General features: G+C 42.7%; 1 protein-coding gene across 1 annotated transcript; it reads left to right on the top strand.

Annotated features, from left to right (window-relative positions):
• The first annotated feature begins 18,322 nt into the window (after positions 1-18,322).
• On the top strand, positions 18,323-20,781 carry CHST2 (carbohydrate sulfotransferase 2). The gene has a single exon (XM_075861460.1). The coding sequence runs from the start codon at positions 18,881-18,883 to the stop codon at positions 20,147-20,149; it is 1,269 nt and encodes a 422-aa protein (XP_075717575.1). The 5' UTR covers positions 18,323-18,880; the 3' UTR covers positions 20,150-20,781.
• The last annotated feature ends 51,308 nt before the right edge of the window (positions 20,782-72,089 follow it).

Genomic DNA, 72,089 nt, shown 5'->3' with positions numbered 1-72,089 from the left:
AGCTGAGTAAGTACGGAGGTTGCGGCAAATTGGAGGGCGAGATCAAAAACGCATAGATTCTGGATAAAGCATGTCGGATCGTGACTGTGCCTGTACACAGGAGTTCAAACGCGGAGCAATCTCGTAGTTGCGCTCCAGGATGTTCTAGGAACGCCAGGAAATGTCATAACTGGGTAACCTGCCATGTCGAGAAAGGGACAGGGTCCGACAGAGCTTGTATTTGATCGCTCGTCATCCACCTCCCCCCCTGCTGAAATTGTAGGGCCTGCCCTTTACCCGCCCGCAACCATACTTGAAATGGACCACTATCCAGTCCCGGTGGAAAGGCAGGGTTGCCCAAGATCGGAAATAGCGGGGAGGGGGACGGCGAGAACTCTGCCCGAGGAAACACCCGCGCTGCGACTGCCAGAGTGGGGCCGATTGTCGGGTGTAACCGCGCGACCCTGGGAACAGAGCCTGCAATGGGATAGACATAAACGCCTGTTCCATAGACACCCATTCTTTCATCCCGCCGTGCCGGAACAGTCTAAGATTCGTGTCAAGTGGGAGGCGTGATGATAGGAGACAAAGTCCGGAAGACCAATGCCCCCCTCCCCCTTTACACGAAAGAGCAAAGATCGGGTGATACGTGCTGGTTTCCCTGCCCATATGAATTTGTGCACCAGGGACAGCAGGGACTGAAAGAACGGGCGTGGGATATGGATTGGTAGGGCCTGTAGGAGATACAGAATCCGTGGTAAGATGTTCATTTTAAAAATCGCACACCTACCAAACCAGGTGAAAGTGCCCGACGTCCAAGAGTCCAGGTCCGCCTTTATACGTTGAAGAAGCAAGGGAAAGTTCACTGCATAAAGGCGAGATAGATCACTGGGAAGTCGGACTTCCAGGTATTTAAGCGAGTCCCTTGCCCACTTGAAGGAAAAAGACTCCGACAGGTCAGCGACCAAAGTCTGTGGTAACGAGATGTTAAGGGCCTCTGACTTCTGGTAGTTTATTTTGAAGTTGGATAATCTCGAGTATCTACTCAGCTCAGCCATCAGGTTAGGCAAGGAAATTCTAGGGGCTGTGAGGAAGAACAGCAGGTCATCCGCGTAAGCGGCAACCTTATGGGATCTGCCTCCAAGGTCCACGCCTGTAATGTCCGGGTTGGAGCGGACGTGACACAACAAGGGCTCCAGGTATAAGATAAAGATCAGAGGCGATAGGGGGCAGCCTTGGCGTGTTCCGTTAGTAAACGTAAAGGAGGATGAGAGGTGCCCATTGACCTTGACCTGAGCTGACAGGGAGGAGTAGAGACCAAAGATCCAGGACATCATATGAGTCCCTATTCCTATAAGTCGTAGGGTGGCCAACATAAAGTCCCAACTGACCCTGTCGAAGGCCTTTTCCGCGTCCGTTGACCAAAAATAAGTGGGGAGTGACGTGACTGCCGCCTGGTACATTAAATTAATTGCCCGTGTGGTGTTATTTCTTGCTTCCCGTAAGGGCATGAAATCCACTTGGTCAGTATGTATCACGGTTTGAAGGAGCGGAGACAACCGATATGCCAGAATCTTTGCAAAGAGTTTCAAATCTACATCCAGTAGGGAAATAGGACGGTAACTCTGGCATAGGGATGGGTCCTTCCCTCCCTTGGGTATGACCGTAATATGAGCCCTCAGCGTATCCCTGGGAATGGAACCCCCTTCGGTGAGTGAATTAAAGGCCCGGATGAAGTGAGGTGCGAGCACTTCTGAATAGGTTTTATAGTACGGCAGAGACAGGCCATCCGGTCCCGGGGCCTTCCCCGTATGGGAGTCTTTCAGTGCCCATGACCACTCCTCTGGGGAGATGGGGGCCTCTAAGGCCGCAAGATCGTCAAGTGGGATGGATTTCATCCCAGAGGATCGAAGGTACTCCTCGATCCTCTCCAGATGGCTACCGCCGTCCTGTGAGGAGGGTGCCTTTGGGAGATTGTAGAGAGAGTGGTAATAGGCATGGAAGGTCTCAGAGATCTCATGTGGAAGTTGCAGTCGTTTATTATGGGTACCTATGATGTGCGGGACGTATGTACGCAATCTGGTTTTCCGGAGGGCGCGGGCCAAGGTCCTACTGGGTTTATTACTGAATTCATAAAAATGTCTTCTACATTTGACTAGGGTGGCCTTCGCCTTGGCCAGACAGAGTGAACGCACCTGCTCCCTCAATTGTCCCAATTCTGCCCCTAATAACAGGTCCTGTGATACTTTATGGGACTGTTCCAGTCGGTGGATGCGTGACAGTAGGTCTCCGAGATGTGCCCTTCGTTCCTTTTTGAGTTTTGCTTCCAGTCGTATAAGGGAACCGCGCACCACACATTTATGCGCCTCCCATATACAAAACGGGTCCATCCCTGGTGTGTCATTTCTATCAAAGTATTCCACCAGGTCACGACGTACTTCAGAGACCACTGACGTATCCTGTAGGAGCGACTCATTCAGTCGCCACTGCCAGGAGGGAGGATGGGCCAATGGGCGCGCTAGGGTGAGGGTAATAAGGGCATGGTCAGATATCGTTATGTCATCTATTGAGGATGATGTAAGGCTAGGGAGATGTGCGTGGCGCAGGAAAAAATAGTCCAACCTGGAATAGGAGTTGTGAGGCGCCGAGTAGTACGTGTACTCTTTGACTCAAGGATGCATAACTCGCCACGCGTCAACAAGTTGATGGTCGTGCAGCAATCGCAGTATACGACGATGTGCTGCCCTGGGTAGGGAGGAGTGCCCTCGTGATGTGTCTAAGACGGGGTCTAGGGTGACATTTAAGTCCCCCCCCATGACTAAGGTACCTTCCAGAAAGCCATCCAGAGCCCTCAAAACTCTGTCCAGGTAGGCTACCTGACCAGAGTTAGGGAGATAGTATGAGGCCAGTGTGTACAGTGCATTATCCAACTTACCCTTTACGAAAAGGTACCGTCCCGCTTCATCTGCGCAGGTGTCCACGTGTTCCCAGTGTAGGGAACGAGAGACCAGGATGGAGACTCCCTTGGTCTTGGAGTCGGGGGACGCACTATGATACCCTGCGGGGTAGTTGGTGTCTGTAAGCTTCGGGGTGCTATCTGCCCGGAAGTGGGTTTCCTGTAGAAAGGTCACGTGTGCTTTTCGTTTCCTCAGGAGACGGAGAATGGAGGACCTCTTTTCCGGAACATTCAGACCCTGTGCATTTAGGGAGACAACGGTAATGTCAGTCATGGCAGCGGAAATTTCAGGAGTGGACAGAGGGGGAAGGGGAGGGAAAGGAGAGGAAGAAAAAGAGAGAAAAAGAAAAAGAACGGATATATTCAGAGAAAGCTCTCTAAAGTTGGAGTACTATACCTCTACACTACTCTACGCGAGCTGTGCCGCCCGCAGGAAACCTTCAAACACGACACAGCTACACGGAACCCTATTAGGGAACGAGGAAAGACCAGAGTGCAGTGACAGCGCGACAAACAGTTAAAATGTCAACTAGAAAATTAAATTAATCAAAGTGCTTGAGAGCCCCGGACTCACCCTATTAACAGTTAACATTCCTAGTATTCACCTTCCCCTACGTGATAACACAGATTAGGCGAGTGAAACAGTTAAAGCAGGTGAACTAGATAAAACCTCCCCCAACAGGTGTGGACCTGCCCGCCCCCTCGACCCACAGTGATACAACCAACTATAAGGCAGTTCCCGCAATGTGTTCCTGACAATCCTCCAGGAACCCTATGGGAAAAAGAGAGAAGAAATATGCAAAATGTAGTACAGGAAAATGTCTACAAAAAAGGCGTCTGTGGACATTCAGTCCCTCCGCGGCGATCGTCGTCCAGGGGGATGGAGGTCACCGGGCTCCGACCCTCGGTCTCTGCGTGGAGGTCGACGTTCGATGGCTCGGAGGTCGGATGGCTCTGCTCCAGGTCGGATTGGCTGACGGGACCCAAAATACGGGTACGGGCCTCCTCTGGGAGCAAATGGTGTCGGCGGTTCGGTCCAGTCTGGTAACCGCACAGGCGTGGTCTCCAAGAATCGGAATGCTTCCTCCAGATCGTCAGGAGAGCGGACAGCAAAAGACATTCCCTGCTTGCGAAGGATGATGTGGAAAGGGTGTCCCCACCTGTATGTTGCACCTGCTGCCCTTGTTGCTTCCAATAACGGGCGGACCGTTCTGCCCATGGAGAGTGTCAGTCTGGATACATCTGGCAGGACGGTGATATCGGTGCCATTGTATGGGACAGCCCCTTTTTCCCAGGCTCTGCGGGCAATCTCCTCTTTCTGCTTGTAGAAATGCACTCTACAGATAACATCCCTGGGTCGATTGCTGTCTCCATTCCTGGGACCTGCCAGTCTCTGAACTCTGTCCATCTCTATGGGCATATCTTGCGGGCGCTCCAGGAGCTTGTTGAAAATGTGGGTCACAGCATCGTAAAGTCCATCAGGGGGTACAGACTCGGACAAACCCCTCAGTTTCAAGTTGTTCCGCCTTCCCCTGTTCTCGACATCATCTAAGTGTAGGGAGAGGTCTCGGAGTTGCGTAGCTTGGGTAGCCAAGGACTGGGAGAGGACCGATATGTCCAGGGAGTAGACGGAGTGCTGGCGTTCTAGGGTGTCCACTCTCATGGCTAGGGCACGTACCTCCTGGGTGACCTCACCTATGGCCCTGTTGTGTTTCTCCTCCAGTCGTGCGAGGCGGAGGTCTAAATCCGTTTTAGTGGGCAGTACCTTGACCATCTCCCAGAGTTCTGCCAGTGTCCGTTCCATGGAGAGCGGGGGGCCCGAGGACATGCCGGTGTGGTGGTCTCCTGTGTGCACTGACGGGGTGGGGGAGAGGGTCTCCCGGAAGATGACCGGCAGCCCCTGGCTCTGCTGACTGCTTGGCACGGGTAGAGGCCGCTGGTGGTAGTAGTGTCTCCAGTGTCCCGCATGTAGGCGCCATGTCAGGGGCCCCATGACTGGTAACGGGCTGGTGGTGGCTATACAGGAGGGGTATGATCTCTGTCTGGGCCGGTGGAGGGGGCCCTGTGCTTCCTGCCTCACACTGACCTCTGTCTGCCGGCTGCATCTCTCCTTCAGATCCTTCGGTGCCGGCGCCGGGCTGTAGCTGGCCGGAGTGAGATGAAGGCGGGGTGTGCCCCTGCTGCGACACGGAAGGCTGGCTGCGGCCTATTGGAGGGAATGAGGAGGCCCGTTGCGGGGTGCCTTCTGGCGCGGACCAGAGGAACCGGCCGATATTCGAGGTGCCCGAGGTGTCCGTGGGGTACCGACGGTGCTTCCCCCTAGTCATACTTGTTCAGACGGCTGTTTTGTGAGCCCTGTTGGGCGATATTCGGCGGGGTGAGTCCAGAGCTGCAGTTGCACGCGCCCTCACACCGCCATGCCTAAGCCACGCCCCTGCACCCCCTTTCTATGACCTCCCTCCCATGTCACAAAAAAACTAATTTTTAATGCAGTTTTCCTTGAACAGCTTCTATGGGAAGTCATAATCAGAACTTCAGATGCTGTTTTTGTTAATGGGGTAAACACGTCACATAAATGACAGGGATAGGGAATACTGCAGTTTTAGCTGTGTGCCGGAATGTGTGATTGGGACTCGCACCAATGTAACAGTTAGATGCTATATGTTGGTGCTATAAGTGCTGGATGCACGCCACAAAAAAAACAACACATCAACTGACAACCTAAGGTTAGACAAGGATACTAGGAAGTGGGTATTAATATAGCATGAAAGGCACGAGTCTGCAATTATTTTTATCAGGCTCCCAGCATGCATCAGCATGAACCACAAAGCAGCTACTGTCCATAACGCATACAGTGGTTCATATTTCTCCGGATTTATATAGCTGGCCGAGCAATCAGAGATGTGACCTGGGGAACTTTAAAGTATTGTTACATTATTAGCTTTCTGGATTCAGTCCAAAGCATCACAGTGATCTATCTGTTTCCTTTCTCACAAACCGCTGCATAGTGTTAAAAAAATACTTGAATAGTTGAATGTGCTTCCTCCCCATCTGTATGAACTGCAGAACTACTTAAAGATGGTTACATTTTCATTACAAGCATCTGAGATAGAGAATTAGGCCTCATTTACACGAGCGTGTGCGTTTTGCGCACGCAAAAAAATGCAGCGTTTTGCGTGCGCAAAAGGCACTTGACAGCTCCGTGTGTCATCAGTGTATGATGCGCGGCTGCGTGATTTTCGCGCAGCCCCCATCATAGAGATGAGGCTAGTCGACGTCAGTCACTGTCCAGGGTGCTGAAAGAGTTAACTGATCGGCAGTAACTCTTTCAGCACCCTCGACAGTGAATTCCGATCACCATATCGAGCAACCTGTTTAAAAAAAAAAGAGGTTCATACTTACCGAGAACTTCCCGGCCGTTGCCTTGGTGACGCGTCCTTGGTGACGCGTCCTTGGTGACGCGCCTCTCTTGCCATCTGGCCCCACCTCCCTGGATGACGCGGCAGTCCATGTGACCGCTGCAGCCTGTGCTTGGCTTGTGATTGGCTGCAGCTGTCACTTGGACTGAATTGTCATCCCGGGAGGTCAGACTGGAGGAAGAAGCCGGGAGTTATCGGTAAGTCAGAACTTTTTTTTTTTTTACACGTTCACGTATATTGGGATCGGAAGTCACTGTCTAGGGTGCTGAAACAGTTTAACTCATTCAGCACCCTGGACAGTGACTGTCTCCTGCCGGGTTCGGTCAAAACGAGTTCAGCCGAACCCGGTGAAGTTCGGTTCGCTCATCTCTAAGGCACTCCGTTCGGATGTTTGTAAACAGAAAAGCACGTGGTGCTTTTCTGTTTACATTCAGTTTGACAGCTCTTGCGCGAATCACGCAGTTCGCACGGAAGTGCTTCCGTGCGACCTTCGTGGTTTTCACGCACCCATTGACTTCAATGGGTGCGTGATGCGCGAAAAACGCTGATTTTTAGAACATGTCGTGATTTTTTTTCAGCGCACTCACGCTGAGCAAAACTCACGGACTGTCTGCATGCCCCCATAGACTTGTATAGGTCCGTGCGACCCGCGTGAAAAGCACGCGAGTCTCACGGACGTATATCACGTTCGTGTAAATGAGGCCTTAGATTGTAAACTAGGTTGAGAACAGGGACTGATGAGAATGGTGATACTCTCTGTACAGTGCTGTGGAATATGTTGGCGCTATATAAGCAACATAAATCAATAAATAAATAAAAACTATGTATAAAAACATCCACAAATACCTATGTAATACAGGAAATAAAAATACCGGATAGAAATGTATTCTGGTGGGGATGTATTTTTCTGTGTCCACCACACTTGTCAATAAAGCAGATTTTTTTTTTGTCGAAATTACCTGAGTATTGGGTTAAGCAGATTATTTAGTCTACCAATTTGATCCTATGGCAGCTAGAGGGGATTCTCCTGAAATATATAAATTTAGTTTCAATAACAAAAATAAAGTTCCTAAAATACTGGGACGGATTTACTATTCAAAATGTACGAGAATTCAGGCTCAAATGGAGCCAGAATTCTGGCGCTCATGCTGAGGGCCACATTTATTAACCGTTTTAAACTTTCTGTGCCTTGCTCGACAATGGGGCGTTGGGTTGGTGAGAAGGGGGTGGCCTGACAGAAAGGGGTGTGACTTAAAATGCCCCACGTTGCAGCAAAGCCTAAAGTAAGAGGTGGCATAAAGTTAGAAGTGTCTAAAAGATGCGCCAAATTTGTCATACAACATTAGCCACTGTGATGAATTTGACGCAACTAGTCTAGTTCTAAGCTGTCTAAATTTAAGACAGTGTTAATAAATCTGCCCCAATGTGTTCGAAATAGTATAAAGCGGGACAGTACATGACATAGTATCACTTTAGGCCTGCGGTAGGTGCAGTGGAGAGTGGTACCAAGGCAGGCTTCATGTTATATCTTCAAATTGGAGCCGCCAGGGCCAATGAGGAGAGTGGGGGTGGTGGGTGCCCCAGTACCCCGGGTAAAGCTTATGGCTGATTAAATGGATTAAGTGTAAACTACCCTCGGTGCCATTGTACTGCAACTTGACCATGATGCTGTGGCCAGCATAATCCAAACCAACAATAAAGTTGCCCCAGACATCTTTGCCAAGTAGCCCTAGACTCACTATCTTGCCACTGTCTGGTACTGTACTGCAGTTGAAGATAAGCTCTTTCATTTAGGTCAGATAAATTGCATAATATCATAAATGTATGTAAAATCCCATTAAGCCACATTAAAACACACCAAGTCAAAAAACAGAAACATAACTGAATTGAACATGAGAAAAAACACTAAATTTGTGATTGTCTTAAAATCTCATATGCTGCTGACTAAATGAAGAGTAATAATAGGCCTGTATAATGCAATCTTCTTCCCATAAACACTGAGAATCTATTTATTAATATACATTCAGTTTTACACGCAAAGTTACATTACATCAAACTACCTCTCATTTTTCTGTAGTAATGCAAATGTCTACATTGACACTGCCCTCTGCTGGCCATCACTATCACTCACTGTTCTCTGGATCTCATTGGCATATAGCACCTGTTTTATTCACTTTTTGCAGTTTTCACACGCTTTCACCCTAGAGTTGTAATTTTTAAGGGGTGAAGAAAAAAAAAAAAGATAACATTTCTTATGTTCCTGTTATCTCATACAGGGTATCACTTTAAAGTGGAATCTTATTGCCTGGTAATAAATGGTGTGTTCATTATTACAGGAGCAAATTAATATGTTATAATAAAAAATAATCAGGATTTGTTCTTAACCCCTTAGTGACCAGCCCATTTTAGGCCCTAATGACCAAGCTATTTTATTCGTTTTTCTATAGTCGCATTCAAAGAGCTATAACTTTTTTATTTTTTCGTCTACATAGCTGTATGAGGACTTGTTTTTTTTGCGGGATTAGTTGTGCTTTTTAATAGCACCATTTAGGGTACATATAATTTTTTAATTAACTTTTATTAACTTTTTTGGGGGGATTGTAAAAAAAACCTGAAATTCCACCATTGTTCTATGCGTTTTAAAATTGACGCCGTTCACTGTGCGGCGTAAATAACATGTTACCTTTATTCTATGGGTCGGTACGATTATGGCGATACCGCATGGCACTTAATATGCAGGACACTTCTTGGGACGTAATTTGAGCAGTTTTCATTGACTTCAATGAAGAACAGCTCCAAATTACGGCCGTAATTGACGCCTCGCAAAACGCGAGTACATGCAATTACGTCTGAAAGGCAGCAGCTGTTTTCTCCTGAAAACAGCTCCGTAATTTCAGCCGTAATTGTCGTTATCGTGTGCACATACCCTCACTGTGTGATCTCACGCTACCTTCTGATACCCGCTGCCAGAGGAAGGGCCTGATAGGAGGAATGTCAACGTAATGCGGACAGTCATAATAAGCTGCAATACAGAAGTTATTATTATATTATATTAGCGATCAATTGCATCGTTTAGTTCCCTAGTAGGACTGAAAAAAATTAAAAGAAAAAAGTGAAATCAAATATTTGAAAATATTAATAAAAAGAAAAAAAAAGAGGAAAAAAACTAAAATACATTTTCCCAACAAAAATGCTTTATGTAAAAATATATATAAAAGGACACAAAATTTAAATTGCTAAGTCCATAACGACCCGGACTATAAAATGATCACGTTATTTATCCTGCAGTGAACTACGTAAATAAAACGTCCCGTAAAAAATTAAAAAACAATGTCAAAATTGCTGTTCATCCCACCGCCAAAAGTAATAAAAAGCATTCAAATAGTCTTATGTACCCCGAAATTGGACCAATTAAGATGACAACTCATCCCACAAAAAACAAGCTCCGTCGGAAAAATAAAGTATGGCAACACAAAAACTAACATAAAAAAATATTTAGTTGAAATTTAGTATCTCTGCAAATGTACTGACCCAAAAAATAAAGTTAACATGTCATTAATAACGCATGGTGAATGCCATAAAAAAAACAACTTTTCTACCTTCACCCAAAAAAATTAATACTAGTTATACGGTACATTATATGCACCCAAAAATAGTGCAATTAAAGAATAAAAGTAGTACAGCAAAAAACAAGCCCTTATATTTTCCATGTCGATGAAAAAATGAAAAAGTTATGGCTCTTGTGACAATGTAAAAAAAAAATTACAAAAAAAATAGGCGTTCTGAATGCCAAAGTAGCCTGCGTCCTAAGGGGTTAATATAACCAAACTGGACAAATTTGGACATAACTCCATTGTGAGGCCTCATGCACACAACCATAACTTTAACCGCAATTACGGATCCGTAATTGCGGATAAAATACTGATCCATTCATTTCTACGGGCCACGGACACCTTCCCGTATATTTACGGGTAAGTGCCCGGGCTGTAGAAATGACCCGCAAAAAATAGGATATGTCCTATTTTTTGCACTTACGGACCGTGCTTCTATACTGTATAATGTGAGCACGGCCTGCAAATGCGGGTGACAGTCCATGCCCTGGACTGTACACATGGCTACGGCCGTGGGCAGGAGGCCTCACTAAGTCATCTTAAAGTTTTATGTTAGTTACAGAATGAGTTGGCAACTTTTAATTCTTTCCTCGATCGTAACCTAAATTTCCTAATGATTTTTTTTAGTCCGGCAGAATTGAGTCTATCACTGCACATGTCACATTCATTCTAAACATTTTCTTTATGTATAATCACCACCTACTGCACCCTATTTATTTTTATGACTGCCACCAGCAAGGCTGACCATCACAATAGTACAATCCTAAGAGGCACCTAGAATACTAAACCATCAGTGAACTTAAAGCCCATGTTATAACATATGGTGTGTACAACCCCCGGGACATACGGGACAGCGCCCAGCATGTTAATTATGCCAATTACCTCGTGTTTCATGTGTGCCTTCTCATCCCAGCATAAGATAACCACTTGGGAGCTGAGCCCTGGGAACGCTGTGTAGTCTGTATTCAGCACTTGTCATCTGCTGATGCTTGATGTATAAACTAGAAAAATGAAGCCAGTCATTATCCGGAATGAGTTCATTAAACTGTACAGGAAACAGATGTGGATTTCTTGGGAACGTTGTTTACTATTCTGTTTGTTTTATGGTATAAAATTACAAGAAATGGAAGCGGTTCTAAAGGTTTATCCATCCTGTTAAAACTGGCCGTAGACAGGAAGATCGACCTTCAATGCGACCAGCGTTTTGATATTTTCAGATCTGTTAAGTAATTGAAGCATCCGCCATGTTACATAGTTACATAGTTAGTACGGCTGAAAAAAGACACATGTCCATCAAGTTCAACCAAGGGACGGGAAAAGGGAAGGAAAAATTTCTACACATAGGAGCTAATATTTTTTTGTTCTAGGAAATTATCTAAGCTTTTTTTAAAGCCATCTACTGTCCCTGCTGTGACCAGCTCCTGCGGTAGGCTATTCCATAGATTCACAGTTCTCACAGTAAAGAAGCCTTGTCGCCTCTGCAGCTTGAACCTTTTTTTCTCCAGACGGAGGGAGTGCCCCCTTTTTTTTTGAGGGGGTTTTACATGGAACAGGATTTCACCATATTTTTTGTATGTGCCATTAATATATTTATATAAGTTAATCATGTCCCCCCTTAGTCGTCTTTTTTCAAGGCTAAATAGGTTTAATTCTTTCAATCTTTCCTCATAACTTAAATTCTCCATGCCCCTAATTAGCTTCGTTGCTCTTCTTTGTATTTTTTCCAACTCCAGGGCATCATTTCTATGAACTGGAGCCCAGAACTGAACTGCATATTCTAGATGAGGCCTCACTAATGCTTTGTAAAGTGGCAATATTACATCCCTGTCCCGTGAGTCCATGCCTCTTTTAATACACGACAATATCCTGCTGGCCTTTGAAGCAGCTGATTGACATTGCATGCTGTTATTTAGTTTATGATTTACAAGTACACCCAGATCCTTCTCAACAAGTGAATCCGCCAGTGTAGCTCCCCCTAGGACATATGATGCATGCAGGTTGTTGGTACCCAGATGCATAACTTTACATTTATCTACATTAAACTTCATTTGCCAAGTGGACGCCCAAACACTTAGTTTGTTTAAATCTGCCTGCAATTCATGAACATCTTCCATAGACTGAACATTACTACATAGCTTGGTGTCATCTGCAAAAATAGAAATAGTGCTATTAATCCCATCCTCTATATCATTAATAAATAAGTTGAATAATAGTGGTCCCAGCACTGAACCCTGGGGTACACCACTTATTACCGGGGACCATTCAGAGAAGGAATCATTGACCACAACTCTCTGGATACGGTCCTTGAGCCAATTCTCAATCAAATTACAAACTATATTTTCTAAACCTATAGTCCTTAATTTACCCATTAGGCGTCTATGGGGTACAGTGTCAAATGCCTTTGCAAAGTCCAAAAACACTAAATCCACAGCGGCCCCTCTGTCTAGACTTCTGCTCACCTCTTCATAAAAACAGATTAGGTTAGTTTGACAACTTCTGTCCTTAGTAAAACCGTGCTGGCTGTCACTTATAATACTATTTATTGTCACATAATCCTGTATATAGTCCCTCAATAGCCCCTCAAACATTTTCCCCACGATGGATGTTAAGCTTACTGGTCTATAATTACCTGGGGAAGACCTAGAGCCCTTTTTGAAAATAGGCACCACATTTGCGCTGCGCCAGTCCCTTGACACTATACCAGTCACTAGAGATTCTCTGAATATTATGAAAAGGGGGACAGAAATAACTGAACTAAGCTCTTTAAGAATTCTAGGGTGTAACCCATCTGGTCCCGGGGCCTTGTGCACATTTATTTTATTTTATTTAGCTTGGACCATATCTACATTCATCCAATTCAGTATATCAACTGATATATTAACAGCACTGGCACCGGCTACATCAGCTGCTCTTTCTTCTGTTGTATATACAGAGCTAAAGAACCCATTTAGTAACTCTGCCTTCTCTTGGTCCCCTGTGATCAACTCCCCATTACCACTATCTAGGGGTCCTACATGTTCAGACCTTGGCTATTTTGCATTTATATACTTGAAGAATTTTTTGGGATTTGTTTTACTATCCTTGGCCACCTGCCTTTCATTTTGTATTTTTGCTAATTTTATTACATTTTTACAGATTTTATTAAGCTCTTTATATTTTACAAAGGCTACAGCTGTACCCTCAGATTTGTATTTTTTAAATGCCCTTTTTTTGTCATGTATTGCCCCTTTCACAGAAGGTGTAAGCCATGTGGGGTTTAGTTTTAGTCGTTTATACTTGTTACCTATAGGAATAAATTTTGCACTATAATAACTCAAAGTAGATTTGAAAATCTCCCATTTATCATTTGTCCCATTATTTGACATTAGTTCTTCCCAGTCTATATCCTGAATTGCAGCCCTCATCCTGGGGAAATTGGCTTTCTTAAAATTAAATGTTTTTGCCCTCCCAGCCTGCGTTTGTTTTTTACAGTATAGGTAAAATGTAACTATATTATGATCACTGTTACCGAGGTTTTCACGAACATTGACATTCCCAACAAGATCTGCATTATTAGAAATGACCAGATCCAACAGAGCTTCACCTCTAGTCGGGTCTTCCACAAACTGGCCCATAAAATTTTCCTGCAACAGGTTGAGGAAATGTCTTCCCTTTGCAGTTGAAGCCGAACCATGACACCAATTAATATCCCGGAAATTAAAATCTCCCATTATCACTACAGTACCCGCCTGTGCAGCCCGCTCCATCTGTTTATATAGCTGAACTTCCATCTCCTCAGTTATATTGGGGGGTCTATAGATTACACCAAAAGTAATTTTTTCAGTGTTTACCTCCCTTTCTAGTTCCACCCACAAGGTTTCAACCTTGTTGTGAATGATTTTCCCTGTAAATCCCCAGTAGAAATTATTATTCATGCACTTTGCTCCACATGTATTTTCTCATCTAATAGTTTATTAAACACTTATGTAGGAATTTAAGGCATATCCACAGCTGCTTGCCCGGCTCTTTCCATAACCCCCATAGACTTCAATGGATAGGGACGCACGTAAGCACGGCTATCTCTATATTGAAGTGTATGGAGTATGCAGCAAATCGAGTCCCAGAGATGGGAATACACCTAAAAAACGGCAGCATGTAAGGCCAGGTTCCCACGGGTTGGATACGCTGTCATTTTTTGTTATTTTTGCGGCAGAATCACAGAGTTTCTGGCGCAAAAGTTTCAACCCTTGGCGTTTTCAATGGGGATGTAAAATACGGAAATGAAGAGCAACGAATACGCAGCATAAATTGACATGCTGCGGATTTAAAATCTGCACCGCAGGTCAATTTATAAATGTTTTCGATGCAGTTTTTATTCTGCATGGTGTGCATGAGATTTCTTCAAATCTACTTGACTTTGCTGCTACTGTAAATGCTGCCGAAATTCTGCAGTGTTTACGCTATGTGGAAACCCAGCCTGAGGGTACGTTCACACGCTTAACAAGAAACGTCTGAAAATACAGAGCTGTTTGCAGAGAGAACAGCCTCTGATTTTCAGGCATTTTTGGAGCTGAAAATTAAGCTTCTTATAGGGTATGTTCACACGGATTATTTTCTGACGTTTTTCGGGCCGTAAATGGCCGAATATTCGGAAGCAGAACGCCTCCAAACATCTGCCCATTGATTTCAATGGGAAAAACTGTGTTCTGTTACGACGGGCCGTTTTTTTACAGCAAAATCGCGAGTGGCTTAAGAAACGTCTGAAAATCAGGAGCTGATTTGCCTTGAAAACAGCTCCGTATGTTCAGACGTTTTTGAGTTTGCGTGTGATCATACCCTTAATTTGGAGCTTCTTTTGAGGCGTTTTTTGAGGCGTTTTTCATGGTGTTCAATGGAAAATCAGCTCCAAAAAACGCCTCAAGAAGTGACAGGCTACTTCTTTTTACGGAGCGTCTTTTTACGCTCCGTTTTTTAAAACAGCGGCGTAAAAAGACGCCCTGTATGAACTAAATGCTGTTTTACCCATCGATTTCAATGGGCAGATGTTTGTAGGCGTTCAGCTTCCGTTTTTTCAGTCGTTTTTCGAGGCGTAAACGCCCCAAAATACGCCTGAACATACCCTTAGGCCTTATTCACACGAACGTGTGCGTTTTGTGCGCGCAAAAAATGCAGCGTTTTTTTCGCGTTGCAGTTCCGTGTGTCATAAGTGTTTGCTGCGTGGCTGCGTGATTTTCATGCATATGCCATCCTTATTACACGCGGTTTTGATGTTTGGAAAAATAAATGAAGGAAGTGGTTTTATTTTTCCCTTCAATTCTTGATCTACTGTTGGCGAATCATGCCCGACACACGTAAGTGCTTCCGTGTGCTGCGCGTGATTTTCACGCACCCATTGACTTCAATGGGTGCGTGATGCGTGAAAAACGCCAAGTATAGGACATGTCGTGATATTTACGCAGCGGACATGCTGCGTGAAAATCACGAAATTTCTGAACGGCAAAATTGACTAACATAGGTCCGTGGGACGCGTGTGATTTTCACACGCGTATCACGGACGTTAAACACGTTCGTGTGAATAAGGCCTAAAGGTGTTGTGCTAACTGAAAAACCCTTGCATATTTTCCCTATTAGGACATTTGGAAGTAAGAGAAGGGGTCCCCTCTACGCAAAAAGAGGATCCTGCTCTAGCTGACTGGCGGCTGGTATTAGAGAAGTGGTTGAGGCAGTTAGGAAAACCCCTTCAAGTCTTCCTTCATACATAGATTTTTTTTCTGGCGCTTCAAACTGCATTAATGGCATTTTTTTATTTAATGTAATTTTCTACATGCTTTTTTTCTGCTGGTTTTAAAGTCCTATAGAAAAGCCTATGGGAAAAAACATGGCCGGCGTCAGCAGCCTTGGCCGCCGGGTGCTGACGTTGCCGTCGTCACGGCATCACTGTTCATATATGGACAGTGATGTAATAAGGAAAGGAGTCCCAGGCAGAGCGCTAGCGGCTCTGCTCCGGGACTCCGTCTCTGGGGAAGCCCCTGACATCACTGTCCATATACGGACAGTGATGTCAGGAGGAGAGAGGGAGACCCAGGCAGAGCCCTAGAAGCGGCTCTGCTCCGGGACTCCGTCTCTGGGAAAGTCCCTGACATCACTGTCCATATATGAGCACATATATGTCCACTGTCCATGTATTCAGGAGTGGAGCAGTGTCCCAGGCAGTGGCGTAGCTATAGGGGTCGTAACTGCGACCGGGCCCCTAAGCCTGGGGGGCTCACAGGGCCCCCGTTTCCACATAGCGCTGACCGTGCTAGTCCCGCTTCCAACTGAATCTGCATCCGCAGGCCGAACATTAAGTTGGGTTGCTCCAGCATTCACTGTGCTGCGAGCAGATTGGCGCACTGGAGGTCTTCTTTAATGTAACATAAAAAACACCAGTACAAATGCCAATCCAGCCTTAGAAATAATTTCTAATCATGGAAAACCCATTTACTGACCAAAATACTACCCTGTCACGGTACTGGAGAATGACTTAGTATCATCGTCTCTCCGTCAGTGTAAACTTTTGGCTGTGTGTTAGGCCTGATTGACATGAGCGGTGTGCATCTCGGACGTGAAAAACTGCCGTTTTTCACGTCGGAGGTGCATCGGTGCTCAGCTCTGCGGGACGCGATGTCACGCATCCACCATAGTTGAGAGTCTATGGAGGGATGCGTGATGCGTGAAAAGATAGGACATGTCCTATTTTCGCACGGACCCTTCACACGGTCTGTTGAAACAACGGCTGTGTGAACGGCCACATTGAATTACATGGGTCCGTGGGACGGCCGCTGTTTCAACTGCCGTCCCACGGACGTTTAACACGTTCGTGTGAATCAGGCCTCACTTGTATGCATTCTGACCTGTCACTCTGTTCCCTGGTGGGGCTGCCATCTGTTTGCCAATATACTGACTGGTAACCGGTCTTTACCACATGGCTGGATTTGAATTCTGAGTTGAATACCCCTCTTCCCCATTACGTGTGTGGGTTCGTTCGGGGACACTGCTCTATTGGACGTGATGTGGCATTAGATTTGTCCGCTAGTTACTATGATTTGATCACTGCAAGCTTCATTTTATCTCTAGGATGATCCACACGCAATTCAGTTGTATTTTTAACTACATGTATTGAATAAAGATTTCTATAAATGAGATTTCGCGCTCTAAGTTTTGTAGGTTATATATGCTATTAAGGGCGTTCTCTGTTAGAAGTTAATGCTAATATAAATATGGATCTTTGACTTGGTTTAATAATTTTATGCAGCAATTTATTACACGTTTCTTTACCACATTTTCTTTACCATAAAATGCCACAAAATACGCTTTTTCTGCCTCCCATTGATGTCAATGGGAGGTCAGAGGCATAAACGCACGAAGATAGGGCATGTCCGTTCTTTTTCCTGAGAGCCGGTTTTTCCGCTCGCGGGAAAAAAATGCCTCTGCCTCCCATTGAAATCAATGGAAGCCATTTTCGGCTCGTTTTGCAGCGCGGTTTTCGTGTCAAAAAACTCTGCATGAACTCCCCCTAAGGGTCTGTTCACACTGAGTATTTTGACAAGCTTTTTGGAGTGGAAACCGATCCGCAAAACTCGTCAAAAACCGGCCGAAAATGCCTCCCATTGATTTCAATGGGAGGCGGTTTTCTCCCGCAAGCGCTAAAACCGCCTCGCAGGAGAAAGAAGGGACATGCCCTATCTTCGCGCGTTTACGCCTCTGACCTCCCATTGACATCAATGGGAGGCAGAGAAAGCGTATTTCGCTTTTTTGCCCGTAGCACTCAATGGCCGCGGGCGAAAAACGCGGCAAACGACGTGCAGGAAGGACAAAATCTGCCTCAAAATCCCAAACGGAATTTTGAGGCTGAATTTTCCTCCTGCAAAAACACAGCCTAACTTGTCACCCAGCTTTTCTAGAAACAGACCTATAACTAAGAAATAGAACGTTTAACCAGGGCACAAAACAATGCCGAGTATTTATTAGAGATTTTTTTTTCTTTTCAGTTTTAAGGAGAAATGTTCTATAAAGTCACTAAAAATGACGATGGGTAAAGAGCTCGACACTTGCTCTACAGGCAGAATTATTTGGAACCAAAACTATTAAAATTCAAGTTCTTTATGATGCACCCGCCTGGAATGAGCATTCAAATCCTTGCTGCAAATCGTCTAACTAATGCAAATAAGGGGTGCGGGAAACTGCGCTTTCCTATGCAGTGATCCTCGGGAGTCTGTCCCTGCACGAGAACAAGGAGAAACAGGGACTGTGAGCTGCAGAGAGAGAAGGAACGAGGCCTTTATAGCGTACGAGGGGCGTGTCTATCAGAGTGACAGCTCTCTCACCCAGTAGACGTGCAGCCTTCAGCAGGACTGTAAGCATCTGTATCTCCATGTTCTGTTAGAGCCGCGCAGTCTGTGAGAGCCCGCTGCACGAATCCCTTCTGCGGGGAAGCTGCTGGAGCCGTGCGCACGAGAGAAGCGATCCGTTATATAATGGGTGGAGGGCTGCAAGCTACCCCCTCCTTACACTGATGGCATCATCCAGCGCCTTGTAAACGGTGCAGGCACCACTGACCGGGCGGTGCCATGTTACGTTGTTGCAGGGGTCTGAGGAGAAGTTTGCGCGGCATCACTCAGCCGGAAGGTGATTAGTGGGATTTCCTTCGAGTAGGAGCAGATTGTGCGTCATGATCGCCGCATGCAGTCACAACAGATCGTGATCGGCTGGGCGACGCACTGCTGGAGAAGGGCCATGGAGCGGCTGACCCTAACATGATACTCAAGTGCTCAAACTTTCCTGATGGCCTCGCATTCAGCAGCCGGAGGGGATTAGTGAGCAACAGTTCTCCCTGCTGCTGGGTCCTGCTCTCCTCCAGATAATCCTCTCCAGCCTCCCCCTCCCCGGTGCCCAGGATGAAAGTGTTCCGCAGGAAGGCGATTATCCTGTGCCTGGGCTACATCCTACTGCTGGTCCTGACCATGCTCAATCTGATGGACAAATGGAACAAGGAGCCCCAGCAGTGTAATGACCAGGTGCGGTACACCCCCTACCAGACCCGCTCTGACATCCGCTACTTGTACCGACCCTCCCCTCCTAGGAAGAGGCAGCTGGTCTATGTCTTCACCACATGGCGGTCCGGATCCTCGTTCTTTGGGGAGCTCTTCAACCAGAACCCGGAGGTGTTCTTCCTTTATGAGCCAGTGTGGCATGTATGGCAGAAGCTGTACCCTGGGGATGCCATGTCACTGCAGGGTGCTGCCCGAGATCTCCTGAGCGCCCTCTACAGGTGTGACTTGTCTGCTCTCCAGCTGTACAACACTGCGGGAGCAAAGAACATTAGCACCTTGGGAATCTTTGGAGCGTCCACCAACAAGGTCATCTGCTCTTCCCCTATATGTTCGGCCTATAAGAAGGATGTGGTGGGTTTAGTGGATGATAAAGTGTGCAAGAAATGCTCTCCTCAAAGCCTGACTATGCTGGAGGAAGAGTGCCACAAATACAACACCATAGTCATTAAAGGGGTAAGGATTTTTGACATCAACGTGCTGGCCCCATTGATGGTAGACCCTTCTCTGGACTTGAAGGTCATTCATTTAGTTAGGGATCCGCGGGCAGTAGCCAACTCCAGGATAAAATCTAGACATGGGTTGATTCGAGAGAGTCTTCAGGTGGTTCGTAGCAGAGACCCCAGAATTCGTAGGGTTCCTTTTATAGATCCTGGACACAAACTGAACAAAAAGGATGGTTCTGACTATCATGCCATAGGTGCCATGGAGGTAATATGTAGCAGCATGGGCAAGACCCTAAGGACTGCTCTTAACCCCCCGAGCTGGCTCAAAGGTAACTACATGGTAGTCCGATACGAGGATCTTGTTATGGATCCCATTAAGACCGTAAGGCAGGTCTATGGATTTGTCAACCTGTCAGTAAGCCCAGAGATAGAGAAGTTCTCCCTAAACATGACTAGTGGCTCAGGCTATTCATCGAAACCATTTGTGGTATCTGCTCGCAATGCCACCCAAGCTGTTAGTGCTTGGAGAACATTACTTACTTTCCTGCAGATAAAGCAGGTGGAAGAGTATTGCCAGGTACCAATGGACCTTTTGGGTTACCAGACAGTGGGCAGTCAAGAAGAAGTCAAAGACTTTAGCAAGTCATTGCTTAGGAAGCCCATGCTATGAAGGCCATCTTCAGGATTGATTGACATGTTGCCTGCAAAAACTATACCTGACAACTACTGTACCAATATCTGTTACTGTACCTTACTGTATTTCCTTCTGGTACACCATGGGTTATCTTTCCTACAGTCAATCTTCTGGGGTATTTAACACTTTTAATGGCCTTTTTGTTTGCATTTTATTTAATGTGTCCTCAGGACCCCCTGACATTTCAGGTTTAAGGTAAGCACCATACAGCAGGTCAGGTGAGTCCGTCACTGACTGTTTTCATTCTCGTTTTCATGGGTCCTGAGGACCGTGTGTGAAGTCTTTTACTGTTTGGTGTCCATCAGATAGTTATCCTGATGTGGATCCGTTAGTGATGATTATCTCGTGGCAGCCAACCTATTGCCCTTCCAAAAAAAAAAGGCATCTTGACCAGTAATTATTCAGTGTTTTTTTTTTGCTGCTGACTCAAAGTTTACAAGTGTCTGTACCTTCTGTAAACAAAAAATATATATATAAATTCCAAACGTGACTGGAAATAGACGAGCAGCACACATTGCATGAAACGGCAATGGTCCATTAGAACTGTATGGAATCCCCACTGGGAAATGTTACAATTATTGTTAATAAAAGTCAATAATTTATGATCATTTTTGGACAGCCGTGAGTTGTTGTTTTATTTACTGTTGTGTCCAGAGTGGAGGATTCATTCAATGGTGAATTTACCGTAATGCCGGTTATGCAGCTTTCCCATACCCCTGAAATGTCGGTGGCCTTTCAACCACACCTAAATTATTGTTTATTTTATTTTTTCATTATTCCAAAGAACAATACACATTGTAATGTCGGGATAATTGATTCGTAACAAGGATTCAGGCTGTTGATGCAAAGAACTGTTAGATCACGCGAGTTTGATCTTAAGTTTCACATGTTCCTGTTCTGACAACAATGTAACATGTATCATCTGAGGCTCGGTGCCCAGTCTCATTCTATTCTGTGCCCACATGCCATAGCAAGTGCTGGATCTGTAGAAAATGCAGTTTGAGAAACCAAGACTACGTAAATTGTTTAATTTTGCCTTCCTGTGCTATGTATTCTCTTAATCTCTTTACGTGTATTGCGTTAAATGGTTAAAGTGGCCCAAGATGTAACAATCTTTCACTTTATACAACCAAAAAGACTATTGTTACTGAAAGTCATTACATGTATTGTATCGGATACATTCATTGATATACATTGAAGCATTAGGGAATATCGGATATGTTTAAAAATTGTCATTGTTCGTACCACGATATGTATTTGGCACTCAGGGTTATGTTCTCCTACTGGTCTGCGTACAACGTCTATTACATCGTTGTGATTTTTTTTCTTTACTGGTAATCCTGTGCTTGGCAAAATATTTCTGGTAAACTGTATGTGGCCAGCTTCCCTGGCACCTGACATAGTCAATGGGCTTACTCTTAGATTTCCTTGGTCTATAGTACAGTAATGGTTACTAGAGTGTTTTCTTGTACCATACGGATTGTTTTTTTTGAGCACACTTTACATTCTTTCAATATTTTTCTTTAAACACCGTACTGTAAATCCTCATACAAATATAGTTTTATTATAAGTAAGCTGTCAAGTCATATGTATACTGTTACTGTAAAGCTGGCCATAGAAATGAATGGGGTTGGTGATCACAGCTGTTGGCTACCAACATGTGTGTTCCGCTCAGCCAGAGGCCCGTGTTGCTTCAGTAAAGTGGGCGATAAGCAGCTGCTAGACCTAGCTCTGTTGCTGCTTATCAGACATGTCAATATCCCTTAACCACAGCCTAAGGGTATGTTCACACGAGGTCATTACGTCCGTAATTGACGGACGTATTTCGGCCGCAAGTACCGGACCGAACACAGTGCAGGGAGCCGGGCTCCTAGCATCATAGTTATGTACGATGCTAGGTGTCACTGCCTCGCTGCCGGACAACTGTCCCGTACTGTAATTAGAGTACGGGACAGTTGTCCGGCAGGGACTCCTAGCATCGTACATAACTATGATGCTAGGAGCCCGGCTCCCTGCACTGTGTTCAGTACGGTACTTGCGGCCGAAATACGTCCGTCAATTACGGACGTACCCTAAAAACATCGTAGATATTAGTTTATTAACAGATCCCACAGAAATTGATGGGATCTATGGACAGGAAGCTTAAAGGGGAACTGTCGGCTCCCCTGACAGGTCTGTTTTAGTAAATACTTGTATTATCCATGAAATAACTGTTCTGGAGGATCTGTGCTTAGAACAGTGCAGTTCCTCTGTTTATTCCTCCTGGAAATGTATAGATAGGTTGTTAATTTTCCCTTGTCTATAGGATGTGTATCTATACAGTCTGACACTGTCAGCACTGATTAGACAGGGTCGGAGTTTGTAAGGACATGTCCCGTATACAATGGGAATGGTAACATCCAGTTGTGAATGTATTCATACATTCACAGGAAGAGCAACAGAGGAATTAGAAACCGCAGAGTTAAAAGAAAAGATGCTACTGCAAGTAGGTACCACAACAGATAGGTTAAGAAAGCTGACAAACTCTTTAAGTTTTCATGTAGCGTAGTCTTCGCAGAATTCCGTAGTGAAAATTTGCAGCAATGGGAATTGCAAGTAAAGGTTTTTAATTGGATATGACCATTGATTAGCTGTAGTTTAAGGCTAAGGCTCCACTTTGACACTTGGTCACCTGTGAGTTGTGTTAAAATTGCAACGATACTACAACCTCAATGTTCCAATATGGGAAACATTGAAATTGCGCTTTAGTCAAGTAGTTATATACCGTGGGAGCCTATTCAAACGTTGCATTTTGATGCAGGTTTCAGCCATGTGGGAATTCTCCATTTTGGCCCTTCTGTTGTTTTTGTTTGAAAAACATACACATTAAAGGGGTTCTCTGCTTTGGTCAATTCCTACTTGTTAAAAGGATCCCTCGACAGTAAACTGATTACAAAGTCGTAGTCCCCTGCTGGAACCACCCAGTGATCAGCTGTAATCTGTGGGGACACCTGGTAGTAAGTGTTGAATTTCCCTGCAGCGCCACCACGGGGTAAATAAATCATTACACAGTGCCCATTCATATCAATGGGTTGTCTGTGCAATGCAGGACAGGACAGATCCTCCAGAGTGAAAAGACGCCCTTTGTTAACCCCTCACCACTCTGGCTAAGAGATGAGTATACTGAACAGAGGACCCCCCCTCTAATAACAAAGAATTCCCTAATAAAGTGTATGAAAATCCGTTTTCTATGCTAGATAACCCCTTTAATCCAGAACTGGAGCAATGTAAGATGTAGCGATCACAGGGGCAGGGATTTTTTTCTGGGTCTCCGATCACCACTAATTCAATTGAAGAGCACTGGAGTCTGTAAGCAGCGGTGTCCGGCTGGGGAGGAACAGAGAGCAGTAGTTTAATTCACCTGCACAGCAAATAGAAATAAAGTAGACTTGGTTTTATGTCAAGATCGTTCAACTAAAGTATTGAATTCTCTGATACATGTTTAAATAGGAAATACTTTGTTGCATATGTTTCTACCCACATTTTTTTTTCTGTTTAATGGTTTAATTATTAGACGTTGACAGTCGACAGATCCTTTTAGTAACCTGAGAGCTTGAAGTGAACAACCTCGCCATTGTTGTAGCAGAGCTGTTTCTCTAGTGTTTACATTGTCATGAGCATGTGAAAGTTGCTGCTATGTGTAGGATTGCTATGTAGAAAACTCATTACACATTTATGCTAATAAAGCATGGACAATTGGACAGTGTATTTTTACATGCTTTATTTTGTCATACGGAACCCTAAAATGTGATCAATTATCCTATCAGAAGAATTCCAGCCATGTGTTTGATTATTTATATATATATATATATATATATATATATATATATATATATATTATTATTATTTTATTTTTTTTTTTATGAATCCTAAATTTAGTTAAACCCTGGTTTTTTCTTTTAGAGGCTTGAAGAATTTTATTTGTCATATAAATATTGTCACTAGAGGGCACAGTATTTATGTTGATTAGTCCAATGGGCATACTTGCTGAAATCTTTTTCTAAATTCACTTCTAATTAATTTAACATATCCTTTATAAGGCTGCTTTTTACCTGTATTACGCCCCCGTGAAAGCAGCCTAAGGGCAGATACATTCAGATGATTTTATTCACATTTCCTTTTTTTTGTATACGTGCTTTTTTTATGCGCATATTCCAACACGTTCGTCGTATTGGTACAGTTTTTAGCAAAAAAAAGTCAATGGGTTAATTTTAAAAATGCATGTTCCATTTTTGCATATTTCACATGTGCGTATTTATTCTTCTTTTCATCTGTATTTCAACAACAATATAAAAATAGCAAAAACAAGTTTAAAGGCAATCATTAGCAGCTTTGGGGCCTCCAGAACTGCTGACCGCGCGATATAAAGGAGGAGGAGGGTATTGTAATGATACCTTTTTGTCTCGGTCATACAAATTATAAAAACAAAACAAATTTTGAAAAAGCGATCTGTATTGCGTGTCTGTATTTGATACGTATTTTCAGATGTGAAGGAGTCCTAAGGGTTGGAGCTCAGTTTTTCTGTAGAGTTCCAAATCCTCTGCATAAAAAAAGAACTATATGATAACATTGTGGCTGCCCTTAGTCATCATTAACGAGAGCTTAGGAGATTTTTGCAGAATGTTTATACTGTACATTGAACTTGATAATATTGGTAATAAAATCATAAGCGGTAAACTCTTCAGCTCCCCCTAATGGTGGCTACAGGTGACCCAGCACTTAATCATTGAGCAATATTGAGCTTTAACTGCTATAAAGATATATTGGGAAATTAATCGGCACAGAATGTTGGACCTAAAAAGACATGGTCTTATAAGGAGGAAACTTTTTTTTTTTTTTAACCCTATAACAGAGCCACCCCAATTTTCTGTTTCCATTTTATAGTACTGCTATCTGCAACCCCTAAAGCTACACCTCTATGTGAAATTATTAGACTAGGGCTACAAAGGCAACAATAGCATAGAGTTTGCAGCAGCTCCTGAGCTATGGCAAGCAGTTTTTGTTATGCCCGACATGACCAGGACTGTTGGATGGTGACCCAGCATGCTTCATTTTAATCATATAGTTTTTCCAACGTCAAACTGAAATGGTTAATTGTAATAACACTGCAGTGATACTACCCCCACAGTGCTACATACTAAACGTGTAGATGCTAGATTTTACATTACACTGTGAAAGAATACTCTGGTTCACCAATATACGTTACTGTCTGCATGTATTGATACGGTTATATATTCTTTTGAGGAGTTGTTTGCTGCTTTATTTATTTCCTTCCAGGATGTAACTTATGATTAACTCTAATTTTGGACCTATGTAACAAGCAAAAATTCACAAGTCCATTTTGACCTGGAGATGGCTTTTCTTTTCCATTTCCCAATATCATACACATCTGTTGACCCATTGTGGGGAGACCTACAGCGTTCACCCACCAAGCCGTTCTCTGGCACATGACTACTAACCATCATTCTCGTAAGCTTCTTTGGGATTTCCATTAGGAACTCTCCATACTGCTCTTGTGCTATCCAGTAGATGGGATTTCTTCTAGATTTCCAGATGAACCATGCAGTTATCAGTCTGGGAGTCTAGAAGAGATTTTCCCTCTCCCATTTGTCAACTGGTCTTATGCTGGCTGTTTTGACAAGGTGGGGTTCACCAAATAGGAGCATTTCTTCTGTCGTTGGATGAAATTAATTGACAATTCATTCCTTGGCTCCACTGTCCTTCAGATATTTACTGGTGCGTTCAAATTCCTTCAGGGTGATGCCCCTGTAATATACACCCACTATATTAAGCCTTGTCTAAACTGTCTTATCTGGTCCGTGTTTGCAACTTCTAGTAAAGCATCTATGAAGGCTGAAAATGTAAAAATGTTCTAATTGTGTGAGAGCCAAATATTTAAAAGGATTGTACCAGAATTCGACAATTATATATTCACAAGATAAGTGATTAATTGTTTGATCGCTCAGACCACTACTGATCACGGGAACCGGGATCCCGAGCCCCCCGTTGCACCCCTGCAGCGAAGAGGAGCTTGAATGGAGCGGCGGTTGAGCATGTGCCTTCTGCTTCATTTAATGTCTGTGGAACTGACTGAAACTTCTGAGCAATATACTCTTCTGTTTCCATCAGCCACATAGACATTGAATGGAGCTGCAGCGCGCATGCTCGAATGCTGTTGCATTCAAAGTTCTCACTCCGGTCGAGCTGTGAGGTGCAATGTGCAGTTCGGGACCTCCATTCTTGTGATTGGTGGTGCCCAAAGTGTTCAGAAGATTATCACCTATGCTGTGGATTGGTGATAATTGTCGATTTTGGTACAACCCCTACCTTAGAAATATTAAGTATAGTGAGGAAGACAAGGAAGGCCAATGAAGGATCAGTAGCATTCAATAAGTTATAATATACTGCCAGATGACGGTCTAACCTTGTCTAATACAGGTTACATAAGGCCCTATTCACACGACAGGGTTTCCCGGCCGTTCAAAAAACTGCAATCACATGGCCGCAGTAGGAACCATAGAGCACAAATGGGGCTATCTACGCGACCGTTTTTTTGACGGCCCAGGGAAACCGGGCCATCAAAAATAGGGACCTGCCCTATTTTCGGCCGTCTATGGGGCCGGGTAATAGACGCCCATCACTTGAATGTGCTCCAAGTAACGCTCTCCTCCTCCCCGAAGTGCATGTGAGGAGGAGGGTACTTTTTTTCCCCCTGTAGGAGCGGAATCCCCAATCCCCGTCCAGAGCTTCAGCAACGCTGTGGCCGGGGATTCTGCTCCTGGAGAAGTCCCTGACTTCACTGTCCATATACTGACCTAACTTCTGAAGCGGAATCCCTGGCGATGTGGCCGGGGATTCCGCTCCAGTAGAAGTCCCTGCATTCACTGTCCATTTATGGACACAGGGACGTCAGGGACTTCTCCTGGAGCGGAATCCCCGGCCACATCGCCAGGGATTCCGCTCCAGTAGAAGTCCCTGCATTCACTGTCCATATATGGACACAGTGACGTCAGGAACTTCTGAAGCGGAATCCCCAGCGCTGTGGCCGGGGAATCCCATCCAGGAGAAGTCCTTCACTTCACTGTCCATATATGGACAGTGAAGTGAGGATTTCTCCTGGAGCCGTCCCCTACAGGATGGTATGGGGGTGACAATGTACAAGGCATTGTGTGGCACTACCTACAAGGGGGTCTGTGTGGCACTACCTACAAGGGGGTCTGTGTGGCACTACCTACAGGGGGGCTGTGGCAATATGTACAGAGGGCAGTGTGGCATTATCTACAGAGGGAAGTGGGTGGCAAAAAACATACAAATTAAATTCATTCGATTTTAAAACGGACAGAGAAAAAAACGGATGCAAAACGGCCGTTAAAAACGGGAACGGAAGCAAAACGGCCCAAAATGGCAATTTTTATCAGCCGACACTCAGACCCTGTCGTGTAAATAGAGCCTAATCCCTGACTCGTTTATAGAAGTAAAATGTATTAATAAAATATGTTGCTGCTTTTAGTAATTTGCTAAGATTTGCAGATTTTAAAATCCACAGCATGTCCATATCTGCTGCAGGTATTTACAGCGGATTTCTCCTCTTATCAGGAGAGATGTGAAACCTAGCAAAATCCGCATGTCACATGAGCCAATTTTTCTGCCGATCTGACGGTTTAAGCCGATTTGCAGCAGATATTTCCACTACGTGTGCAGGGTGCCTAAAATCTACCTCCAAGGGTGCTTGCTACAGTACTGCCAGATCTACCAGCTTGAGTCTCCCACGGTTGGATTTTAACTTCTGGCAGGAGATGAGAACGCCAGTAACATTGGAGGTACCCTTTAAATATGCAAATTTGTTGTTTTTTTTTACATTTTGTTCATTGTTGCTATAGCTATTTATATTCTGGCGCATTAAATGTAACTTTGTTAATCTAATTTTTATGAGCAGCTTCTCCACTTTTTGGCTGCAGTAGTTTTATGTACGTGTTATGCCTTGTTCACACGCCGCTAAAAAAAACCCCGATGTAAACGTGTCAAAACGCGTTTTTGGCGCATAATTAGGACTCCCATTGACTATGGGAATTAGGTGCGTTTTCGTCTCGTGCAAGGAATTGACCTGTTTTAAATGCTGAAATGGGTGGTTGCGTGATCTGAAGTGCTGGACCACCAATTCTTCTCTCTGACTGTTGCAAGGGTAACTATTTTGACAGGGAGGATGAATCTGGGAATTTTGAAAAAAACATGCCATCTTAGTATGACCCCTTATAAATAGGGGGAAAAAAAGACACTCAAACACACAACACATCTGCTTTAGGCCACATGCACACGACCGTAGAATTTGTCTGTAATTGCGGACCGACCTGTCCTATCTTTTGCTTTTTATGGACCGTGCTCCCATGCTTTGAATGAGAACACGGGCCGAAAAATGTGGGTGGCTGTCTGCGGCCGGCCGTGCCCGTAATCGGACCGTGATGGTTTCAATATAAAAAATAAAATAAACTTTTCTAGGGATATTTTATACTTTGTACTTATTTGTCCTTCTATGAACTTCATCAAGGAAAGAAAGCCATGCAGTCTACAGTGAATTTGATGCAAATGTAGTAGTGCTTTTATAAACCACGCTGGTCGTCCCTGTGTGAACCTAGTTTTTACATTTCAGTTCATATTGTTTCCCATCAGGCTGACCTATTGTAAGATTTAGAAATAGTTGAGAAAACCAGGTTTGGTGTCAATCTCCCTGCTGTAGTATGAGGTGCTAGATCTATGCCTGGGTTCACACACAGATTTTTGCAGGAGGAAAATCTGCCTCAATATTCCGTTTGGAATTTTGAGGCAGATTTTGCTCGGCCTGCACGCCGATTTTTGCGGAGTTTTTCGCAATATAAAACGCCATTAAATACGCTTTCTCTGCCTCCCATTGATGTCAATGGGAGGTCAGAGGCGTAAACGCCCGAAGATAGGGCAGGTCCCTCTTTCCCGCGAGACAGTTTTTCCGCTTGCGGGAAAAAACCGCCTCCCATTGAAATCAATGGGAGGCATTTTCAGCAGTTTTTTTGGCGTGTTTTCCGACACGCTTTGCGCGTCAAACAATTCTGTGTGAACTGGCCCTTAAAGCCACCAAGTGAAGAAAAACTTTTACTATTTGCCAAGAAAACGTCTTGTGTATGTATTGCTTGACAGATTGAACAGGGATTTCTTTGAAGAGTCTCCAAGCTTCAGCCGATGATAAGAATATTATACATAAAGTTATTTTCTGTGTGTATATTGAACTTCAAGGAATTGGGACTCCCTATTTCTGTATTCGCAACTGAGGACCAGTTCACCCTTTCCATTTTATGTCAAGCTTTTTTAGTAGCCAAATGTGGGACTGGAGTAAAAGGAGATATATATATATATATATATCTTTTATTTATACTTCATTCTGTAGGCTCTATTCCTGCTTTTGGTTTAAAAAGCTGCACCAAAATGCAATGTGTGATCTGAGTCTAACAGCACGTGCAAGCAAAAAAATAAAAATAATGAAGGTGTTTCCCACATGCAGTCAGTCCAGTTTTCATGTTTCCAGTACAGGTTTGACAAAGCTGTTTTTTTTTTTTGATGCTGGTTGCCATGGGCCATTATTTTACGTCTTCAGACTTTACGTCTTACTGCCCTTTAGACTTGTTCAGATTATAGAATTAGCTGCCTGGATGGTTAGCTATCTCAGTTATGTCAGTGTGTGACTGTCTTGTAAACATTTACTACAGTGCATGTGTATTCATATAGATAAAATAAGCCGGGCACTGATGCACAATAAAGGCGCACGCCATCCAAAGCCTCAAACAATGCTGCACATAAATGTATGGAGGAGCTCCCAGGTCTTTACCAGTTTTGGCTTGAGCAAAGCTTCAGAGTGGAGCCCAAACGTCTCAGGGGTTTAGGCCTCATTCACACGGCAGGGTTTCCCGGCCGGGTGCCGGCCGTTCATAAATCGGCCGGCACCCGGCAGCATTAGGAATGATAGACCCCTAATGGGGCTATTCACACGACCGATTATTTGACGGCCGGGAAATCCGGCCGTCAAAAAATAGGACATGCTCTATCTTTGCCCGGCCGCCCGGCTCCCATAGAAGTCTATGGGGCCGGGTATTACACGGCCATCACCGGAATGTGTTCCGAGTGATGGCCGGGTTTCCCGGCGCTTGCGCTCTATCTCCTCCTCCTCACAGCGCAGAGTGCATGTGAGGAGGAGGAGTTGATGCCATTCTGACGAATGGCATCGCTGTACACTGTGTTGCAGGGCCGGGGTGTACAGCAGGTGGAGGGAGCGCTGCGCTGGCTCCCTTCCCCTGCTTGTTAAAAGCACCCTGGCTCGGCGACACCTTCGATGGCGCCGCTAGTAGCAGCAGCTGCTGCTGCGGCTGCTACTACTGCAGCGACGCCACTATAGCAGAGCAGGGAGGTATCTCCCCGCTCTGCTATGTGCTAGTCGCACTTTAGCTCCTTGAAGGAGCGGAATCGCCGTGTTTTCGGGGATTCCGCTCCTGGACAGAGCGCTTGATGTCTCTGTCCATATCTGGGCAGTGCCATCAGGGGAAACTCCTGAAGCGGAATCCCCGAACACATGGGGATTCCCCTTCAGGAGCTGCCGCTGATGTCACTGTCCGGATCTGCCCGGCACGCATGCATAACTTTATGCAAACCGGCCGGGCAAAATGGCCGATTTTACCGGCCCACACTCGGGCTCGGGAACGACCCGGTCGTGTGAATCCCGCCTTAGTCATCCATGAGACATTTGTAAGATCCTCATAGAGCAAAAAATCAGGCTTCTCTTCAGAATATTTTAATACATAAAACCTGCTAGTATTACAACGCTTGTAAGATCCACTCTTGTGGCTGGAGTGCGGTCTCTTCTCCTGTTTGTCGAAATGTATATACTTAAAGGGGTTCAGGATTAGAAAAACATGGCTGCTTTGCATCACCACTCCTGTTAACGGGTTGTGTGGTATTGCGGCTCCGCTCCAATGAAGTGAATGGTGTTGAGCTACATGACAAACTGCAGACAGGAGCAGCACTGGTTTTGGAAGAAGCAGCTGTTTTTCATATCTTGGACAACTCCTTTAAGATATGTATACATTTTATTTTAAGAAATCTTTTCCTGGATGACTATGTGCTGCTCTTCTGCATTACCTATATTATTATTACTATTGGTTTATGCCTCATTTGATGTTTTCCACAGTTAGTGCCATGCACTTTCCAGATAGCTGCCAGCCGAAAACTTGTTCATATGACTGCTATTCCTTCCGACTACCCCGTTAACATGCTCGCTTGGATTTGCCGAGCGTGCGTGTTTATTTCAATGAGGAGAGCGCGGAATAAGCAGATTCCAAACACCACTGGCAGCGGTTTATCTTCCACGGGAACAAAGGGTCTTGTATGTTAAAATTCAACATGCCGATCCTTCTTTCCTTCAACATGTGCCATCGGGCGAGAGTCGGGAAACTGCCATACACTAGATAGTCGACCTTTCCTGAAGAAATCGGCCGGTTAGGCCAGTTTTCATTTTATGTGTATGGGCGCCTTAACAAAGTGCAATAAATTCCAGAGTATTTTATAAAAAAAACAAACAAAGATTTTGCATTCATTAGAATCTGTCAATGTTCCTATTCATTTTTTAACTCTACAATCCCTTGAGGGGTTTTACAGAACAATGTACGTTTGATGTTGTAACAAACAAAGAGCTAGAAACCCTACTGCTTGTGTACATGTCGGGGCGAGTCCTCTTCCTGCCGGAGGGGGTGTTTATTAGTGAATTCTAGCAGGTGTCCCATAAATGCTTAGGTTTATTGTGTGGCACCATTGCTCTAAGGCACTTATTTTTTTCTTGGTGTGAGGCCATATGTGTGTTTCCGCTTATATTTAAGGATGCAGTTTCATCAGCAATATCCTTCTAATATTACTGTATAGTCCATAAATATAAAGGTTTGTTGAAATTGCTGCAAACAAAAAAATACTATGCACAAGATCCTAAGACAAATAAAATGCTTTGGTGCCCGCTGTGTGATCAAGGGCAGGATTAGATTTTGGGCTATTTCCTGCTGCTCTGTAGACACATTTGAATATTGGCTCTTTATCTTAGCAGGGAATTATAATAGAGAAATATGGAGAAACGACCAAGCTGTAACTCGTCCTCCCTGCAAACAAAATACTTCCCCGACCTTCCATATCATTCTGGCAAGGTGGATGCCAGATGCCACATTACACGCTCGCTGCCTAGATGAAATATGACCCCATTAATCAGATTTTTGAAGTATTTCAATAATATGGACAACGGCAGGGGTTTCAAACACGGCCGGGTAAATGGGCTGCACATAGAAAAAAAAAGTGAAGTTGACGGGCCGCATTACATTCAAATTTGATAGAATACAAAATTATTGCTAATCAATTAGTTATTTGGACTACTATAACAATACTACATTATTATAACAATACTACATTACTATAATAATACATTACTATAATAATACTACATTACTATAACAATACTACATTACTATAATACTACTTTACTATAATACTACATTACTATAATATTACATTACTATAATAATACTACATTACTATAATACTATATTACTATAATACTACTTTACTATAACAATACTACATTACTATAATACTAGTATATTACTATAATACTACATCACTATTACTATAATACATTACTATAACAATACTACATTACTATAATACATTACTATAACAATACTACATTACTATAATACTACATTACTATAATACTACATTACTATAAAAATACATTACTATAACAATACTACATTACTATAATACTACATTACTATAATACTACATTACTATAACAATACTACATTACTATAATACTACATTACTATAATAATACTACATTACTATAATACTACATTACTATAATACTACTACTACATTACTATACCAATACTAAATTACTGATAATACTACATTACTATAACAATACTACATTACTATAATAATACTACATATAGTGGTTCTTTTTGGTTGTGCAAGGGCCTGCCGTCAGAAAAATCTATATTCTTTAATTTATTGCTATGTTTCTGTGTATTGTATTATGTTATAAAGTCTCCAGTATAAATATAGCTATACCATACGTTCTTACTGTCCAGGAATATCTGTGAGACTCCCAGCGGAGCAGGTAAGTCAACCACACAGCTGACCGTGGTCAACTATACACTATTCCCGCCAGACAAAGAAATATCCTTCTTTCTCCGTTATGATCAATGAAGAGGATGTGATATGGGAGCAGCTCATTTTTGCCTACTCGCATGTAATGGTTTGCCAGTGATGGAGGAGATGTGTGGGGTTTCTCCAAACCCCATCATCACCCTCAACCAATGGTCCCCAACCTGTGGCAAAACTGCAACTCTCAGCCATAGGGCTAGAAATGTAGCTTTGCCACAGGCTGGCGACCAGTGCCCTTGATTGTGGCTAGGGTTTAGACTGTTGTGGGGGCACAGGTCAGGCATTATGAATGTGTGGCCATAATACTTAAGAAAAAAATAGTTTCCTCCTTGTAATTACTTTCTACTTGTCATTTATAATCTAAATTACTGAATTACATTCTTCTGTCAAGTTATTGAAAATTTTATTTACGGCAACTTTTTTTTGGAAAGGATCCGCGGAGCGGCACCAATCTAACTACGATGTGGCCGAAAACAGCTTTGCACGTTGTTCAGCGAAGTTGTTAAATTTATTGTAAGGCCCCATGCACACGAACGTGCTTTTGCGGCCGCAATTCCCCCGAAAATCCACGGGAGAATTGCAGCCCCATTCACTCCTATGGGGCCATGCACACGACCGTGGTTTCCACAGTCCGTGCATGGCCGAGGCTCATAGGAAATAATGGATGTGGCCATGTGCACGGCCCGCGATTTTTTCGAGCGGCTTGCGCGTGACACTCCGCCCTCGGCCAACCCAAAAATCACGGCCGTGCACATGGCTACGGTCGTGTGCATTAAGCCTTAATAACCACAGGGTGTTGTGTGGAAAACTACTGGTTACCTGTAAAATTGTTCAGCCATTAATGAATATACCCTTATGGCTTCATGAATTTGCATGTAACCAGCAGTTTTCCCTTTAACATTGTGCGGCCATTACTAAGCAATTTGACAACCACGCTAAACAGCATGCCACACAGTTTGTGCCATAAGTGCATCAATGCCACCCCATGGGGGCCTCGTCCTTTTTATTGCTATCTCTAGTAATGGGTAAGCAAGGTAACGGTGGTTGTCCCACAACTTTTCCAGATTTCTAAATGGCAGATCTGCCTATTTATGCAGTGACTTGAGAATAGGGGATACATATCCACACTAAGGCCCCCTGCACACGGTTGTAGCCGTAATCACGGCTGCAGAAAGTCACTGGCATTTGCAGGCCATGCTCCCATTATAAAGTATTAGAACACGGTCCGTAAAATAAAAAAATAGGACACGTCCTATTTTTTGCGAATGCTTTCTACGGCCCGGACACCTTCCCGTAAATATGCGGGGAGGTGTCCCTGGCCAATAGAAATTCATGGATCCGTACTTTGATCCGCAATTACGGATCAAAATTACGGCCTAAGGCCTCATGCACACAACCATAAGGGCTCACGCACACGACTGTAGCCATGTGCACGGCCGTGATTTTCGGGTCGGCTGGCTGCGGACTGTCAGCCGCAAGCCGTCCGCAAATCGCGGGAAATGCACATGGCCACGGCCATTATTTTCAATGAGCCCGGACCGCAGAACACGGCCGTAATAAGACAGGTCCGTTCTTTCTGCGGCGCCGAACTTCGGTCGTGTGCATGGCCCCATAGAAATGTATGGGGCCGCAATTCTCCCGTGGATTTTCGGGGGAATTGCGGCCGAAAAAGCATGGGGCCTAAGGGTTTTTACTGTCCGCATATACGGATCAGACAGATACACATTCGTAGCTGTCCGCAATTGAGGATGCGCCCATAGACTTCTAGGGGTGAGCACGTGCCGCATTTGCGGACTAGAATAGGACATGGTCTATATTTTGCTGATCGTTTCTATAGCCTGGACGCACATCTGTAAATATACGGAAAGGTGTCCGTGGCCAATAGAATTGAATGGGTCTGCCGTTTTATCCGTAATTATGGATGAAAACTGTCGTCGTGTGCATGGGGCCTAAGGCAGATTTACCAGGAGTCTTGGACAATGTCATATAGTAGCTGTAATAGAGGTTGTGTTCTTCATTTTTGGATAAAAATATATCTAATACATTTCTGCAGTTGGTCAGGTTTTAGTGTATGAAGTCTTAAGGCCCCATGCACACGACCGTAAGGCTGGGTTCACACAGCCTATTTCCGGACGTAATTCGGGCGTTTTAACCTCGAATTACGTCTGAAAATACAGCACCAAAGCGTCGGCAAACATCTGCCCATTCATTTGAATGGGCTTTACGATGCTCTGTGCCGACGGTCATTTTTTTTACATGTCACTGTCAAAAGACGGTGCGTAAAAAAGACGCCCGCGTCAAAGAAGTGCCTGTCACTTCTTGAGACGTAATTGGAGCCGTTTTCCATTGACTTCATGGAAAAACAGCTCCAATTACGTCCGTAATGGACGCAGCTAAAAGCGCCTGCACATGCCATTACGTCTGAAATTCTGAGCTCCGTAATTTCAGCCGTAACGCAGGCTGCCGTGTGAACATACCCTAAAAATCATCCATAATTGCGGTCTGCAATTATGGACCCATTCACTTCTATTGACCGTGGACATTTTCCCGTATATTTACGGGAAGGTGTCTGAGCTGTAGAAGTGCACCGCAAAAAATAGGACAAGTCCGTTACTTGGCTTTTTACGGGTCATGCTCTCATACTTTGTATGGGAGCATGGGCCAAAAATGCAAGCGGCTGTCCGCCTAAGGCCAAAAACTTGCTACAAAGTTCAGTACAATACATGTGAATGGGATTTTCAAAACTCTGTTTACTTGTAGCGGAGTCTTTTGCTGCATATTTGAGAACATCTACAGCATGCCTGTTATGTCGCATACGTTCTCATAGTGAGTTCACAAAAAGTTTTGAAAGAATATCAGTAAAATAGAGACAGACTGAAAATAAAATGCTATAGCAGCTGTTTATAGCGACTTATTTATGTTAGGCCCTGTTCGCACGGAAACCGCATCGGAATACGCACCAAAAGTCGTCCGGAAAAAACGCTCGCGGGAAAAGGCGACATGCCCTATCTTCGGGCATTTACGTCTCTGACCTCCCATTGACATCAATGGGAGGCAGAGAAAGCGTATTTCGCTGCGTTTTTGCCCGTGGCGCCCAATGGGGAAAAATGCTGCAAAAAACGTGGGGCGCCCAATGGGCGCAAGCGAAAAATGCTGTGAAAAACGTGACAAACGGCGTGCAGGCAGATCAAACCGGGCCTTAAGGAGCCAGATATCTCCGGATCTAGCAGTTGTAGTGAGAGCACACTTTGCTAGCTTTGATGATGTCATAAACTGGAAGAGTTTTAGGACCCCAGGTAAGTAAGGGTTGAGGGGTTTGTAAACCGGTCAGATAAAATATTCAGTTTTGCCTCCAGATTCACTGTAAAATAATTTAGTCAGTGTTATTTTTCTTTTCCGGTGCTAGTTGTATGCATAACATGCGACTCAAACGTTTGCATTTGCATGAAGTGTTTTGATTTAAATGCACCGTTCCATTATACGGCATAAATCTGTAATAATGAAATTCAAGACTAAGTTAATTCATTAGCACCAGAAGATATTTGTGTTTGAGTTGGCAAGAAAAGCAGAACAACAGATGTGATTCCCCCCCCCCATTCTGCATATTCAGAAATGGTAAAACATGCCCGAATAATGGCACGGATGTTACTGGTTCTGATAACCATGTTTATCTTGTGTCTAAAACTCTGCAAAACTTCTGTATTAAAGGATTATCCCTGTAGGCCGGCTGGCATGCAATATGGAGAATGCTTGTTTATCATTGTGTATTCATGTATTGTATACAGCCAGCAAGATATCTGGTGTAATATAATTACAAGGCTACGCTGAAGCAGGATATATTGCTGGAACATTGAATCATTGCATTTATCAATACATATTCATTTTGCGGCTTCATATTTACTGTCATGATATCCTCTATAATGGAGCTCTGTCTATGCTCCTTCTTGAGCTCTAGATCACCGTTATTTAAGTGGATGTCGCACATTCATGGACTATACATAGCTCGCTAAGTTGTTCGTATTTCTGCCTTGCAACGCTGAGGCCAAAGGCTTAAATCTAGCCGAGGTATCATGTATATGGAGTTTAGTTTTCATGTTTGTACCGGTTTAGGCCAGACTTTTTGTAGTGCTCATGATTGATTTTAACTATTGAGTGGCAGCTGCAGTCCACAAGATTCTATGCAACTCCATGTGGACTGCAGCTGTCACTCAATAGTTAAAATCAATCATGAGCACTACAAAAAGTCAGTGTAGCCCTGCCTTAGTTTCTTCACTCACACCAAAAACAAACTTGGATTATTTAGCTTCAAAGCTCCGGCGTAGGCGAGCCTTACCACATGTGGGATTAACTAAAAAAGGTAAATTTAGAGCACTGTGGACTTTCTGCAACCCATTTTATTGCGGGAAATCCACAACGTATTACAGTAGCAGAGAGGTGGTTGAGATTTGAACAAATCCCATCCACACACTGAGGAAAAAATCCGAAACCGTTAATAAATTGACCTGCTGTGCGTGTTTGTTTGTTTTTTTTTAATCCAAATCACGTCCATTTATGCTGCAGAATCGCTGCTCTTCTGTTGTGTGTTTTCCCCATTGAATTTAACCCCTTCCCGCACCTTGATGTAACTGCACGTCGATGTGTGCAGTAACTTCGTGCACATCGACGTGCAGTTACGTCAGTGGTTTGACAGTTAACCGCCGCGCGGCGCTACACCGCAGCGGCGGTTAACTGTGCAGGGTGTCTGCTCTGCATTCCCCGTTGCCGATCAGTGGCCCATCGCCGCTGATTTCGGCAGTTAACCTCTTAATTGCGGCGTTCCATTGCGAACGCCACACATAAGGTGTTTAGCACAGATCGGCAGACCCCACGTGAAATCACGGGGGCTGGCGATGATACCCATGGCAACCAGACGCCAGACAATCGCTTCCGGGCTGCCATGTACAGAAGCCTATGAGGACCAGCCGGAGGCTTGTCCTCCTAGGCTTCCTGTCAGAGTGACTGTCACGTCACAATGACAGTTGGAATGCATTACACTACGTAGGTAGTGTAATGTGTTCCAGCAGCGATCAGAGCTGCAAGTCTTGGGGTATGTGCACACGATAGCTGCCTTTTACGTCTGAAATTAGACTGTTTTCAGGAGAAAACAGCTGCGTCGTTTCAGACATAAAAGCTCCTCCTCGCATTATGCGAGGCGTCTTTGACGGCCGAACATTTGAGCTGTTCTTCATTGACTTCAATGAAGAACAGCTCAAATTACATTTCAAAGAAGTGTCCTGCACTTCTTTGACGAGGCAGTCATTTTACGCGTCGTCGTTTGACAGCTAAAATTACTGGTCGTCGGCACAGTACGTCGGCACAGTACGTCGGCAAACCCATTCAAATGAATGGGCAGATGTTTGCCGACGTATTGGAGCCGTATTTTCAGACGTAAAACGAGGCATAATAGGCCTCGTTTACGTCTGAAAATAGGTCGTGTGAACCCAGCCTAAATGTCCCCTAGTGGGACAAGTGAAAAAAAAAGATAATAAAAATGTTTTATAAAAGTTTAAAAATAAAAGTTATAAGTTACATAAACAAGAACTGCTTTTCTTTCCTATAAGTCTTATTATAGGAAAAAAATGAACATGTTAAAGTACACATTTGGTATCCCCGCGTTCATAACGACCCAAACTATGAAACTATAATGTTATTTATCTCGCACGGTGAACACTGCAAATAAAATAAACTAAAAACAATGGCAGAATCAATATTTTTTGGTCACCACCCCTCCCAAAATATACAATAAAAAGTGATCAAAAAGTCACATGTATGCCAAAATAGTACCGATACAAGCTACAACCCGTCCCGCAAAAAAACAAGCCCTTACACATCTTTTTTGACTGAAAAATAAAGTTATGGCTCTCAGAATATGGTGACACAAAAAATTATTTATTTTATAAATAAGTTATTTTATTGCGCAAACACTACAAAATGTAAAAAAAACTATATACATATGGTATCGCCGTAATCGTACCGACCCGCAGAATAAAATATAATGGTCATTTATAGCCCAGGGTGAACTCCGTAAAAAATATATAAAAATCATTGTCAGAATTTATGGTTTTTGGTCACCTTGCTTGCCGAAAAATGGAATAAAAAGTGATCAAAAAAATCGTATGTACCCCAAAATGGTAACAATGAAAACTACAGATTGTCCCGCAACAAATAAGCCCTCACACAGCTCCTGGGGAGAAAAAATTAAGTTCAGTCTCCCAGAATATGGCGATGCAAAATGTGCAGTGTTCCAAAAGCGGATAAGATCGGGCGCCATTTAGAAGTGCGACACTGGCCACATATCTGCGGATTATTATTTATTTACCCCATTATTATAGCCTCTTATTATGCCCCTGATGTACTCTGCCCAGCCTACATGTGCCCCCACTTTATAAACTGAAATACCAGCAAAACGCCAAAAAGAACTACTACCAAGCAAAATCTGCACTCCCTAAAGCCAAATGCCGCTCCCTCCCTTCTGAGCCCTACAGCGTGCCCAAACATCAGTTTACGTCCACAGATATGGCATTGACATACTCTGGAGAACACGGTTAATATTTTATGAGGTGTTTGTCTTCACTGGCACAAACTGGGCACAACATATAGTGCACTAAAATGGCACATCAGTGGAAAATTGTAATTTTCACTCTGCACCATCAGCTGCGAATTAAACCCTTCGCGCACCATGACTTAATAGCATGTCGTGGTGTGGGGGGTGATATATGGAGCGTCTCGCGCGCTGAGCCCACGCCATACACTGCGGGTGTCAGCTGTGTATTAGGGTATGTGCACACGACAACGGCAGGAGAAAACAGCTGCTGAATTTCAGACGTAATTGCATGTACTCGCGTTTTTCAAGGCATCTTTTACGGACATAATTGAAGCTGTTCTTCATTGGAGTCAATGAAAAAACGGCTCCAATTACGTCCCAAGAAGTGTCCTGCACTTCTTTGACGCGGCCGTAATTTTACGCGCCGTATTTTGACAGCGACGCGTAAAATGACAGCTCATCTGCACAGAACATCGTAAGACCCATTGCAAGCAATGGGCAGATGTTTGCAGACGTATTGGAGCCGTCTTCTCAGGCGTAATTCGAGGCGTAAAACGCCTGAATTACGTCTGAAAATAGGTTGTGTGTACATACCCTTACAGCTGACACCCGGGACTAACGGACAGAAACCGCGATCGCGCTGTTACAGGAGCCTGTAAAAATCACAATATACTGCAATACATTAGTATTGTAGTGTATTCTACCAGTGATCTAACGATCGCTGGTTCAAGTCTCCGATGGGGACTAATAAATTGTGTAAAAACAAAAGTAAATAGTTATTATTAGTGGAAAAAATGAAATAAATATTTAAGGTCCAAAAAGAAACCCTTTTCACATTTTTTTATCTAAAGTAATGTAAAAAGAAATACACAAAATTGGTATCGCTGCGTCCGTAAAAGTCCAAATTATTACAATATACCATTATTGAACTCGCACGGTGAACGCTGTGAAAAATAAAGAATTTTAAACTGCAAAATCGCTGTTTTTGGTCACCTTGGCTCCACCAAAAAATGTAATAAAAAGGGCTAAAAAAGTATACCAAACAATGGTACCAATAAAAACTGCAGCTCGTCCTGCAAAAAATAAGCCCTCACACCGCTCTATTGACGGAAAAATAAAAAAGTTGTGGCTCTCGTAAAGCAGGGAGGAAAAAAGAAAAAGCAAAACATGGATCAGTTCGGAAAGGGTTAATTACTTTCTAATGAAAAACCATTTATGACCATATGTGGGGTATTATCGTACTCGGGAGAAATTGCTTTACAAATGTTGGGGTGCATTTTCTCCTTTATCCTTTGTGAAAATGAAAAAATTCAACTTTTTAGTGGAAATAATGTTGATATTAATTTTCACGGCCTAATTCTAATAAATTCTGCAAAAGACGTGTGAGGTCTGAATGCTCACTATACCCCTAGATAGATTCCTTAAGTGGTGTAGTTTCCAAAATGGGGTTACTTTTGGGGGGCTTCCACTGTTTTGGTCCCTTGGCGGCTTTGCAAATTCGACATGACACCCAAAAACTATTCCACCTAAATTTGAGCTCCAAAAGCCAAATAGCGCTCCTTCCCTACTAAGCCCCGCTGTGGGTCCAAACAACACTTTATTACCACATATGGGGTATTTACGTAATCGGGAGAAATTGTTTTACAAATTTTGGGGGGCTTTTTCTCCTTTTATTCCTTGTAAAAATTAAAACGGTCTATGTTTTTACAGAAAAAAAAGTCGATTTTTACCTTTACAGACTAATTCCAATGCATTCAGCAAAACAACTGTGGGGTCAAAATGCTAACTTTACGCCTAGAAAAAGTCCTTGAGGGGTGTAGTTTCCAAAATGGGGTCACTTTTGGGAGCGGTTTCCACTGTTTTCATACCTCCAGTGCATTGCAAACGTGACACGGCACTGAAAACTATTCCACAAAATCAGAAATCCAAAATCCAAATGGTGCCCCTTTTCTTTTGAGCTTTGCTGTGGGTCAAAACAGCAGTTTATTACCCCATATGGGGTATTGCTATATTCGGAAGAAATTGCTTTACATATGTTGTGGTGTTGTTTTTTTTCTACTTTATTCTTGTAAAAATTAAAAATGTCTACTTTTTTTCACAAAAAAAGTAGATTTTCATCTTCATATACTACTAATTCAAATAAATTTAGCAAAAAAACTGTGGGTTCAAAATGCTTACTATACCCCTAGAGAAATTCCCTGAGGGGTGTAGTTTCCAAAATGGGGTCACTTTTGGGGGGTCTTTACTGTTTTGGTACCACAAGACCTATTAACCTGACATGGTGCCTAAAATATATTTTAAAAAAAGGAGGCCCCAAAATCCTCTAGCTGCTCCTTTGCTTCTGAGGCCTGTGTTTCAGTCCATTAGCACACTAGGACCACATGTGGGATATTTCTAAAAACTGCAGAATCTGGGCAATAAATATGGAGTTGCATTTCCCGGGTAAAACCTTCTGTGGTACAGATTTTTTTTTATTACATATTAATTTTGGCAAAAAAAAATTACATTTGTAAATTTCACCTCTACTTTGCTTTAATTCCTGTGAAACGCCTAAAGGGTTAAAACATTATCTGAATGCTGTTTTGAATACTTTGAGGGGTGCAGTTTTCAAAATGGGGTGATTTATGGGGACTTTCTAATATATAAGGCTCTTAAAGCCACTTCAGAACTGAACTGGTCCCTGAAAAAATAGGCTTTTGAAATTTTCTTGAAAATATGAGAAATTGCTGCTAAAGTTCTAAGCCTTGTAACGTCCTAGAAAAATAAAAGAATATTCAAAAAATGATGCAAACATAAAGTATACATATGGGAAATATAAACTAGTAAGTATTTTGTGTGGTATTACTATCTGTTTTACAAGTAGATACATTTAAATTTAGAAAAATCCTAATTTTTGCTAATTTTCTCTAAATCTTTGTGTTTTTTTTACAAATAAATATTGAATTTATCGATCAAATTTTTTCCCTAAGGGTATGTGCACACACACTAATTACGTCCGTAATTGACGGACGTATTTTGGCCGCAAGTCCCGGACCGAACACAGTGCAGGGAGCCGGGCTCCTAGCATCATAGTTATATACGATGCTAGGAGTCCCTGCCTCTCTGCAGGACAACTGTCCCGTACTGTAATCATGTTTTCAGTACGGGACAGTAGTTCCATGGAGAGGCAGGGACTCTTAGCATCGTACATAAGTATGATGCTAGGAGCCCGGCTCCCTGCAGTGTGTTCGGTCCACTACTTGCGGCCGAAATACGTCCGTCAATTACGGACGTAATTAGTGTGTGTGCACATACCCTAACACAAAGTACAATATGTCACGAGAAAACAATTTCAGAATCACTTGGATACGTAAAAGCATTCCAGAGTTATTACCACATAAAGTGACACATGTCAGATTTGAAAAATCGGCTTCGTCCTGAAGGCCAAAACAGGCTCAGTCCTGAAGGGGTTAATGGGGAGGTAAAAACCACAACAAATAGGCAAATGTTGCGATTTTTGCGACGGAAAAGCTGCAAATTCACTGCAAACATCACAAATCAGAAAAAACAAATAAACTTTTTGGGTTTAAAAATAGTAAAAAGGTTCCGGGTATGTGCACACACAAAATCAAAAACGTCTGGAAATATGGAGCTGTTTTCAGGGGAAAACAGCTGATTTTCAGACATTTATTAAGCCAGACGCGTTTTTCGCTGTGTTTTTTTTATGGACGTTTTTGGAGCTGTTTTGCTATAGTCAATGAAACACTGCACCAAAAATGGCTTAAGAAGTGACTTCTTTTACACGCCGTTTTTCGAAAATCAGGCGTATAAAATCGCTCCAACGGAACAGAACGCCGTATTTCCCATTGAAATGGGCAGATGTTTGGAGGTGTACTGCTTCCGATTTTTCAGCCGTTTTTTGGGATGTAAATGGTCGAAAACAGGTCGCGTGCACATACCCTCATACTTACCTCCGGGCATTGTCTTAGCCACGAGATCCTCCATTCTGAGTGCAGCCCAGAATCCTGGGATGACGTTTCATCCCATGTGACTGCTGCAACCAATCGAAGGCTACAGCGGTCACATGGAGGGCAAAGTCATCCCAGAAGACTGGGCAGCACTCAGAGCAGAGGGATGTGTCGCTATGACAACGCCCAGGGGTAAGTATGAGCTTTTTTTCTTAGCAGTATTTCCGCTGCGGATATTTTGCCTGAAAAACTGCCCAACAATTTGATGTAGTTTTCAGGCGGAATTCCTTGCGGCTTCCTGGAAGGATACGCTGTGTACTTTTATGCAGCGCATCCGCCCTGCGTGCACTTACCCTCTGATTGTGAGCCCCATTGGAGACATGCTTAGATGTTACTGTGAGCATCATCTGCATGTATTGTGGGCATAGCTATAGGGTGTAAACGGGTAACACTAACACCTGAGCCCTGGTACAAATAATTTTCAAAAGGATTAAGATACTGTAATTGTTTACAGTACATGCTGCAGATGTGTTCATAGTAGTATCCTGAGCGTTGGACATATTATATTTATGACCCTTTTATTTAGAATAAAGCAGTACACACCGCTTATTGAAGTCTGTGTAATGTACGGGAGAGCTGGGTTTCCTCGAATGAGAGCTGATCTTTATGACACCTAATGCACTAATCGAGCATAGGGAGTGGGATGTGTCAATTCAAACAATCCCTTGTAATAGGAGTTTGCAATAGGCTGTGTTTATATATATATATATATATATATATATATATATATATATATATATATATATATTCGGAAATGCATTCAAAACAATTTTTTTTGCCACGCCTTTGGCAAAGCTGACATTTTTGGCGTGATTTGTTTGCAAAATTGCAGCACAACAGTGCGGCTTTGTCGTGGTCACTGCAAAACAAATGCATTTTCACCGCGACGTGGGAACCCAGCATTAGGCTTTGTTTAAACCAGCATTAAGGCATCGTTTACACGAGCGTGATATACGTGCGTGCGACGCACGTGCTTTTCACGCGTGTCGTACGCACCTATATTAGTCTACGGGGGCATGCAGACAGTCCGTGGGTTTTGCTTAGCGTGAGTCCGCTGAAAAAAACTCACGACATGTTCTATCTTTGTGCGCTGTTCGCGCATCACGCACTCATTGAAGTCAATGGGTGCGTGAAAACCAAGCATGCCGCACGGAAGCACTTCCGTGCGAACTGCGTTATTCGCGCAACAGCTCTCAAACTCTGAATGTAAACAGAAAAGCACCACGTGCTTTTCTGTTTACAAACATCCAAATGGAGTGTCATAATGATGGCGGCTGCGCGAAAATCTCGCAGCCGCGCATCATATGCTGATGACACACGGAGCTGTTAAGTGCCTTTTGCGCACGCAAAACGCACACGCTCGTGTAAATCAGGCCTTATAGTGATCACAGATGTTTATAAAAAAAATAGGCAAGGTGATTGATTAGTTTGACAGTGACCTCACAAACAAGGTCTTATAGAAGGGGAACTCGTTCCGAACGCCTCATTTAACCCCAGACCCCTAAGGATGCCTGTACAGATTAAACATGTCGGGTTGGCTTTTGGGCAAGTTCACACGTATCATAAATACTGCAGATTTTAATTTTCTTGCGGAAAATCCGCACCATAATACTGTAGAGCAGAGTGGATGAGATTTGAACAAAATCTCATCCACACGCTGCGTAAATGACAGAAAAAGCAGACTGTCCAATCCCTAAAAGGGCATAGGGTCAGGTGACCCTTGACCCTAATACGTAAGCTAGAGAAGACCAATCAAAGTCTGGTATTCTGTCACCTAGGCAACGGATACGCTTCCAGCGCTGTAACAACCCATAAAAATGCCAAGACATTGTTTATTATGTATGTATCAGATCAAAGGAAAATATATACGCTATTTAAAGAAAAAAAAAAGATCAAAATTTCTGTATTTCTCCATTCCCCTTTCCACGTTTGAGAGAGGTTTTCTAGAACATGGAGCTCTCTTCCCATAAAAACAAATTTTTTGAAAATTAATAATCATTAAATAAAGTTATCCACCCCTCAGAAGTTCTGTGAGAGAACGCTATACTAAATTTTGATATCAACAGTACAAAATGAAAGATTGATGCAAAACATGATCAAGGGAGGGAATCACTGCCCTTTTGAACTTGGACCCATGACATTTGACCCAGTCAAAACATATTCCAATGAGAGTATTTAAGAGCTGTACGGTCTTAGCGTTTTTATGAAGCCTGAGGAAGACCTAGGTACTAGGTTGAAACACCGCTATTTTGTCATTTATTTTACTGTTTGTTGTAATTATCCACATTGTTTTAGAGAAATGAATCATTTCTTTTACTCAACCACCTGGGAACTGAGTAATTATCTTTCTGGCACAAGCCACAAGCAACACAGGAGCGCCGCATGAAGGTGTGATTTTTTTTTTCTATTTGGAATCTATTGGACTTTACTTTCACCGGGTGTTCTGGTGCCAAACCAGCTACTGGTGTCCACTCCACGAGGCCTGCATACTGTTGCCGCACAGAGCCTATTGCCCCCCCATGTTTAAGAATCGAGTTGTGCCGACCATCCTGCACAAACACAGAGGGTGAGTACTGTGACCACCCTTTCTGTTCCACAATCACATTTCCTTGTTATAAATCCCATCCATACGTTATTACCTTAGAGGAGCGCCTGTGTTCTTTTTTTTCTTTTTTCCCTTCCTCCATTATTAATTCCCTTCTTGCAAGGTTCACTTGTAGTTAATTTTGTTCGACAATGTTTATTAAAAGTTTACATTTCAGGGGTGGTCAATTTAAAGGGATTGGTGATCCATTTGCTTCAATTGTAAATAAAATAGCAGACCAGTATTAGGGTTTATTCACATGTAGTAGATTTGTTGCAAAAATGTTTGCGACTGTCCCATTCAGAAATAAATACACATTCTGCAGAAACCACTCCATTCACATGTGTGGGTAGGGTTTTTAGTAGCAGAAAATTGCTACGTGTGAACATACCATTAGGGTTGTTCATTCTCTCTTTTTACTTTTCTCGCCACTTTCCAAAAGTGGCAAGGAAAGGGGTGGGGCCTTCTCAAGAATGGCACATTTATTATAATTTTTAATTTGCAGAACTTTTAATTCTCTTTAATTGTATCAAATTGTAGGTACATCTTCATCTCTGAGAAGAATAGAAGAAATGTTACTCTTCTTCAATTTCTGTCCTATAATTTAAACCCCTTCAGGATCTGTGCCCACGCTATCCGCAGCGGGTGTCAGCTGTCAACATATAGCTGACCTCTAGGTCAGAATCGGCGATAACTGCAATCCCGGCCGTTTAACCGCTCAGATGCCGCAGTCAATGCTGACTGCAGCACCTAAGTGATTTCACAATGAGAGAGGGCTTGCAGAGTAAAGTCCCCTAGTAGGACTTAAAAAAAATCGAAAAAAAAAGTCAAAGTGTTTAAAAAAATTAAAACGGAAACGTCCCTTTTTACAATGTTTTATTATTCAAAATTAAATAAAAATAAACTAAAAAATCTACAGATAATTTGGATGGCAGCATCCGTAACGACCCAAGATATAAAATTATCATGTTAGTGATTCCCTTAAAAAAAAAAAAAAAAAAAAGACTAGCTCCCAAAAGCAAGAGTAAGGCCGGATTTACACGAGCGTGTTCAGTCCACGATATACGGTCGGTATGTCGGCAGTATTTCCCGGACCGAACACAGTGCAGGGAGCCGGGCTCCTAGCATCATAGTTATGTACGACGCTAGGAGTCCCTGCCTCTCCGCAGGAGTACTGTCCCATGCAGAAAACATGATTACAGTACAGGAAAGTTTTCCCGCAGCGACTCCTAGCGTCATAGAGAACTATGATGATAAGAGCTCGGCTCTCTGCAGTGTGTGCGGTCCAGGAAATACTGCCGACATACGGACCGTATATCGTGGACCGTACACACTCGTGTGAATCCGGCCTCAAGTCATATGTACCCCAACATGGTAACAAAGAAAATTACAAGTCGTCCTGCAGAAATCAAGTCCTGATAAAGTTCCGTTGATGGAGCAATAAAAATGTTCTTGGTCTTGTAATGCAGCGGCACAAAACAAAATTATTTAAAAAATATATATATTTTATTATTTTGCAAATATAGTAAAACCAAAAAACTATATAAATTTGATATCGCACTAATCGCAACTACCCGCAGAATAAAAGCATTCCCCTCCGATCGCTAAAACAAAGCAGGAGAAGCGCTCAAGTGAGCACTGTGCCACTTCGGTTCTGCTCGGCTTTCTTTGGAAAGCCGAGTGAGCAGTGTACGGACTCCTAGACTTTCTATTGAGCCCCAACACAGCTTGCTTGGCATTCTGAGGAAAGCCGAGCAGAAACAGAGCTTAACTGAGCACTTCTGACGCTTCGTTTTAGCGATCGGTGGGGGTTTCAGTGCTCGGACCCTCATCAATTTATAACTTCTGGCGTACCATTATGACATCTCGAACGTTTTTTGAAGGTATAGGTACACTTTAACATTTGTTGTATTTTTCAATGGCATCGTTTTGGGGTATATAGAATTTTTTGTTAACTTTTTTTGGGGGGGGGGATATAAAAAAAACATCAATTTAGCCATGGTTCTATGCATTTCACATTTACGCTGTTTACTGTGCGGTGTAAATAACATGCTACCTTTTATTCTATGGGTCGAATAAAAACACTAATTTTATTTTGCATCGCTGCATTCCAACAAGCATAACTTTTTTATTTTTCCGTCAATGTCGCCATATAATGGCTTGTTTTTTGCGGGACTTCATTGCTACCGATTTGGGGTACATGGGACTTATTGATTTAACCTTTTTATAATTTTATTTTTGGGTGGGAATGGGAAAAAATAGCAATTTTGCCGTTGGTTTTTGCAGTTTTTTTTTTTTTTTACGGCGTTCACCTTGAGGTTTAAATAATATGCTAACTTTATTTTTTGGGTCATTACGATTGCCGGGATACCAGATATGTGTAGTGTTTTATTTAATTTTTACACTTTCACAAAATATTTTTTTATGGCAAAAATAATGCTTTTATTTTTTTTTAATGTGTACCTTTTTATTAATTTTTATTTCACATTAATAATTTTTTCAGTCTCAATAGGAGACTTCACTATGCGATTTTTAGATCGCAGATATGATGCTTTGGTATACTTCGTATCAGGGCCGCCATCAGGGGGGGTATTAGGGGTACTACTGTAGGGGGCCCGGCCAAACTTAATTGAAAGGGGGGCCCGGCAACTGCCGCGACTTGCCTTTGGTAGAAAAAAAACAGGCCCCTGCAATGGGGCCTGTTCTTTTCACCAAAACAATGTCGTGAGCTGCGGGCCCCCCTCTCATCAAACACCGCCGTGAGCTGCGGCCCCCCCTCTCGTAAAACACTGCCGTGAAACACCGCCCGCTTGCGCGTGCGCGCGACCGCAAATGCGCAGCCGCGCACGCTCGACTGCACAAGCACGCGCACGAAGGACCGCAGGCGCGCAAACGACCTGGCGTGCCGGCGCGCAACCTGCTCGTGCCCGCACCACAAGAATATCGCCGAACTGCTGGCAAGGACAGCCAAACAGCGAGAGCGGCGCACAGACTACTTACCTGCTGGCCCTCCTCCGCCTCCACCTCCTCCTCCTCCGCCTCCACCTCCTCCAGGGCGTAGCTGCGTAAGGAGAGGGGGAGGAGTCCAGTTGTTGCGCGGCGGCAGGAGTTCTAAGATCCCCGCCATTTTCTGGAGCCTGGAGGTGAAGGACTGGACATCTGGACCGAAGACATCGCCTGACGAGGACTGGAGAGAGAGCCAGCAGCTCTTCTGACACAGTGAGTAAAATGTCTCAAAGTGCTGTTTAAAGAGGCTCTGTCACCAGATTTTGCAACCCCTATCTGCTATTGCAGCAGATAGGCGCTGCAATGTAGATTACAGTAACGTTTTTATTTTTAAAAAACGAGCATTTTTGGCCAAGTTATGACCATTTTTGTAATTATGCAAATGAGGCTTGCAAAAGTCCAAGTGGGTGTGTAAGATCGACTTACCTGCAAACGCTGATGCTGCTGCAGAATCAACTGTAGCCTCTGGTGCCGATGTGGCCGTCACGATGCAGGACCTGTGAGTGACGTCACAGATCTGCACTGTCAGAAGCTGGGCGTTCTGAAGAGAAGAGGATGATACTTCTCTTCAGAGCGCCCAGCTAGTGAAAGTATTAAAAACGCCCCGATGTACGCACATAATACACGCCCACTTGGACTTTTACTTTTAAACACACCCACTTGGACTTTTGCAAGCCTCATTTGCATAACTACAAAAATGGTCATAACTTGGCCAAAAATGCTCGTTTTTTTTAAATAAAAACGTTACTGTAATCTACATTGCAGCGCCTATCTGCTGCAATAGCAGATAGGGGTTGCAAAATCTGGTGACAGAGCCTCTTTAAGTATGGCCCTGTTCACACAGAGTATTTTGCAGGCCGAAAAAATCTGCCTCAAAATTCCTTAAAGAATTTTGAGTCAGATTTTGACCTGCCCACAGTATCTTGCCGCGTTTTTTGCTGCGTTTTTTGCCTGCGGCGATTGAGGACAGCAGACAAAAAACGCAGCGAAAAATGCATTTTCTGCCTCCCATTGATTTCGATGGGAGGTCAGAGGCAGAACAAGGGCAAGAAAGGACGTGCTGCTTTTTCTTTTTTCCGCGACTGGCTCCCATTGATTTCAGATTAAATCAATGGGAGGCGGTTTTGGAAGTTTTTTGGTGCTGATTCTGACGCAGTGTCCAAGTCGATATCAAGGCCCAAAAACTCTGTGAACTGGGCCTTATTGTTAGGGCTTATTCAGATGAACGTGTAATACATCCGTGCAACGTGCGTGATTTTCACGCGCCTCGCATGGACCTATGTTACTCTATGGGGCCGTGCAGACTGTCAGTGATTTTCACGCAGCGTGTGTCCGTGTGTCCGCTGCGTAAAACTCACGACATGTCCTATATTTGTGCATTGTTCGCGCATCGCGCACCCATTGAAGTCAATGGGTGCGTGAAAATCACGCCCAGCACTTCCGCAGCAGTATAAACTATGAATGAAAACCGAAAAGCTCCACGTGCTACAAACATACAAACAGAGTGTCATAATGATGGCGGCTGCGCGAAAATCACGCAGCCGCGCATCATACGCTGCTGACACACGGAGCTGTTATGGACCTTTTGCATGCGCAAAACGCCACGTTTTTGCGCGCGCAAAAAGCACACGCTTGTGTAAATCCGGCCTTAGGGTAGGAACACACTAGACATGAACACTGCGGATTTTATGCAACACATTTTACTGTGGAGAATCCGCAGCGTATTACAGCCGAGCCATGGCAGAGGGTGACCCGTGCAGGACGTTGATTAGGCCACCATGAAAAGGCTGCGGTCTAGAATAAAACCCATTAATGACTGCGGTGAAAAGGCGTATCGGCGGTCATTAAGGGGTTAAAGAAGGACTTCTGCATTTTTCTTTTGCCCCCATTTCACAATGTGATTAAATGTAATGTATTGGTGTTTATTGGCTTACCGGGTGCTTTATTTTACTCTCTGTTCCTGACTGCCCAAGGGTCACGATATCTGTATTTTGACTATCCAAATCCTACAGCGTCTGCTGTAGGGTATCAGAAGTTAGTCTCATCGCAAGTCTATGAGAGAGCCTCGATGCGAGTCTCATAGACTTGCATTAAGAGACTGACCTCCGTTTCCAAAATACAGATCACATGACCCACAGTCGACCAGCAACTGAGTATCTACCGGTAAAACAAAGCACCCAGTAAGCCAATAAACTCCACGACAATGTCCGAAAAAGCGGCGGGAAAGTAAAATTGTGAGAATGCTTCTTTAAGGGTAGGAAAACACACAGCGTATTCAGATCGGATACACTGTGTCGAGCTGCACAGCCCTCTCCCCCCCCCCCCCCGAACACCGCTGGGAATGGCATCTGGAAAATGCATTTTTCCAACGGAATTTCCGCTGCAGAGCGCTGTTGGAAAAAAAAAAAGTTCATACTTACCCCCTACCTCTTCTCGGAGTGCAGTCCAGCCTCCTTGGATGACGCTGCAGCCTGTGATTGTGCAGCAGTCACATGGCCTGCAATGGCATCTAGGGAGGTCGGACTGGAGAAGAAAGCAGGGAACTCTGGGTGAGTATAACTGTGATTTCGCCGCAAATATCGCAACACACACTGCTTTGTTGTGGGTTTAAGTTCCCCATTGAATTCCATGGGAAAACCCACAACGGAAGAGCTAAGAATATGCAGTATTAGGGTATGTTCACACGTAGTCAACAAAAACGTCTGAAAATCCAGAGCTGTTTTCAAGGGAAAACAGACCCTGCTTTTCAGACGTTTTTTTACCAACTCGCATTTTTCGCAGCGTTTTCACGCCGTTTTCGCGGCGTTTTTTACGTCCGTTTTTGGAGCTGTTTTCATTGGAGTCTATGAGAAAACAGCTCCAAAAACGTCCAAAGAAGTGTCCTGCACTTCTTTTTACGAGGCGTAATTTTACGCGTCGTAATTGCCGTACGACGCGTAAAATTACGCGTCGTGTGGACAATACAGCGTTCTACCCATAGAAAGTAATGGGCAGATGTTTGACGACGTATTTGAGACGTATTTCCAGACGTAAAACGAGGCAAAATACGCCTCGTATACGTCTGAAATTTGGCCGTGTGAACATACCCTTAATGGACATGCTGCGGTTGAAGATACTGCATCGCAAGTCAATTTATGTGTGTTTTTTTCAGCTGCATTTTTGTTGAAATCTCACCCACACTGCTGCTACTGTAAAATGCTGCGGATTTTCCTCAATGAAGCAGTTGCGGAGAATCCGCAGTGTTTACGCTGTGTCTGTTCGTGCCCTCAAGGTGATAGTGGTCACCACATGAGCATGGAGGTCCAAAGTAATCCCCGCTGTCTGAAGAGCCTGTTAGGCAACTGTTTTAATGCATTACTTCTGAACAATTACAACTCTACACCTACAACCTATTTTAAAAAAAGAAAGGTTAAAGTAAAAAAAAAAAAAAAAAAAAAGGCCTCCTGTATTGTTTGCCTGATCAGGTCAACTACTGTGCTAGGGTCAGGCAGTATCCTCAGACTTTTTAATCACCTACCGACTCGGTTTCATACCATTTGAACCTTTTTGGATTAACATCAATGAGGAAAGACGAAGGTTAACCCCTTAACGCTCAGTGACGTACTATTCCGTCATGGAAACCGCCCCGTTCGCGCTCCATGACGGAATAGTACGTCACGGGAGTAACGGCCATTTCGGCCATCCTCCCGACAAATGCAGGAGCTGTGACAGCTGCTGTCTCGTACAGCAGCTGCCGCAGCTCCTACAGCGGGGACCGATCGCTGTGTCCCCGCTGATTAACCCCCGAAAAGCCGTGTTCAATAGCGATCACAGCTTTTTAGGGGTCAAGCTACAATCGCCGGCTTGCTACACGATAGCGGCCGGCGATTGTTACTATGGCAACCGGACACCAAACAATGGCGTCCGGCTCTGCCATCGATGGAAGCCTAGTGGGTCCTGACAAAGTCAGGACCCACTATGCTTGCTGTCAGTGAGTAGCTGACAGCTCTAATACACTGCCCTACGCATGTAGTGCAGTGTATTAGAATAGCGATCAGGGCCTCCTGCCCTCTTGTCCCCTAGTGGGACAAAGTAATAAAGTAAAAAAAAATTTAAAAGAAAGATGTGTAAAAATAAGAAAATAAAAGTTTTAAAAGTGATCAAAGTAAAAATCCCCCCTTTTCCCTTATCAGTCATTTATTATTAATAAAAATATATAAACAAACAAATAAACTATACATAATTGGTATCGCCGCGTCCGTAACGGCCTGAACTACAAAATTACTTCGTTATTTATCCCGCACGGTGAACGCCGTAAAAATAATAATAAACCGTACCAGAATCACAATTGTTTGGTCACTTCACCTCCCAAAAAATGGAATAAAATGAGATCAAAAAGTCGCATGTACCTAAAAATGTATTTTATTGTGCAAACGCCATAAGACATAAAAAAAAATATAAAAATCTGGTATCGCCGTAATCGTATCGCCCCGCAGAATAAAGTGAATGTGTCATTTATAGCGCACGGTGAACGCTGTAAAAAAAATGGAATAAAAAAACAATAGTAGAATTGCTGTTTTTTAGTCACCACGCCACCTAAAAATAGAATAAAAACGGATCAAAAAGCCGCATGCACCCCATGAAAAGTACAATGAATTCCTCAAGGGGTTTAGTTTCCAAAATGGGGTCACTGTTGGGGGGTTTCCACTGTTTTGGCACCACAAGACCTCTTCAAACCGGACATGGTGCCTAATAAAAAGGAGGTCGCATAATCCGCTAGGGGCTCCTTTGCTTCTGAGGCCGCTGCTTCAGTCCATTACCGCACTAGGGCCACATGTGGGATATTTCTCAAAACTGCAGAATCTGGGCAATAAGTATTAAGTTGCGTTTCTCTGATAAAACCTTTTGTGCTATAGAAAAAAATGGTATAAAAAGGATTTTCTGACCAAAAAAAAAATGTAAAATTTCACCTCTACTTTGCTCTAAATTTCTGTGAAACATCTAAAGGGTTCATAAACTTTCTAAATGCTGTTGTGAATACTTTGAGGGGTCTAGTTTCTAAAATGGGGTATTTCATAAGGGTGTCTAATATATGGGCCCCTCAAAGCAACTTCAGAACTGAACTGGAACCTAAAAAATAAATAAATGAGGCAATACTTCGCTTCTTACATTATACTGATAATGAGCAGTGCCCACCCTGAGATGGCCCCAGTTGTGGCCGTTTGTATAAATGGAGACCCCTATCAGACCGTTTCAGTGCCCGGTTTTCCCAATCATACACCCCGAGACGTGTATTTCTATTGATGAGTCCTTGGTAGATTTTAAAGGGAGGCTTCAATTCCGCCAGTACCTGCCGAGTAAGAGGGCAAGGTATGGCGTGAAGTTGTATAAGCTGTGCGAAAGTGCATCAGGGTATACCTACAAATTTGGGATATATGAAGGGAAGGACACCAGTATTCAACCCCCAGAATGCCCACCCTTACTGGGAGTTAATGCAAAAATTGTGTGGGATTTGGTGCACCCACTGCTGGACCAGGGTTACCACCTCTACCTGGATAATTTTTATACCAACGTCCCACTCTTCAACTGCCTCACTTCTGCGGCATGCGGCACTGCTAGAAGAAATCTGAGAGGCCTCCCTAAGACTCTGCTTGGACAAACAAGAAGTGTCTTGTTTAGTTCTAAGCCTTGTAACGTCCAAGAAAAATAAAATAATGTTCAAAAAACGATGCCAATCTAAAGTAGACATATGGGAAATATGAACTAGTAACTATTTTGGGTGGTATAACCGTCTGTTTTACAAGCAGATGCATTTAAATTCAGAAAAATTCTATTTTTTTCAAAATTTTCTCTAAATTTTCCAATGTTTCACAAATGTACACTGAATATATCGACCAAATTTTACCACTAACATGAAGCCCAATGTCTCACGAGAAAACAATCTCAGAATCGCTTGGATAGGTTTAAGCATTCCGACGTTATTACCACATAAAGTGAAATATGTCAGATTTGAAAAATGGGCTCTGAGCCGTAAGGCCAAAACAAGGCTGCGTCCTTAAGGGGTTAATATAGTAAATAAGTAATGGAAGGTAATGTTGTAAATACAAGTAGAATGAAAGTTCGCTGAACCCATTACAGCCTCTAATAGGAAAGTTCCAACCAAGTCACACAAGAAATATCCACATCTAGCTATTTGATAATGCATTTGTCCCACCCAAAAAGTGTTTGCAATAAGTTTTGGACAAACTAATTTCTTACTAAATTTTTTCCAAAATGCAAGCCGATAGACATTATGACATATGTACAACTATGCATCTCCTTAGAAATTCAAAAAGGACCTAAAAAACATACTGAGACCAGTTTCTTCTTCAAAAGTAACAACCATTTACAGGATTGTAACGGTCAGTTCACACGTTGCGGAAACCCGCAGAAAATACAGTAGCAGCAGAGAAGAACAAATCTCATCCACATGCTGCATAAATACTGAGCGGAAAAAACTTTAAGAAATTGAACTGGGGTGCGGAATTTTATTCCGCAGCATGTCAATTGTATTTGCGTGAACGCTGCTTATTTGTCCCAGGTTTTCCCCATTGAATTCAATAGGGAGGTAAAACCCGCGACAAATAGCAGTTGTTGCGTTTTGTGTGGCAGGTTTTCAGTGATTCCGTCGCAAAAAAGAAACCCCCCCCCAAATTCTTTTTTTATACTTACCAGAAGTCTCTGTATCTTACTCTAGTGCGGCCTCCTGGGATGACATTTCAACCCATGTGACCGCTGCAGCCAATCACAGGCTGTAGCGGCGGTCACGTGATGAAACTTCATCCCAGGAGGCTGTCCTCGAAGACATCAGAAGGCCGGTCTCCTGGGATGATGTTTCATTCCATGTGACCGCTGCTGTGGCCAATCACAGGCTGCAACAGTCTTCGGGGATGAAACGTCATCCCAGGAGGCCGGCCTGGATGATGTTTCATCCCATGTGACTGCCGCAGTAGCCAATCACAGGCTGCAGCGGTCTTCTGGGATGAAACATTTAGGATGCTAGCAGGCCGGCTAAGTGCGGACATTCCAGGCGAAAAACTGCACCACAGTTTGGTGCGGTTTTTCACCCGGAATTCCTTTTTACGCAGCGTATCTGCCCCATGTGAACTCAGCCTAATGAATCTCAAATTGCCTGCCACTATTTCTCTTGAAAGGATGAGGCACACCGTCATATTGACTGGGTGATACAAACCTGCATATGTTGCCGGTTCCTATTGCAGTAGAGTTTGCAGTTGTAGTATTCGTTTCTAAAAATGGACCCATTTGGACTTTCTATTCTGCCTTCATGTTTGAACAGAATAAAATAATATGTATAACAATCATTATCTGAGAATTTGATAGAATATTTAGGAGTTGAGATTTATGGATTTTCGGCTCCTTGGTTTTAGTATTAAATTAACCAGTCAGAATCTTGTCAGGATATGTATTAAAAGCTTAACAGAGGTGTACTTTATACCAGCGCAATTAAATTACTTCCAACTTATTTTACAACTCATTCTCTTGCCAAGAGATTCAAGTAAATCACATGGTGTAAATCTGTCAAGGAAAAGTATAACCACAATAGACAATATTCAATATTTATGAACCTTGTGTACCATTTTCTCTGACATAAGCGCAATTTCTAAATTTGTATGGAGTGTGACTGATTTACTTATGGTTGGTGCTCCTTTTTCATTTATTAAAACGTGCAGCGTGCTGTACAATCCCCAACAGGCATTAGTCATGATAGGAAATATGGTGCACATCACACTTAGTTTATAGAACGGTGGATTAGTAAAGGTATTCCAATTTGTAAATCCATATTTACATCATATATATATATATATTTTATTCACTGTGCAATAGTAAATATACGTGGTTTTTCCCTTGAGTAATATATGTGTTTCACTGGATGAATACCAATGGGAATTTTTTGGTTAGAACCTAACCTTTAATGTGAGATTTATTTCTTTTTTTAAAGCAATTTCAGATAGTGATACAATTGTATCCATAAGGTTCGTTCATTAGCGCTTGCGCACTTTACATTGACATATGTAATAAGTTCAGACAGGACAAGGATGAGATTTAAATGGTTAATACCATCACACTCTAGTATTTATAATTTATTTTAGCATTTTCCTGGTTTTTATTTATTTTTATATTTTTATATTTTTTTATAGTTATTCAAAAAATATATATTATGTTTAAATATTTTTGTTCCAAGTTGGGACCGGTACCCTCCTTGTCACAAGGTGTGTGCCAGGAACTGAAGCAACATGAGCAGCTGCTCTAGGAGTTCCTCTATATGAATCTCTTGTATTTCAGCTACTGCTGCTATAGAGATGACTGTGCAGCTCTCTTATTAGCAGATCAGCTGCTTTATCAAGCCCAGTGTGTGCCAGTAGCTGATACAGCTTCAGCTGCTGCTGCTGTGGATTCCACTGTGAGGATCTCGTGTTTAGCAACACACTAATCCTGCCTATCTGTAGTCTTTAAAAGACAGAACACTTTGCCACTGACAGTGGCTAGCAACTATGTCCACGTTTGATCATAGAATCAGTGCATTGTCTACACAGACCTCTGGAATGCCAGAAGGTCTAATCTATTAACTCTGTGAGCCCCTGATGAATTACTGCAGAGTTACTTATGAGTAAGGAAACGCGTAGGGCTAGATAACTACAGATAGGCAGGATTAGTGTGTTGCTAAACACGAGATCCTCACAGTGGAATCCACAGCAGCAGCAGCTGAAGCTGTATCAGCTACTGGCACACACTGGGCTTGATAAAGCAGCTGATCTGCTAATAAGAGAGCTGCACAGTCATCTCTATAGCAGCAGTAGCTGAAATACAAGAGATTCATATAGAGGAACTCCTAGAGCAGCTGCTCATGTTGCTTCAGTTCCTGGCACACACCTTGTGACAAGGAGGGTACCGGTCCCAACTTGGAACAAAAATATTTAAACATAATATATATTTTTTGAATAACTATAAAAAAATATAAAAATATAAAAATAAATAAAAACCAGGAAAATGCTAAAATAAATTATAAATACTAGAGTGTGATGGTATTAACCATTTAAATCTCATCCTTGTCCTGTCTGAACTTATTACATATGTCAATGTAAAGTGCGCAAGCGCTAATGAACGAACCTTATGGATACAATTGTATCACTATCTGAAATTGCTTTAAAAAAAGAAATAAATCTCACATTAAAGGTTAGGTTCTAACCAAAAAATTCCCATTGGTATTCATCCAGTGAAATATATATATATATATATATATATATATATATATATATATAATGTGTGTGTGTGTTTGTTCAATGCACTTTTCACTCCTGTAAATAATGTTACAACAGCTTTCCTACAAAGACTGAATTCAGAAATGCAATATTACAATTATGACAGTCTGAAATTTTTGTTCAGCCATTTCGCACAAATAATGCAATTCACTATTTTTTTTTTAATTCTGCCACGAGTTTCCAACCCTTTTTTGTTTTATAGACCTATCAAATATCTGTAAAAACAGTAGATAGTGAAAATATCGTCCTTTCTTATAGTTTCAGGTGAAAGCATTGGCGTCCATTTATTAAGGCTAGCGTTTCATATGATGGTCTTAATCAAAAGAAAATTGGAAGATGTACCCAATTTATTTAAAGGCGCACACCTCTTAATAAATTAGGCCCATCTCTGGCCGTCCGTGCTCCAGAAAATTAAACTACGCCGCTCCCACTAAGCCCTGCCCACTTATTTTTTTAAAGCGGTGGAAATGGGAAAAAAGAGAAAAGTCGCAAAGTTTTTCTGCAAATTTTGACTTTTCTGCACCAGAAAACTGCCATAGAGGGCTTCATAAATTTCCCCAATGTCTTCTGATTTTCTAAGCTTTATCTAAAGCTTGCGAAATTGGAAAACCTTTTCTGTGGCTGACTCCTCTTGCATTCAAATAAAGTTGGTTCACCCCATTCAACCTATGAAGTGTGATGCTTTGTCTAAAGCTCTTAAATTTGGTTATGTCACATGTCTAAGATCTGCTGTAATAAAGGTACTGCGTTCAAGACTCCTGTAGAAATCAGTGTTCATGGGAGTTGGGTAAAGGTAGAAGATTTTCAAATTCACCCAAGGCAAATTTGAGAAGTTAAACAGCTAGTCTAGAGTCTTGTATCACACATGATATAAGCCCCCTATATAAGACAGTGCAGCACCATGCTGGGGCCATATACAGCGTGGAGAGGGCCCTAAAAATTGCTCTTCTCAGCTGTTCTATGTCAATGTGTCATTGCAGGCATTTTAATCTCCTAGCTAGTTTCTGCTTTTCTTCTGTTTGTTGGTATATATTTTCACCTTACTGAAGTGCTCATTGTATGGAAGAACTAGGCAGCAGGTCCTGAGAGGGTATTGCACAGTCAAATAAATAGTGTAAATTGGGTGCTCTGAGCACATAGCATCAGGTTTTTTTTTCCACTTGTGACAGACTATGCAGTATGCACTGTACTGTAATTTAGGTGCTCTGAAAATACTGAATTACAGGTTTTCCTCTTGCTTTTTTCTATCTGTGACACATGCAGAGTGCATCACATTACAAAGTAAATAAGTAGAGTAAATTGGGTGATCTGTACATTCAGAATTCCAGGTTTTTATCCCCACCTGTGACATACACTGTAATTTCAGGTTTCTGTACATTGTTGGGTCATAGAATAAGACCAGCAACAACCATGGTAGGGACAAAGTTGTAGACCTATTAATTAGTAGGAGGCTGAAGGTATAGTGTGATGGATCACTGGTTCTGGGCATTGACAGGGTTCTCAGCCAAGCACCTGCTCATTTCCAACTATTTTACACATGATAGTAAAGTTTTCTCTGAAACAGCATCACTGGTCATTCAGGTAAAATTATATGTGATACTATGATGGAGGTCCCAGGCTCACGCTCTAAATGTCAACAAAGACCAAGAAAATTTTATCCTACTGTAAGACACAAGAAATGAAGAGTTTCCATCAACAACAACTGAACAGGAATGAGGAGGTGGATGCAAGTTATAGTGGATCTGCCATGGTAGACCTGGTTACCAGACGTTAATGTGATAACATAATAGGCAGTGGTAGTTGTGCTACCCATTTAAGACCAAGATGTGTCCTCTAAGATATCTGAGTTGAGGTTGGAACATGGAGGAAATTAAGAAATGCTGGACAAGACCTTGGAATTGGATCCTGGTGGGGAAGAGGATACAGTAGTGGAGTTGGAGGGAAACAAAAAAATAATGCTCACCACTAGATATAGAGGTTAGAAAGAAATAATGCTCACCACCAACTAGGGATGCACAGGAATAAAAATATTGATTAGTTTCAAAATCACAGCTTCTCATCAAGCAGGCTCAGGGGTCGTCTCTGCGGACTGCAGTACTATTAAGGTGCAGTGCTGGTGCAGGCTCAGTCAGCGCCATTGCTTTCAGTCAGTGGTTGTATTACACGACCGACATCCCGCTCTAACGGTCAGGTTGGGAGATAACTATAACATTATTAATGTCTTAAATGCCATGGACAATAGCGACCGTGGCACCTAAGAAGTTTGACGGAGGGAGGGGCTCTGACAATTTTTTTAAACGCAGCAATCACTTTTTCTGGAGTTTTCCCATAGGATTTACAATAACACCAGACAAAATAATGTACAAAATGACACTATTATAAAACATTAAAAATGCTTGAAATTGATGGCGATTTTTTACAACGCTGGAAAAAAAGTGCTAGTGAAGGAGGTCTTAGGATGACAAGATCGACTGATGCATTTGGCACATAAAAGCTGTGCGCCTGGCCAGTAGAATAATTGCCAGAGAATATTGCAACCAGTATGGTTCTGGTAGATGATTTTCTTTTATTTTTTCTGCCTTTCTCATAAATCGGTGATAACTACATAAATCGGTACTACAACAGGCAGAGTTTTCAGAGTGAACTTCCCAATTTTTTATCGTTGAATGCAATTCAAATGCTGTATACATATATTTGTACATATCTTGCATTAAGTCCCCTCCCCCATCATTTCCAGGTATGTTAAAGCAAAACATTACTACATCGTAATTGAAGACTGCAGGCAGTGTTGTATAACAGACAGTTTACTGTAAATGGGGAATGTGTAAAAAATTGTTTTAATAATTTATCAGTGCTTGAAGTTACAGGTTTGATGCCTGCAGCTCTTCTATTTTAATGTCAGCTGTAATGAGTTTTACCATGACTATTGACCAATAAGTACACTAATCACAGGTATCACGAAACCTCTAGTGAAGAAAGAAACAAACCTAGGACTTCATGGCTTCAGAGGCCCTTGTGGACATATAAAAGGTCAGTTTTTAGCTCTTTCTTACTTCCTTCATTTTTGTATTAAACCCTTCGTCCTTAAAAGAGATCATTTCAATGAATGTATTTTAGCTTATTATTCTCTTCAATATTTTCCACAAACAGGAAAGGATCTCAGGAGGAAGAGGACTGAAAACATTTTCTGTTAATATCAAATCAAATGTTTTTGGTAAAAATATATGTAGCGTTACAATATTTGTTCATGCGTTTGAGCCCTATGTCATTGTCCTGATTTATTGTCTATGCAACCTTGATTTAATGGGGTTATACAAGAATAAAAAAATGATCAACTATCCACAGGATAGGTCTGATCGCTGGGAGCCCCACCACTGTCCCAGTGAAAAGGAACAGGGGGTTTAGAACCCCGTTCTCATGATCGGTGTTGGTCCTCCACACCGATCATGAGAACGGGGTTCCAAACCCTCTGTTCCGTTTCACTGCTCGTCCGCAGTGAGGAGGATATTGAATGAAGCGGTGGTCGATCATCCGCGCTGCCGCTCCATTCAAAGTCTAAGGGAATGACGGAAACAGCAGAGTACAGCGCCTGGCTTTTTTCGTCATTCTCATAGACAATGAATGGTGCGGTGGGTGCATTCTCACTGCAGGGCGTGCAGTGAAAAGGATCTGGAGGTTCGAGATCCCTGTTCTCGCGATCGGCGGGGGTCAGAGCGGTGGGGCCGCCAGCGATCAGACAATTCTCATCTATCCTGTGGATAGGTGATCACTTTTGATTCTGGGAATACACCTTTAACTAGAGGTGTCTATGAACTCACATGGAACTCATAGGCCCATTACCCTGATCATTGCATCCGTGGCTAATATTCATACATTACTTATTGTTGTGTCTCTCCTTGGTTCATTTCTTTTCCCTTTTTCCCCAGTCTCTAAGTTCGGCCAGTTTCACATGAGGCTATTGATATATGTCTGTAATATGGATCCATATCTAGAAGACAAGGGAACGAAAAAAGAGGGAGAACGCCCGGCGCACATAGTGCATCATCACAAAAGTAAGGCAATAAGGGTTTGGGGGTAAGTGTTGTGCTTACCAAAAGGCATTGTGTTGGGAGCACAACACCCTCTTGCGCTTGTCAGGGTAGGAGACTGCAGCTAGGATTCCATCCGGGAGCCACTCGGGCACCGTGTTGTGATATGCATAGGAAGAAGTAGAAAAACGTAATACTTCCCCCGCGCTGTCTCTTTGCATAGAAGGTAAATGCAGAAGGAATATGCACAGTCAGTCCATGGGAGACAGGAGGTAAAAGTGCCATATGTTTATTGAGAGTAAGCTACGCGTTACGAGATCGGCCCGATCTCTTCAGCAACTTGCATGTTTTTTAGCCTGATGGAGACATCCAGCAGGGTTTAAGTAACAAAAAAAAAAAAAACGCCAAAAGGCATCATTGAGGTCAAAGGTTAAAACATGATGTAACAATGATACACACATTTAAAAGATAGCACAGGCATTCTAATGTCCATGTTTGAAAAAGGCGCTAATGCTAGCAATAAACTTGTGAGTGTTGGTAGGCACACTGAGGCATCAGGGGTGAAAAAACTCGATTTTGAGCGGACTTCTCATGATAATGATGATCATGCCGGGAATTAACCGGTTATGATCACGATTAGAATTATGTTGTCATGTACTACTGAGGGGGGAAAGGTATTTTATTGTATTAAATTGTTGGACTGGGGTGTCCGGCCATATGTGTAGTACTGAACGGCGGATCGCAGCAAGAGTCTCCAGTTGCTATAGTAACTACACTCTCTTTCAGACTGAGTAGCGTCCTCGGTTGGTATGGAAACAGCTGAGGAGCTATGGAAGCCTCTGAAGGTTGAAAGAGTGAATGATTATACAGGCTTAGTACTAGTATGTATCAGCCGCACGGATGGAGATGATGGCCGAGGCTATAACGGGGTGTGTGCAAATTGATGGCGCAGATAATCTTGACAAGGGGAAAACTGGAGGAGGCGGGGTTCACCTGGGGGAGCACATATACACGTAATTTGGTGATCGGGATGGAGATACGATGCAGAAGACGCGTTGGTAAGTGGCATGTAGATGTAAATGGCCTAGCTCTACGGTATAGGAAAGTGAAAATAAGGACTAATGATATGTGTTATATGGGGTCTGTATTAGCTCACAATCCATTATGGGCAGAAAAGAGTGAAGCAAAGGATGGACTAAGAAACTTCATATGCTAAAAAGTAATGGCATGTACAGTGAAGGAAATAAGTATTTGATCCCTTGCTGATTTTGTAAGTTTTCCCACTGTCAAAGACATGAACAGTCTAGAATTTTTAGGCTAGGTTAATTTTACCAGTGAGAGATAGATTATATTAAAAAAAAAAACTGAAAATTACATAGTCAAAATTATATATATTTATTTGCATTGTGCACAGAGAAATAAGTATTTGATCCCCTACCAACCATTAAGAGTTCAGCCTCCTCCAGACCAGTTACACGCTCCAAATGAACTTGGTGCCTGCATTAAAGACAGCTGTCTTAAATGGTCACCTGTATAAAAGACTCCTGTCCACAGACTCAATTAATCAGTCTGACTCTAACCTCTACAACATGGGCAAGACAAAAGAGCTTTCTAAGGATGTCAGGGACAAGATCATAGACCTGCACAAGGCTGGAATGGGCTACAAAACCATAAGTAAGACGCTGGGTGAGAAGGAGACAACTGTTGGTGCAATAGTAAGAAAATGGAAGACATACAAAATGACTGTCAATCGACATCGATCTGGGGCTCCATGCAAAATCTCACCTTGTGGGGTATCCTTTATCCTGAGGAAGGGGAGAGCTCAGCCGAAAACTACACGGGGGGAACTTGTTAATGATCTCAAGGCAGCTGGGACCACAGTCACCAAGAAAACCATTGGTAACACATTACGCCGTAATGGATTAAAATCCTGCAGTGCCCGCAAGGTCTCCCTGCTCAAGAAGGCACATGTACAGGCCTGTCTGAAGTCTGCAAATGAACATCTGGATGATTCTGAGAGTGATTGGGAGAAGGTGCTGTGGTCAGATGAGACTAAAATTGAGCTCTTTGGCATTAACTCAACTCGCCGTGTTTGGAGGAAGAGAAATGCTGCCTATGACCCAAAGAACACCGTCCCCACTGTCAAGCATGGAGGTGGAAACATTATGTTTTGGGGGTGTTTCTCTGCTGAGGGCACAGGACTACTTCACCGCATCAATGGGAGAATGGATGGAGCCATGTACCGTCAAATCCTGAGTGACAACCTCCTTCCCTCCACGGGGACATTAAAAATGGCTCGTGGCTGGGTCTTCCAGCACGACAATGACCCGAAACATACAGCCAAGGCAACAAAGGAGTGGCTCAAAAAGAAGCACATTAAGGTCATGGAGTGGCCTAGCCAGTCTCCAGACCTTAATCCCATCGAAAACTTATGGAGGGAGCTGAAGATCCGAGTTGCCAAGCGACAGCCTCGAAATCTTAATGATTTACAGATGATCTGCAAAGAGGAGTGGGCCAAAATGCCATCTAACATGTGTGCAAACCTCATCATCAACTACAAAAAACGTCTGACTGCTGTGCTTGCCAACAAGTGTTTTGCTACGAAGTATTAAGTCTTGTTTGCCAAAGGGATCAAATACTTATTTCTCTGTGGACAATGCAAATAAATATATATAATTTTGACTATGTGATTTTCTGTTTTTTTTATTTTTATATAATCTATCTCTCACTGGTAAAATTAACCTAGCCTAAAAATTCTAGACTGTTCATGTCTTTGACAGTGGGCAAACTTACAAAATCAGCAAGGGATCAAATACTTATTTCCTTCACTGTATAAGTGGATACATATAAATGCAGGTAGATCGTAAAAACATAGTTCCGGGGTAGGACAGTTGAAGTATGGGTTCACATCTTTGTTGATAAAAGAAGTGAAAAAAAAAAGAAACATATGTTCTCTCTGAAAATACATAAAAGTAAATATAAATCTTTGAAAGGATTTTGTAGCACCGCTACATGGTATGGCATTTAAAAAATGAAACATGCATGTGTTAATATACATAGATTTTTTTTCTCATAAGATACACAGCGGTGATAGAAATGGAAACATGGAAATATTAAAACATATATATCATGAAAAATTTAAAACGAAAAATATTAAATATACAATGTATAAAACACATATACAACATGCGGGTAATGCCTAAAAAGTAAAATGTTTCTTGTTGGGTGTTAAAAAGTGGAAAGACAGTATTAAAAAGCAGATGATAGTTTCTGCTACTTCATTGAGGCCATTCGGTTTTAGGGTATCTAATTTGTACAACCAAAATACTTCCCTATTAGGCTAGATGCACACGTTGCGTATTTTGTTGCGGAAAATACGCAGGAAAAAAAGGCTCCCGAAGGTGCGTTTTTTTACACGTTTTTCAATGCGGTTTTTAAGTTTTGATGTGTTTTTCAGCGCGTTTTCATGCTGTGGATTTTTTTTGCGATTTTTCCTCTGCGCTAGACAAAGTACGCAAGCGTAAACGCAAGATGAGTTGACATGCTGCGGATTCTAAAAAACGCGCAGCAGGTAAATTTTCGTCCCGAATAATACCGCAGCGTGTACATGAGATTTCCTGGAATCTCATTGACTATGCTGGTACTGAATTACGCTGCGGATTTGCCACGCGCAAATCTGCATGGCAAAACCGCACGTAATACGCATCGTGTGCATTGACCCTTACATAGGCTTTACAAGCTTTTATTGCTGTCAAGATCTTTCCTATCAATAGGTGTAATAGAAAAGCAACTAAAATCTCCCTTGTGTTGGGTGATGCAATGTCCAGAAACGCTATGTAGCATGAAATTGTTCACACGGTTGGATCTGTGTTTATTTAAATGGCAATGCAGGTGCTGAATAGTTCTGCCTATAGTTCTGCCTACATATTGTTTATCGCAAATACAATTAATTAGATAGATGAATTTAGGAGGATGTACAGTTGAGATGATATTTGATACTGAAAGAATCACCTGAGCAGGTTGAAAAGTGGTGATTGTGTGGGTGATGGTATTCCAGCATAGGCATCTTTTTGTATCGCATTTATAGCTGCCCGGTGGTCCATTGTGTTTGATAGTGGCTACCTCGTTGTTCCAATGACGGATTCTACTCGGTGCTGATATGTTTTTTAGAATGGAAGCACAAAAGTTATCGTGGGTTTGTTTGGTAACACTGGTTTGAGATAGGGGTCATGTTCAAGTATGTGCCAGTGTTCTTTTTTTTAGAATTTCTCTGATTTTTTTATGTGCGGTGTTGTAGGTGGTAATGAAGTTGAGATTGTAATTAGCTAAGATTGTCTGACAAGGATGGGTTTCTTTGGGCTAAGCAGGCTTCTTGGGACGGTAGGTTTTTTTTTAAAAAAAGCTTCTGTTAGTAATAATTTGGGATAGGCTTTTTCATTAAAACGGGTATTAAGGATTCTTGATTCAATGCGGAAATATTTGTCTAGTGTACAGTTTTTTCAAAATTATTTATATTGGCTAAAAGGGATATTTTTTATCCATTTGGAGAAGTGACCGCTTTTATATTCCAGGTAGCTATTTGTGTCCACCTTTTTGAAAAAAGTTTTTGTTGTGAAATCATGGTTTTGGAAAGATACGACCAGATCTAAGTATTCAATGGCTGTGGCACTTAAGGTGCTGGTGAAAGGCAGGCCCCATAAGTTGGTATTTAGGGAGTTACAAAAGAGGGTAGCTTTCTCCATATCCCCTTTCCACAGAAAGAAAAGATCGCCTTTATAGCTTTTATACAGTAATATATGAGACTTCGCCCAGGGGTGGTTCCAGATGTGGGAATCTTCTAAGTCCACCATAAATATATTTGCGTAGCTCGGGGCCATACGGGCCCCCATCGCTGTGCCTTTAGTCTGAAGAGGTTTTGTTTACAAGTAAAGATATTATTATTAGGGATAAATTCCATACTATCTAGGAGGAAGTTTATTCGTATGTTGATATTCAGGAAAACAGCAGCACAGCCACAAAAAATTCTTCAGTGTGAAAGGACAATTCCCCAAACATGGGTGGTGCACACAGCAAAGAATCCCAAGTCCAAGGGAGACAATCAATATGCAAACGAAGAAAGTAACTGCAGCACTCAAGATAATCCAAAGAAGTGTGTTTGATTTATTCACCAAGCATAAAAACACTTGCAACGTTTCAACCCATGAATGGGTCTTTATCAAGCATGTCTTTGTCCCTGGTCAGGTATTTTCTAAGACTAGTCAGGCCCAACTTGTGGTCAATGTTACTGGATACTAGAAATTATTGGTCTGCATGGTTGTTTTTCAGGTTTTTGATGGCTAAGCGTTCTTTCTTCTGTAGGTTATCTCTGGTCGTGATCATTGTGGTGTCTAGTTGGTCGAGGTCCTTAGCCACTAAATGATGGAAAGTTGAAATGAAGGTACCTTGGTTTTCTATTGCATAGAATTTTAAGGGCGGTTTGAGTTCAGTATGCGTGTATGGATCAATGGTATCGGGGTCGAGTTGGTCAGTGGTTTTGGTGTTTGTTGTAGATAGTAGGAAATGTCTTTTTAAGGTAAGTTTCCTAGTGTACCTGTGTAGATCTAGGAAGAGGTCAAATCCTTTAGCGGAGGTGTTGGGGCAGAAAGAAAGCCCCTTTAGTAGAAGAGCCAGCTCCTCCGTTTTCAATGTATATTCAAAAGGTTAAAAATGGGGACCTATTTTTCGGGAGGGAGGGTGGTTATACTCTTTTTCTTTTGGCCTCCCCTATTCCCTCTGTATCGTTATTCTATTTCTTTTTTGACTTTGTGGTGGGAAGAAGTCTTTAAAAGTATGTGTGCCTAGAGTCTTGCTCAATTCTGGTATAGGTACAGGTGATGGTGTTGGTGGGGTGATCGCTGTTCGAAGGAGTATCCCTAATGCAAGGGGGGAGCATGGATGAAAAGCTCCACTTCTGACTGGGTGGGACATCTACAGCAGAATGGATGGCACTGGTGGGAGGGCGTAGGGGAGTAAGAAAGGGAACCTGATGTTGGCAGGCTACTTCCTGTTGTCTAGCACGAAGGGAGCTTCAGGAGATTTGAGGATCAAATCTAGAGCTATAGGTGTTGGTGCAGAGGTAGATGGTCGAGAGGTAGGGGAAGAGACTTCATGCCAGGTTAAAATGGAGTTGTTGAAAGAGAATTCTGATGGATCAGGGGTAGGCTTGGTGGTAGGATCTGTCGTAAACTTATCAGTAGGATCTGGCTCTGTGGGAGGTGGTTTTGCTCTATTCATTTGGTTTGGTCTATTGTTAGGGGTGTGATCAGTGGATGGTCTTTGAGGTGCCATTTTGTTGGGGTATCGGGTCTTCCTATCTGAGTTGTGGCAGTATTTAGAGTCTGGGAAGCCAGGTTCCTCTCTGGGGGTTCTTTTGCTGAAATATTTGCTGTTAAGAAAAAAATGACCATTGATGAAGTTGTTGTTGGGGAATTTCGTGGGGGGGGGAGAGATGTGGGATGTACTGCTAAGAGTATAGGGGCTATGAGGGGGGGGTGGAGGTGCGCTCCTGGTGGGGGGCGATGGTCTGTTCAGATTTGGGCCAAGATCTGTTCTGATGGTGTAAATAGTCCAGGCGATCTCTCCCAAGTTTGATGACTTTTAAAAAAAAATAATATCTTGCTCTAATCTAAAAATTCTGTGATATTGAGGTTGATGTGGTGGAAGTTGGGGTAGACATTCGCTATTTCAACCTTCAGAGGCTTCCGGCTGTTTTTTTACCAACCAGGACGCCACTCCATCTGAAAGAGATTGTAGTTACTATAGCAACTGGAGACGCGTCCCGCGATCCTCCGTTCAGTACTAAACATATGGCCGGACACCCCAGTTCAACAATTTAATACAATAAAATAACTTTTCCCCCTCAGTAGTACATGACAACATACTTCTGACCATGATCATAACCGGTTAATTCCCAGCATGATCATCATTATCATTAGAAGTCTGATCAAAATCCCATTTTTTTTCACCCCTGATGCCTCAGTGTGCCTAAAAGCATTCGCGCCTTTTCAAACATAGTACAGGATTTGTAATGTCCATCTTCTAAATTTGTGTATCATTGTTACATCATGTTTTAACCTTTGACCTCAATGATGCGTTTTGGCGTTTTTATTTGTTCTGTTACTTAAACCCTGCAAGATCTCTCCAGCAAGTTGTATGTTTTTTAGTCTGATGAAGAGATCGGTCCGATCTCTTAACGCGTGACCGCCTGTCTCCCATGGACTGACTGTGCATATTCCAAAGAGACAGCGCTGGTGAAGTACTCAAAGTTTTTCTACTTCTCCCTGTAATATGGATCCGTAATACGTATGTATTACGGATGATTTTTTATCAGTATGTCATCGGTATATTATTAGTATTGCATCAATTTTACAGATCCGTATTGCTGATGGACTGTTTTCTAGGGAGATAATTGAATTATATAGTGAGACCCTTTAAAAAATAGATGCAATACTGATCAATATATGGATCACATGCGAATACATCTATATTTTAATGACTCTCCATAGACTTTAATGGGCGTTTTCCATCCGAAAAACGAATGAAAGTAGTGCATGCTGCGTTTTGTAAATATGCATGTATTTTATACGCCTATCTGAATAGACTCCTAGATTAACATTAGCTCTGTATTACCAACAGAAAAAACAGATGGAATACTAATAAGAAATATGCCTGTGCAGTATTTTGGTCACTATTATGCATCAGTATTGTAAACCAAAACCTGGAGTTTGTTCCAAAATGGAAGAGGTGGAAATCCTCCTGTTTTCACTTTTGATAATTAAATACTGAAGCAAAATACTGATTACAATACTACCGTGTGAAAGAGGCCTAAAGATTACTGCACACTTGCGTATGAAAATATGGATCAAATACAGATGCGCAATACTGATAGTTTTCTAACAATTTGTTCCATCTTTGTTTCTGTATTGTATGCAGGTTTTTTTTCCGTATTTTGTTGAGTTGTCTGATTTTTATTGCATTTGTTCTGGTTTTTTTTGTTAAAGGATTTACTGTTTTTGTAATGTTGCTGAAATACAGATGTAACTGGTACTTCAGCTCTTCCCATCCCCTTCATTGTTCTGATCGGCAAGGGTCTCAGAGAAGCCGTTTAAGATAGTGAACTTTACTAGAAGAACCTATGAGCTTCACTTATTTTATCATTTGGCCTTATACCCAAAAAATCATTCTCTAGAACTATCTTCAGTTATGAATACATTTATGCTAGTATTTGTATGCATAGTGCCTGCTCTGTGATTATTCCAGCATCACTTCTATGGTTATCAGTTATGTATACAGTGGCTTTACTTGTACCTTACATTACTGGAATATGTGTTGCCCAAAGCTCTTTTCAATATCCATTCCATGATGGCTGGTGGTACTTTCAGCGTCCGTTGGAAGTATATTTAAGACTATCAAAAACGTAGGGCAAAAGTAGGGACATTCACATCCAGATAATATCAAAAGTAGCAAAGTTTTATTGACGCCAAAATGACAAACAAATTTAAAAACATTGTATACAAAGATACATACAGTGATCTGCAATAGGATACATTGTGAAGTGTTTAGGAGCTGAGATGTTGAAGAGGTGAATCATCTCAGTGGTGGTAATAATGATTTTGAGTGCCCATACACTCTGAGGTAGTTCTACACATGCGGTTCTACCACAATTGCTACGGTTTTGCAATGCGGTTTTCTGCCGTGTGTCTTGTACAGGTGGAGCACATGGTATCAATATGCTTCACATGTACAGCGGCCCCTGCGTGTACAGGCAACCTTATAGTATAAATTGCAAAATAAAAATCAATCTAATATTCCCACTCGCCAATACTATGGCAAACCAAGCGACAGCATATGATGGCCTTGCTGATTATTAAAAATCATATGTACCACACACTTGTCCTTTGTTAGTTGCAAAAGGATTTTTCATTAGGAGAGAAATGACCCTGTGTAATACAAAAGTTGTATTTGACTGTTTTGTCAAGTCTAATTATAAAATTAGGCTCAATTCACATTAGTGTCATGGCTTCCATTCATAATGGAGCCATGACAGCTACAGTATGTCACATCTGTGTGCAAACAGATCCTGACGAATGCTGACAAACCCCAATGAC

The sequence above is a fragment of the Rhinoderma darwinii genome, chromosome 4 (assembly GCF_050947455.1).
Source record: "Rhinoderma darwinii isolate aRhiDar2 chromosome 4, aRhiDar2.hap1, whole genome shotgun sequence".
NCBI lineage: Eukaryota > Metazoa > Chordata > Amphibia > Anura > Rhinodermatidae > Rhinoderma > Rhinoderma darwinii.
Note: the sequence above shows the minus strand (reverse complement) of the source record. Positions and strands in the feature narration are given on the sequence as shown.

Bases quoted from the DNA above. Each gene is read 5' to 3' on its own strand.
- CHST2 (XM_075861460.1), top strand. From the start codon at position 18,881: ATGAAAGTGTTCCGCAGGAAGGCGATTATCCTGTGCCTGGGCTACATC.